Source organism: Argiope bruennichi, chromosome 6 (assembly GCF_947563725.1).
Source record: "Argiope bruennichi chromosome 6, qqArgBrue1.1, whole genome shotgun sequence".
Taxonomy (NCBI): Eukaryota; Metazoa; Arthropoda; class Arachnida; order Araneae; family Araneidae; genus Argiope; species Argiope bruennichi.
Genome location: NC_079156.1, coordinates 125,437,141 through 125,509,229, shown reverse-complemented (window position 1 = coordinate 125,509,229; position 72,089 = coordinate 125,437,141). Strand labels below are relative to the sequence as shown.

The window sequence follows — 72,089 nt, the reverse complement described above, 5'->3', positions numbered from 1 at the left end:
GGACTATTGACGAGACATAGGTAAGTTGAACGCCCTTCAAATCTAAGGTATAAAGTACCCATTGCGTTTGTGGCGCAGCAATACCAAGAAACGCCACAAACGCAAAATATAAAAAATGTGTAGAAAATACTGAAAAATTGATAAAAGAATATAGAAAATCCGAAATTACAAGATTACATTTTTTTAGAAAGTGCTTCTTATTTTTCTCTAAAATCTTCAGTGCAAAAAAGAAAAAAAAATGTTATTAAAAAAAGAAAAATTTATATTTACTGTATATTGTAATACGTAATTCATTCTTCCAAATTGCGATTTCTTTTATTTGTCAGTATTTTATATAACTTACAGAAACTTAAAAAAAGAAGTGGAGAACATTTTTGAAAAACTCTTTATGTATTTATTAAAATATATGTATTCATTTTTATATACTTATCTATATATAATTATTTATATAAATTACATATATATTATGATTTTTTTATATTTGATTCAAATTGAAATAAATTACATTTTTGAATATAAAAATATATATTTATGTCATATGAAAAATATTTAATATTATAATTTTATAGCACAGTAAAAAGCAAAAGCAAAGATATATAAAGAATATACCTATCATTACTATGTACCATTTGGGTTTTTTTTTTTTGTTGTTCGGTCGTGCAATTTAATACTCTTGATTATTATTGTTAGTCGTGCAGGTTACTACTTTTACAAATTTAGTCATGCAACTAACCCTACTGAGCACTGTCAAGAGTGGGCAGAATCTTGTGAGGATAAGAAAAAAAAAAAATGCAAAAAGAATTCTTTAATTAGCCTTTTGCTCTTGATCATGGACTCTGCCTTAGACTGAAGCAATGTATGGATTGAGTTTTTCTGTTTATTTACTTAATTTTTTCATTTATTTACTTATTTTTTTTTCATTTATTTATTTATATTTTTTTCCTTTGTTTTCATTAAAAAAATTTTTTTCTTTTATTTTTCTCTTTTTTTTAACTTTAACTTTTTTTTAAGTTTTAACTGCCTATTTTTGGTAAATTTTATTATTTACTAATTATGATTTAATGATACAGTTACTGTGGAGTATTATGTAGGCTTTTCTGCTTTAGCCATTTACACCTTCTCCACCTTTTCTTTTTATGTCTGCTCCTTTATTCTTTTTTGTGTGTTCCTTTTTCCTTTTTTTTTTTTTTGGCTATATTTAGCTTCTTTTGCAATTTGTACACATGCATATGAAAGATTTTTTTGAATAGCTAATCCCATGACAACTATTTAAATTCTATTTTTTTTTAAATTTTAATTATGAGCTTTTAATCGGTGTAACGCCACCTTTGACATACACCTAATTATCATCAGAATACCCCTACTGATGCGTGAATTAAACAGTCAATTACAAAATAAACTGGACTTTATTGAACGCGAACTCCAATCACAAAATAAGTGCTATGAATAAAATTTCTGAAATTTAAAGGATGCTTGATTTTGAATCGAACATGTTTGAATATATGGTTCTGGTTGATTAAATAAAAATAAAAAATAAAATTACGCTGAAGACAACGAAAAAGATAATTCAGTTAGCCACCTTCTTCAATGATTTGCCATCATAATCCTTTCTTATTGTTCGCCTTGCTTCTTTTATACTAGCAACATAGCTTTGCAACATACCAACGATATAAAAACAAAATCCGAGGCATTATTCTTTATTTGAAAAAAAAAAACGATTTTATTATAAAAATAGATATTAGTTGAATTTTGCTTTATAATGCAGATACTATCCATACTACTCATCCATTGGTTCCGAACAAGTGTAATGATTCTGAAATCTAAACAGCTTTATTTGCTGAATATGAATTCGATTACGATTCTTAATCACAAATGTTTCAAACAATGTTATTCTGCCAATCTGATCGACGCTGTAGCTTCTTCATTTCTTGATCTGAATGAATTGATTCAAATTCAGATTTTTTTTTTTTTGTCTATTATCAAATTGCCCGACACACATATATAACTATATATTGCTCCAAACCATATATCTGCAAAGAGAAAAAACAATTCATAAATATTATTTTATTCATCAAAATTCATCGTCAGTATTTATTAATAAAATAATTAATCTTTGGATGTGGGAACATTGGAAGCATAAAAGTGCATGAAATAAATTTTAAATAGAATAGTCTAGTTTAATCCGGTTTTAAAGCAATGATAGGTCAACTGAGGGCGGACCTCGTAATTTGGAACCGTAGTCAGATGACGTGGACGACACGTGAGCTGGCATCCCCCTCTCCAAATTTGAACTCCTCACCAGCGTGGTTTCATATACAATATAAGTGAGATATATGAAAACTTATATTGTATATGAATATCTTAAAAAATTAATATTGTAATCTTAATTAATTTAAGAAAGTAATGAAATGAATATAATCATTCGTGTTGAAAATTATACTAATAAAAGATTAAATTATATATAAATAAATAATCGTGGAAAAGACCTATCAATTAAACTTGGTATTATCGATGAAATAAAAGAATTTCCTTTAAACTGGAAAAGAACTAATAAAATCCATGTTGTTCGTAAATGGATATCCCAACTTTGCAATTCTAATAAAAGAAAAGAAAAAGAAATCGCAATCTTATTGTTCATTGGAAATCATAAGAAACAGTTGAAAGTTTAATTACAACTCAGTTATAATCGTGCAATGTGAGACCTCACCCCCACCCGAAACATGAAGGATACAGCAATGGCACGATAACCAGCATGTCTGGTGTGAAGCTTTGAAAAGTTGCTGATGATATGCGAGTCTGATGTTTGTCAGTCAGTTGGTACAAGTGGCACAAACACCTGCTATGCTTTTTTGTAGATCCAGAAAAAAAGAATCGACTATCGCCGTACTCACATACTACAGCTTTTCTAAGCTTCACGCCAGACATGCTGAAAACCGTGTAGAACAGGAGTGGGCATTAAATCGATCGCGATCGACCGGTGGGCTGCCAAGACATTTTAAGGTGACCGCCTTTATTAAGACCTAAAACGCGCTACTAAAAGAAACCAATTGTTGTATTTATGTATTACCCATTTGGCAATGTTGATGTGCAAGATATAACTGAAAATATAAATTATTTATTCTCCATATCTCTTGAGGAAAATGAAGTTTTTCTCCTTCAAAATGACAGTTTTAAAAGCACGTAGTTCAGAACCAAAGAATAACTTTTAGCATCTGATGGACGAAGTATCTTAATTAAAAAAAATATATACCTTTGACTTTACCTACCTGTGTGAATCTGCAATTTCACCGATGAATATATTTAAGAAAACTTATCGTCCCCGCCTTATAGACGACCCCTTAAAATCCAGCGCAAGATTAGCTGTTGGTAATTATATACCAAGATATTCAAGATTGGCGAACAGTATGCAGACTAAGTGATCCGCTGACTATAACTAGTAGAAATAACTTTAGATGAAAATGATTTATTTTTTAATGTATTTTGAATTGTTTCATATTAAATACATCATTTGATATTATAGTACACTCCCGATTATCCGCGGAATTGGGTTGCGCGGCCGCCGCTGTTAACAAAAATCGCGGATAACACGAAAAAAGCTAAAAACGGGTATAGCAAAAGAGAAAACAGTCATTCCAACTTTGAAAAATCGTTTTATGTACGATAAAACGTAAAATAAACAGCAGGAAATGTTTAACTAACGCTTAATATTTTAGTATATCACTCAAAACTAACTTAAAATGCATTTTGTTAATGAAAACAGAAAAGTGCTTTGTACTTACGAGAGGTGTCAAGGATGCACAGAAAAATTAATACATATGTACTGTTTTAATACTATAATGTATTGTGTAATTACAAAAGCATAACTGTAAAACTACACCTTTTTGAAGAAATCAGCCATTTGTGTTTGCTTCTTGCTTTGGAAGCATTTTCTCTTTGCTTAAAAGCAAAAAAAAAAAAAAAAAAAAAATTTAGTGCGACAGGCACGGATAACCCGCCCGCGGATAATCGGGAGTCTACTGTATTATATTTGTGGCTATTTTTATAATGCTTGTTTCTTGCTATTACTATTATGTTTGTAGTTATGTAAGTAAGTACATATTCCGTATTTATTATCAAGTTGTAATAAATAATGCAAACCATTTTTTTCCAGCTAACCACACATATGCCACTTGGTAGACCGCAACACTTAGAAAAAGTTAGAAGTAGCCCGTACCCTATAAAAATCTGTCCACCCCGGGTGTAGGATGAGTTATCCTACTGTCTCGTTATCCTTCGTGTATCGGGGATTTACATTGCACGATTATAACTGTGCTTCATTTAAACTTTCAATTGTTATTTATGAATTCCGACGAACATCAAGGTTATATATTTTTAAATACCCCAACAAAAGTGGAATCATTGATATTTCAATGCCCTGTAGATTTAAGAAAATTTATTTGTATCGACTTTCAGATTTTTAGCATGAAGGCGATAAGATGCTCAAAAAGGTAAATATAATAAAATTATTCCCATGGGAACGATAACATGTGCATTCATAGTGATATTATGGAGGGAGGTAATATTACGGAATAGTTTCAGACCTGATGCCATTTATTCTTTTATAAACTACCAAATCATCCTGATAGTTTATTATAAAAAATTCAATTTCAATCAATATTTTGTATTGTGGGTAACAGCAAAAATATTGTAAGCAGTATTGTGGGTGCATAACAGTATCGTGGGTACAGCAACAGTATTGTGGTTACAGTTTTATATAGTCTGAAAGAATTTTTGTAGTTACTTCTTCAAAAACAATGAAAACAATACACGTTCAATTAATTCAAGTAAAAAAATTGCATTCACAAGAAGATGTTATTTTACTTCTTTTAATCTGATTATGCTTTTAATTTTCCCTTTTACAAGTACAGCTAAATTAAAATGTACTTCCATCTAGTTTTGATTTGCTTTTATTTATTTTTTATTTTTTGTGGCAGTTGTAATGGCTCCAATTAGTTTTATGCGTTTAAGATTCTGTTATTAAGGCTTTAATAAACAACCATTTGAAATCCAGGAACGGATACTTTTATATTAATTCCTGCCGTCGAAATATGTTCGGTTAGTAAAAAACTTCAAGAATGGATTCATAAATTGAACCCATTCTTGAAGGATTGATTGTGATTTTAACACATCACATTCAGATTTTGAAAGAAAGTTTTTCGCTTACTTTTCAAACATCCTGAAGTTTTTCATACAATGCCGCAGAAGTGTATTTTTTTAAGCAAGGCTCGAATAACCACATGAGTCCTACGAGGGCGCAGATACCACCATTCAGGTAGAACATCTTGTCGTAGGAGCCCAAAGTGTCTCGGAAGTAACCTGGGTGAAACAAGAAAATTAGTTACACTAGACTTTCTGAAATTACTTTTAGAATGAGATATTAAATGCTCTAATGAACGCGGCTTATTAGACACACACACATACATACAGAAACCCAAAATGCAAGCGCTCGCACACATACACACACATACACGCGTGCACGCACTTACGTGCATACATAAGCGTACACACACTCATACGTACATATACACGCTCATGTATACGTATAAGTACATACATACGTGCACACACACAAAAGTACATACAACACATATATACGCGCGCACACACACATACATACATACGCGCGCACATACACACATTCGTACACACACATACGCATACACACACATTCGAACACACACATACGCATATACACACATGCATACATATACGCATACACATACACACGCACGGGCGCACACATATGCACACACACACATACATACGTGCACACACAGAGCCTGACTAAGGCAGGGGCATACGGGCCCCCACATCAGAGGGGGCCCCCAAATCGAATAGAAAGTTTATTTTACGTTTCTTTCTTTAATTAACTTTTTTTAAACAAAATATTTTGTCAGATTGCATTTTAAATTCAATGATTAAATGTGGTACTTCGAGTTAAGACTAAGAGTGCTTTTAGTTTTAACTTTAAATAGCATTTTGATTTAATTAACGAAAAATAGCATAGACAAGTTCTATGCATGGTTTTCATTGCTAAAGTAGTGAAGCAAAGGGAAAGGGGGGGGGGAGCTCCCAAAGAAATTCTTGTCCCGGGCTCCAATTAGGCTAAGTCGAGCCCTACACACACACGCACTCATACGCACATACAAACACACATACGTACGCGTACGCACGCAAACACGCACATATACACACACACATATATACGCGCGTGCACACATACGCACTCACTAAACTTCGGTAATATGACGCAGATATAAGGGCGAATTTCAGATATACTTTAATGATTACTTTTTACTTTCCCATTGTTTCTCTTTTAAGAGTGATTCAAAGGAAAGATAGTTTTAGAATGACTTCGTTCCCATTTAAGTATAATGAATGTTTAATATTAAACATAAGAGCAAAGAGTGCCTTTTTTCTTTCTACAGCTCCAGTAGCCATCGGTTGTAAATTTTTCACTCATACAAAGTGTACAATACAAAGTGTACGTAGCAGGAATATTCTCCGTTTCTGCTCTCTATTTCTATTAATAGTGAAGAAGAATGAATGATTATTGGCGCTCTACTGGTCAGACTATTAGGTGTAAGAAAATCAAATTTGGTACAGGTATATTTTGAAGGGCAGAAATGTGCATATCCGAGATTTTTTTTTTTTTTTTTTTGAAATTTTAATAAATTACAATGATGTTAAATTTTAGCGCTTCTCCATGATAACATCTGAAAATATTATAGCAGAAAAATGACTTTTATTTTATCTTAAAATTAAAAAAAAAAAAAAATGTTTTTTTTAATAATGTTAATATTTTTGCCAGACGAATTTTTCTATTTTTAATCATTGCTTAAAAGTATTTTAAGCAATGATTAAAATGAAATTTATTTACAAATAAATTTCACTATTGTAAAGAAATTTAAATCGTTTTCATTGTTGCTGTTAATATTTAATCCTGTTTTTTTTCTTTTTTCTTTTCTTCAGTTGAAGATATGAATAATGACTTTTTTTCCGCATTGAGTAGATTTAAGTGTAAGATGTGCTTTTAAAGAAATTTTTAAAATTTGCTTTACTTACATTTAACACTTCTTTGCATCATGATGGAAATTTCCATCATAACATTTAGTGAACAAAAAAAAATGTACTCAAAACAGGTGTACTGTTAATTAATTATTGTTGGCAACTTTTTTCACGATTATTGCGTAATAAGAAACGCAGCTGTCAAGGGAAAAAAAACAATCAAACGTCACAATTATTATAGCAATTCCGCTGTTTGTTGTAGTTGGAATAAACTTGCGATTTCTTGAATATTTTTTATAACTAATCTGAGATTTTTTTACTAATAAAAGCGATATTGAGTGGAGAAATTTAGAAGAGAGGAACATTGAAAATTTTGTACTGAGCTTAAGATGTAAATTTGCATGAGGATGGATATTTCTATCATGCTGTTTTTACTTATTTTATATTATTAATTTATACTAGGATTTTTTAAACATTATTCCTTTAATCTAGAGTATGAATTATATCACCTTGATTTATTCCACAAAAAAGAAAAAAAACTAGAATCAAGTCATGGTAATAAATTTTTAAAGTCCACCCATTTTCAAATATTACTGATTTTTTCTGATATATAATTGGATGTATAAAGATATAAACAAAAAATTAGGGAAATGCATAGTAAAGTGAATAGAGATATAAGACTTAAGATAGTATAAGTTCATCAAAATTTGAAGTTTAAAAATATTTTTTTGAGAAAGCTATTAAGTTTTAGTTAAGGAAATGTGGTAACTTGAAGCAAACTCTTTTTAAACTAAATTTCAGCAGTCAGGAAATTAATTGCATTGTTTATTCATAATTTGCATGTCATTTCTATGTCGAGTAAATCATTTTTGTGTTTGTGTTGAAGAGTTTTAAATTAAATTTATAAACACAATACTGAAGTTTACAGTTACGTCAGAAAAATATTGGTTAAAGTACTTCAATTAATAAAATGTAATCTTAATTATTATGCGATCAATATATTTTATTCTTTGGGACTAGATGGGTTAAAAACTGCTCCACCTTTTGCTTAATTTTTTATGCATGGTGGGATATATTTTAACCCTCTTAAAAGTTAAAGCTATTCATAATCATACAGTTCAAAATTTTTCATTTATTTGGCAATGATCTGCACCGCAGATAAATGCGAAATAAATAAAAAAAAATATACAAATCCAAACGCATTAATAAGTTATGTGTGCTGTTGTGATTAGGTTGGCGCATTGTGTAATGCGGCGAATTTTTGTCGTTTATAATGTCATATGTTATTTTATCTTGAATAAATAAATAGTTATATAATGAAAAAACATATGTTACTGAATGTTTTATACTAATTTTGAAGTTGTTAGGATTATACATGCCCTACATTGTGGAAAAAGACTTATTGAAATGTTATTATTTTTTCTAATTTTTTTATGTTAAATAATCGCAATTAACATTTATTCCCATTTTTTATGATAAAAAATTATATACAACTAGGGTTTTTATTATCTTTAAAATTATGTGCCTCAAAGGTTACTCAACTACAATCAATTTTTCTGGTAATGAAAATATTAACCCTAAATCCCTTAGCATACAATGAAGCGTCTGATTTTCGTATCGAATAATTAAATTTTAAATTTTTAATAAAGAGAGAATATTAAATAAATTAAAATGCAAAAAACAATTACAAACGTTTTCCTATCTCAAATGCCCTCATATTAATAAAGGAATTAAAATAATAATAGAAATCCCAAATAAGACGTGTCATACAATTAGAAAGTTAAGTGGATTCATAGATCAGAAGGTCAAAAAACAATTTCCTTATATCGCCTCACCTAGATAGAAAGGTATAAAAAATCCCAAGATTCCCGAGAAGAAATTGATGAATCCCATTCCTATGGTCTGCTCATGGGTGTCCATGTACCTGGACACCAAGACTTGGTGGCGGATGAACAGAGATCCCTGCATCATGCCGAACACCATGATGGCAGGGTACAGACTCAGCTCCGAATGCATGAAGGGCAGGGTCCCGGTACTCACTGCCAGGATTAGCATGGCGACCACCATGTAAGCGGGTAAAGAAAGAATGCCGCTATCGGTGATCCAGCCTAGACATAGGCGGCCCACAAGGTCGCCTAGGGAAAGAGTGGCGATGACGTATTTTCCAGTGTCACGAGGAAGACCTTTGTCCATGGCGAAATCGACAATGATGGTCACCATAGGGAGGAAGGTCAGCATAAAGACACCCCTGCAGAGAGATATGAGGATGAATACAGGGTTCTTGTGCAGTCGGATGGCTGTCATGATATGTTGCCAAAAGGAATTGGACTGCTTGGCGTCCTTGTTTTGTTCCTTCGATTTTTTTTCTTGTCTGCGTGTCATATCATCTGTAAGAAAATGAATTGAAAACATAAAAGTACAATGTGTATGATAAAAATTTAATGAATTCTGCTTTTTCGCCTAAGAAGTGTAGAGAAAGTAGTTAATCGTCAAAAAATTCGAACTCTAAATTTTGATGAATCTTCATGTTTTAGACCTCTCCGAATTCGAAAGACATTTTTTGAATTATGTCTGTCTGTCAGTGATAAAGAAAACTCAAAACCTTTTTGAGCTAGATGGATGAAGTTTGGTATATAACCCAATACACCAAATCCTTTACGCCAATTTTTATATTTCTTCCAAATTTTGAGCGAAATACATTCATAGAAAGTCTGTCTGTCCAGCTGCTTGAATATAAGGTAAGACGATAACTACAAAATGAAAAGTGCTGGATAAATAAATTACGGTACACAGATTTAACATCTTAAATACAGATACCTATTAAATTTAGCCAAAAAAAACGCCAAATATTACATGATAGATTCAGCAAAAATGCCAAATTTACGGAAAAGATCAAAATTTTATAAACATTGTAAGCCAATCGAACAAATATTTTGCAAAATTTTGTTATGAAATATTTGCAAAGCTTTTTTTTCAGCCTTACTCAAGTTCATAATTTTATACGGCTGTAAACATCTTTATTAGAGAGCATGTGAAAATTTTATGTTTTGGAAACAGCTCCGAGCCCCCCCCCCCCCTTTGTTTAAGGTAATAATTAATTTTGAAAAGTGCATCAAGGAAAAATTTCTGGAGAAAATATTAATTTTCCCGATTTAAATGAATCTCCATGTTTTAGATCTCTCTGATTCCGAAAAACACATCATTGGAAACATGCGTATTTGAGCGCATTCAATAAAAACAAAGTAAGGTAAATGGAGGAAATTTAGTAAACGATCTTTACCCAAGAATTGTAGGATTGTATCACTTTTGGACACAATCCTTCAATGAGATATCTCCTCGCCTGTCTATTTACAGGCCTGTGAACAAGATAATTGAAAAATACATACAGCTATTTAGGTGCAGTTTAGAATGTGTTTTTAGTGATAAAGTTATAGACCTTCATAAAATTTTGGGTCAAGTAAATTAGCGGTTTGAATATCTGACGAACCATCGGTTCTTGTGCTTGTGAATACAATAACAGAACAAAATGGATCGGTGGTGTGTGTGCGCCCTAATTGGCACAAGATAATCTACATATCTACTGTTGTTTATTCTGAATATCTCTCAACATTTGGAAAACATCGCAACAATATTGCAGACTATCTTGTACTAAGAGTAATATAATCTTCAGAACAAAATTGTTGATGTACATCCTATTTTGGAATAAATTTGCCTATAGGTAAATCGACTGTTTGTCTGCATGCTTTAAGTATGTTGGCACGATGACTTAAAAGAACAATGGCTTAGATTAATAAAATTCCTTCTGTAAGTACAATAGTAGTTTCTTCTCAAATTTTGGTGTCAATCGGCTATCAAAATAATATCCTAAATACATATTCTCTCGCTAGATTCAGTAAAAATGATAGATTCTCGCCAAAGATCTGTAATTCTCAAGAACTGGTCGCCAATGCCATGCAAGGTATTCACTGTCTTACCCGAGGTCCATAATTTTATGCGTAGGAAGTAGGATAAGACTTTTATTGGTAATTATGCGTGAAAGTTTTGGGAGACCAGTTTTGCTGGTTATGGAATAAAATAAGTCGCAAAACCCCTTGCATAAAGTCCCAGAAATAGACGTTGGTTGAATATACACAGTTGAAATATTTTGGTTAGTCTTCATCTAAGTGTACTTGGTCTATATACTCCTACTCCTGTTATTTTTCACATTATTGTCGACATGTGCCGTTAACCAGTTTCTTGATATAATTAGTTAGATAATTGTCATTTCAAACAACGCCAAACGATTCCAGAAATCCTATATCTCCATAAAGATTGCATATTCTTTGTGGTTCTAATCCTTTTCAGTTGCCAAGCAATAGTTACGAAATATAGGTCTTTGGCGTGAAACTAGCATTTTTGCTCAATCTATCGTGCGAACATGCATCTTGGGCGTCTGTTTAAGGACCGAATCAAAATCAAAGTCACAAGATAATATAATTTTTAATATATTGAATTTCATTGATTAAATTATTTCTTTTATGAGTTATGAGTTTATATGCGTGTGAAAGTACAGATAGACAGAATAGTCAACCCTTGGACAGATTTGTTACAAAACTTGATGAGAACATTTAAATGCTAAGCCTGTGTACCAAATTTTATCTACTTAGCTTTTTGTATTTTGAGGTGATGTAGTTCACTTGTAATTGAACTAGACAGAGCTTTTGTGAATGGATTTCTTTCAAAATTTGATAGAAATATTCAAATTGGGTCATGAGTCCATAACAAATTTTATCCGTCTAGCTCGAAGCATTGAGTTAACGTGTTTCTTGACAGACTGACAGACATAACGCTAAAAATTATTTTTCGGACTTAGAGATGTCTGAAACGTGGAGATTCATCGAAATCTCGATTTCGAATTTTTGATGATTACAATACTTCCTCAATACATCGTGTATGAGAAAATCACAATTATGTAAGTCTCCCTCTCCCCCTCCTCCAGGTAGCCACGCCTAAGTCGAAGTTTTATTAATTATTGCAAGGTTCTTATTACTTAAAAAATATTTTCATGCTACGAAACAAGTTGGCCAATGTACCATAAAAACATTAAATTTTATACAACGTCATGACTTTCCTTATCGTTAAATGGAAAGCATCTAATTGTCTAAAACAACCTAATTGCAATTATAGTGTTTAAAAAATTATGTTATCATCTAGTATTGCAACAATAAAGCAGCCATTTAAAAAATAGAATTTTTTTAATAAATTAAATTCAAATAAATAGGCGTGGCTCCTGCAGGTAGCCACGCCTAAGTCGAAGTTTTATTAATTATTGCAAGGTTCTTATTACTTAAAAAATATTTTCATGCTACGAAACAAGTTGGCCAATGTACCATAAAAACATTAAATTTTATACAACGTCATGACTTTCCTTATCGTTAAATGGAAAGAATCTAATTGTCTAAAACAACCTAATTGCAATTATAGTGTTTAAAAAATTATGTTATCATCTAGTATTGCAACAATAAAGCAGCCATTTAAAAAATAGAATTTTTTTAATAAATTAAATTCAAATAAATAGGCGTGGCTCCTGCAGGTAGCCACGCCTAAGTCGAAGTTTTATTAATTATTGCAAGGTTCTTATTACTTAAAAAAATATTTTAATGCTACGAAACAAGTTGGCCAATGTACCATAAAAACATTAAATTTTATACAACGTCATGACTTTCCTTATCATTAAATGGAAAGCATCTAATTGTCTAAAACAACCTAATTGCAATTATAGTGTTTAAAAAATTATGTTATCATCTAGTATTGCAACAATAAAGCAGCCATTTAAAAAATAGAATTTTTTTTTAATAAATTAAATTCAAATAAATAGGCGTGGCTCCTGCAGGAGCCACGCCTAAGTCGAAGTTTTATTAATTATTGCAAGGTTCTTATTACTTAAAAAAATATTTTAATGCTACGAAACAAGTTGGCCAATGTACCATAAAAACATTAAATATTATACAACGTCATGACTTTCCTTATCATTAAATGGAAAGCATCTAATTGTCTAAAACAACCTAATTGCAATTATAGTGTTTAAAAAATTATGTTATCATCTAGTATTGCAACAATAAAGCAGCCATTTAAAAAATAGAATTTTTTTTTAATAAATTAAATTCAAATAAATAGGCGTGGCTCCTGCAGGTAGCCACGCCTAAGTCGAAGTTTTATTAATTATTGCAAGGTTCTTATTACTTAAAAAAATATTTTAATGCTACGAAACAAGTTGGCCAATGTACCATAAAAACATTAAATTTTATACAACGTCATGACTTTCCTTATCATTAAATGGAAAGCATCTAATTGTCTAAAACAACCTAATTGCAATTATAGTGTTTAAAAAATTATGTTATCATCTAGTATTGCAACAATAAAGCAGCCATTTAAAAAATAGAATTTTTTTTTAATAAATTAAATTCAAATAAATAGGCGTGGCTCCTGCAGGTAGCCACGCCTAAGTCGAAGTTTTATTAATTATTGCAAGGTTCTTATTACTTAAAAAAATATTTTAATGCTACGAAACAAGTTGGCCAATGTACCATAAAAACATTAAATTTTATACAACGTCATGACTTTCCTTATCGTTAAATGGAAAGCATCTAATTGTCTAAAACAACCTAATTGCAATTATAGTGTTTAAAAAATTATGTTATCATCTAGTATTGCAACAATAAAGCAGCCATTTAAAAAATAGAATTTTTTTTTTAATAAATTAAATTCAAATAAATAGGCGTGGCTCCTGCAGGTAGCCACGCCTAAGTCGAAGTTTTATTAATTATTGCAAGGTTCTTATTACTTAAAAAAATATTTTAATGCTACGAAACAAGTTGGCCAATGTACCATAAAAACATTAAATTTTATACAACGTCATGACTTTCCTTATCATTAAATAGAAAGCATCTAATTGTCTAAAACAACCTAATTGCAATTATAGTGTTTAAAAAATTATGTTATCATCTAGTATTGCAACAATAAAGCAGCCATTTAAAAAATAGAATTTTTTTAATAAATTAAATTCAAATAAATAGGCGTGGCTCCTGCAGGTAGCCACGCCTAAGTCGAAGTTTTATTAATTATTGCAAGGTTCTTATTACTTAAAAAAATATTTTAATGCTACGAAACAAGTTGGCCAATGTACCATAAAAACATTAAATTTCATACAACGTCATGACTTTCCTTATCATTAAATAGAAAGCATCTAATTGTCTAAAACAACCTAATTGCAATTATAGTGTTTAAAAAATTATGTTATCATCTAGTATTGCAACAATAAAGCAGCCATTTAAAAAATAGATTTTTTTTAATAAATTAAATTCAAATAAACAATAAAAGTATTTAATGTTATAAAATAGAAGTAAAGAATAATTCAAATATAATTAAAAAATTTGAGCAGAATTGGAGAAAATTTTATTTCTATTATTCAAAAAAAGTTATTTAAAATAAAAGCAGTGTGTGAATTACTTCTTTAGATAAAAAAAAAAAAGTAAACATAGCACATTTAAAAATTTGCGCAAAAATTACGGAATATCTTTGCTTGAAATGATATATTTCGATAATGCATATTATTTTAAAGTGCATCGTAAAAAAATAAATAAAACTTTACCTTTCCATTCTGGCATCTTGTCAGTAGGGGCGAGAGCTGCTTGTACTGACAACTTTACAATAATTTCATTCAAGTCCTTCAGACTTTCCATCACTTTTACCACTATGTCATGCATTTCAACCGGGAAATAATGAATAACTTCTTCAATCGAATAAAAATCGCATAATTCTCTCAATTTGATCACCATAAAAACCCACCTAGGATTGTCTTCAAAGTTCTCATAATTTGGAGTTTCTTTATTCGCACTGACTTGATTCAAATCAAATTTCACTTCATTTTTTACCTCCACTACGTGAACGCTTCTTGTGAGTTCATCAGTGACGACCCCAATGCTCGCAGGCGGTCTCTTCGGCTTTTGGGGCTGATTCAAGAAATTGTAAAGATCCTCAAGTTCCTTAACGATAGGTGAAGTATCCAGGATCGAATCTTGCACCAAAGCTTCTGGGGGCATTGTCAAACTGAACAGCTGATACACTACCTCGCTGTTTTGTTTGAGGACAGCAAAGTTCACGCTGTTAGGTTGACAATGTGCAAGGGAAACTTCAGAAGACTTAAAGATCTTCGATGCTCCATGAGATAAATTGAGGATGCCTTCACTCGTTTGACGTACCTTTGGATGTGAACCATTCAAATTGTTCAAATTCCCATCAGTGAATGTTGCTTTGGAAAGTCTGAGCTTCTGTAAATCTTTGTCGATCAGGTCTTGGATCATTTCGGATTCGCTACGAGGTGACGGAGAATCAAAGGTCTTATAATTGTTCTGCTTTGCCTTTATGACCTTTGGCTTCTTCTTCCAAGGGGGATGTCGTAGAGTGAACGATATGGGCACCACAATCAGAATGATGCAGCCCATTACCATGAAAGTCCCTTTCACGCCGTGGTGGTGCAGCAGAAATTCCAGTACCACGGGGAAGAGGAATGCCCCCACACATCCACCAGAAAACGCGAGACCTCCAGCAGTAGTTCGATATTTCTCGAAGTATGCATCGATGGGGACCTGATTTAGAGTAGTCGTGAGAGCGGTGCAAATACCTATGGAGACATAGAGAAAATTTAGATTTGAAGAATTGTCTCCAAATGGATGAAAATGCGATGTATTGTCTCCATCGAGTGGAGACAATACATCGTACATCGATGGTGACAATATAATACTATGTATTATCTCCATCAAATGTTAGAGACAATATACAATTCGATAAATATAAGATAAACATGAGGTAGTGAGAACAAATTTCTTAAACACACAATTACCTCTAAATTGAGCTGAGCACTATATTTTATATTAACTGCCTTTGACGACCAGCTGGTTTGCTGGAGATATTTTCTTTAAATCTTTTATGTATAACTTTGATACTCAATTTTCTCTCCAAATATCTTAAATTATTAAAGTGTAAATCACAGTCGTGTTATTTCAATAGTCTTATACTTGTGGGCGCATATGCAATCCAGTAGATCAAGAATTTATAATTGCCTTTTCATCAATTTATTTTTAAAAGTTTCTTAAAATTATATGTATTATATAAAGTAATTTTGCTCTGGGAGTAAATTATTAGGCTACTCCAACGCCTTCCGTTCATACGTTCTGTTGCCTGCAACACAAGTCCAGCAAGGTTTATATCAGTTATAAGACAACGTCAGCAGCGCCATCTGAAGGAACGGATATCTATAACACTCGTTCTGTTTATTACGTAAATGAACTTCCAAACTGAGTCAAGATTCTTGAAACCATAGTGTCATTAAGAACTTTAGACTTAATTCGTTTGTCTTTATGCGGTCATTACTTACATTCCGTAAGAAACGGTTTTTATATCACTTAATATACAGAAAGAATGCAAACATAGAAATACTATCATTCCAATTAACCTCTTAAAAGTGAAGTTTTGTTTTCTTTCTAATAAGATGGTCTTTTCTGTCTAGGGAATGTATTATCCTTTAATTTAACTAAGAATCCATAAAAATCTTCAGATGTTCACAAATCAAAATCCATCTTTATATTGAGTTATAACTTTTGCAAATACCTCTATTTTAAATAAAAAATTTAGGAAATTAAATTTTCTCTTGATAGTTGAAAGGTTAAAGCAACAGGGAAATCCTGTTTATCATAGGAAGTAACATTAACATTGGCAAAAATATAAAAATGAAGGACCTGATAATATAAAGAAAATGACGAGTTAAATATGAAGGTGACTGATGATGATAATGTGATGTTGACAGTAAAATTTGTTTGAATAACATTCCAATAATTTTTTAGATTGTGCTTAACTTTGGAACATTTATTAAAACTAAAGAAAAAAAATCTTGAAAATAAAGATGGCATCACTGAATAATGTTTGAGCAATAATATACCCAGGATTCATTCATTTAAAAATTTAAAGAAGATTTGAACCTTTAATGCATATCTTTATAGCATGATAATGACTTTCGGTTGATTCGTCTGTCTTTATCATATTTTTAAGAATTGTTTCTTATGTACTACTGAAGCGATAATGTGAACCTAAAATAACCTACTTAATATCATCGCAAATTGTATAAATAAGACAATATAAAGTTCAAACAATAAGTAATAAAATAAAATAAATAACTAAAACAATAAAATAATTCATTTTAAAAAAAAAATTAAATAAAAGAATTGACGGATATAAAAAATAACATTGAAAGTTTGATTTTAAAATTTTTTTAAAGTGGTCCAAAAGTAGTTTTTCTGCGATTACATGCTCCGAAATTATTGCAAGAAAACATTAAAATCTTGATTTATTTTTAATTAATTATAACTCCAAATGAAAATTTAGATAACAATTCCTTACTGAAAATCTGATACTCAAAAAGTAACGATTTTAAAATTTGGTAGCACCTAGTTCCAGCAGCTTACTCTGTAGAGCGGTTTAAGCAATTTTTGCAATGTTCTATTTGCAGAAAGTCTGCAGCCTAAAATCGTTATTAAATTAACAGGACTTACGATCCCCAGAATGAGTTAGTTACATGGAGTCATTAAAACATACTATAGTAATTAAAAATATTTAAATTTTTTTTTTTACCAATCTTGTCACGAGATTAATCTCGTAATTAGCAACACAAGAACCTTAATCCTTAATTCAAATTACTTCTAATAAACGAATGATTACAATTTATGTGAATATATATGTCAAGCTGATTTTTAAATACGGCTACTGAGGGGTTTGGTTCAAAATGAATTCGAAAAACTACTGACCGAAGCCCAGGCCCCAAAGAACCGTAATCGAGGTAATGTCTCTTGCGAAGTAACATCCTCCAGTGCTGAGGGCACCGATGAGCCCACCCACGGCAGTGACACTCAGAACTCCATACTTTTGGCCTAAAATACCAGCGGCAGGACCTGTGGAAAGAAATATTTCGATAGAAATTTCAATAAATAAATAAATAAATTCATGTGCTCAAAGTAAAGCATCATCTGTTAAATGCAATATAATTTCTGTTGTGGTCTATCCTTTTGGACTATATGGGCAATAAAAAGTTTTATAATGAAACTTATTCTAACTTGGAATGGATTGAATGGCTCAGTGATAGAATGTTATGAACTGAAAGGATACAGTTCGTATCTAAGTGCATGCAAGTTGCCTAAAAATTGTTTTGTTATTGATTTACTTTCTGTTATTCCTCGTTTGTTCTAGAATGTTCTTATAATTTCTGCATCTTCCTAAATCTGGAAGATTCGAGTCATTTCATCTTGTGGATAAAAGCAGATGTAAGATTTAGTTCCTTGAATAAAGTCTCGAGTTGAGATTAGAGAGTGTTTGTTATCTTTGATTTTAGTTAACGCATGGTTCATCTACGCGACAATACAGCAAACCAGAGGAAATGACATCCACGAAACTTTCTCGCATACTCAACAATTAATTTCTCTTATTCTCTCCTCCCCCCCTCCACATAAAATCATGACCTTAAGCAAGGTCGCAAGTACCTTGCATGGCCTTAACGAACAATAATTAAGATCTTTGGCATAAATCTGACATTTGTACTGAATTTATTGTGCAAATATGTATTTTGAACGTCTTTCTGCTGACCAAAGAAAAAAATTTAACACCAAACTACAATAGTAGTCAACAAACTTCATACCGAATTTCATTCTCTTTGCGTTCTGGAATTATTAAGTTTACTTATGAATGGATTTCAGTTCAAAATTTTACATAAATATACGAATTTGAGTATGAGTTAATATACCAAATTTGATTCATCTAGGACAAGTATTTTTGAGTTATTGGGCTCAAAGACGGATAGACGGAATGCAAAAAATGGGTATTTCGCTCTTAGGAGAACATGGAGATTCGTCAAAATCTCGAGTTCGATTTTTTTAAAAAATTTTGAAAGTAAGACTGCATATTGAAAGAATGGAAAAACGTATAGGGGTATGATTATTATCGATTATTTTTTAGGGGTACTTTGAGGGGTCAAACACCTCAATAAACTCAAAACGCATTTTGAAACTGGAAGAAAATAATATTTGCTAACAGTAACAATAGTACAGTCAGTAGTGTTATATCTTTTAGAATAAATGTAAAACAAAACACTTTATATAAAAAACACAAAAAAAGTATTATGATAGAGTGTCTTCATGCTTATTACGGAGGTAGATTTTAATGTATGCTTTTTTTAAATTCCCAATATGATAAGTGAGGAAAATTGCTATGAAAAATGATTTTCCTCACTTACAAGTTAGGTTATTCATGCTATCTTTATCACAATGTTGTAATTAAGTTTTGAAAATATAATCTCTTTAAAATGTTGAATGTTAATTCAATACTCTGATAGAAATTTTAAAATAAAGTAGAACGATAAGAACTGATCTTGGGATTTCCAAAAAACATTTATGCCAACAATTTGATCAATGCAAAATGAGTTGTAAAATGTCATAATAAAATTATAAATGACAATTGTAATGTTCTGAAGATATATAATTCAACTTTATAAAGTCAATTTATGTTCCTATTCAATTACAATCTTATCGATTGAGTCGCTCCATTCATTTTCGAAATCCAGTAATCATTTTGCTGGGAGAAAAAAAGCATACTATAGGTGTTAGTGTATAACCTGCACCAAATTGTTTACAAATAGACGTATTCGAGCTTCAGAATGATTCCCGATTTGAATACAATGCTAATTATCTGAATATTTGTCAAGATTTGGATACAGTTAAGAATGAACAAATTTAACAAACTGGAAAAGAATATTTATTGTTCATTCATTTCGAACACCTATAACAAGAAATGAGTGTTCTGACAGTATATCTTATGTTAATTTTGAAAGTAATTACTTCGGACTAAGTTTTATCTGAAATAAGAAAACTGTAGGGAAAAAAAGAGCTGAAAAATGTTGATTAATTGATTTATTAATGTAATAATTAAGCAATAATTTAATTATTACACTAATTTCATAGCATATTTTATTCACGGTATTATTTTAACTATAGTATTATATTGCAATTATTACTATTTTGACTTATTTTTGTGTCCCATATAAGTTTATATTACGTAAGCTTGTTTATTTTATTATAAACTGAATCTTGGTTTTCTTTTTTTAGTTCTGTTATGCAATAATATCAAGCATTACCGAAAAGGTTTCTGGCGGCTTGTTGCACACTGAAAGGCATAGAAGATGTCTGTCTGTCCACACTGAATTTATGCATGAAGACGACATACAAGATGCCGGACATCCGTCCTAATCCGACTATTATGAAATTGATGAGGAAGTTGGCAATGGCGATGAGCCACGACAACTGGCTGTCTGGCCCAGATGCCCATCCTCCGGATTTCTTGGAACTGCTAAAAAAAAGATAACAAAATGTTCAAAATTTTAGTCGATAAATATTATTGTTTCATTCATTTCATTATCTGAAGTTACAAATAAAATGTATCATAAAAATAAATCAAATTTTTCACAGATTTTGATTGTTTTAAAGAAATAAATGAAAGATTCGCTTAAAAAATGACATATGAAAAAAAAAAAAACTCTTAAAAAACAACAGTTGGAAATAAACTCGCTTGTAAAAATGGGGTTCTTTAATTCAGTTTGTCATATTCGCAATAAATATGACAAACTGGAATATGGAAAATGATGATGATATTCGAAATGATGAAATGATGATATTCATGATAAATATATATATTTTTTTTTATTTAGGACTTAAAATTTTATCAATCTTTCTTTAATTACAAAGAACATAAATATTAGAGAATTTATACATGCCCTTTTGTGCATTTAGTTTATTCTGGATATTTAATGAATTTAAACTAACGGTAGTGGTCTCCCTAAAATTTTCTCGCATACTCTAATATACTTGTCATGCTAGAAAACGCCTTGCATGCATTGGTGCATAATAATTACAAGATATTAACTTTTGGCATCCATTTAGCATTTTTATTGAATCCATGGTGTCATCCATGACGAGTTTCTTGACGAGTAATCCCTGGTAGTATCCCAAAACTGAATTTCTGCTTTAAACTCGTTTTTCTCAACCTACTGAAACAAAACTATAGCTGTAGTCACAAAATCACTTACTTACTTTGATATATTTAGGTCATTGCGCTTTTGAATTATCATATAAACATGCTTTTGAAGATACAGATCGACAGACAGTCAACCACTTGTCGGTTTTGTTTCAAACTTTGACAGGTATCTACACTACAAATGGTAAATCTGTGTATCGAATCTTATGTTTCCAGCTCTCTTCGTTTTGTACTTATCATGTTAACTTATATTCGAACAGTCGGACAGATGAACTTCCTCTAAACGGATTTTACACAAAATTTAATAGAGATCCAGAAATTTGATGTAAGGACCATATGCCAATTTTCAACCATCTAGCTCAAAGCATTTTTGAGTTATCTAGGTCAGAGAGAGAGAGAGAAAGAGAGACGAATATTTTTCAAAAATGTGTTTTCCGAATCTCTAAAACATAATGATTTGTCAAAATATCGAGTTCGAATTTATTTATTTTTTGACCATTACTATACTTCCTTTATAATACGTATACGAAAAAGTAAAAATATCAGTATTATGGCACATTAGTCCCCATTAATTTAATGGTAAATCTCGAACTCGAATAGAACTGTTCTAAGTTCAAAACTCGATTCCACGAAAGGCCCGTCATGAATGTGGATTTGATGCATGCTAAATCAGATCTCATAGGTCAAAATCTTTCTCTTTGGTGCATTGTAAATGTTTGGAGAGAAGGAATATTACCAGCTCCGATGTCTTCCTCGTCGTTTGACCGAGATTAAAAATTATGCAATCCATCTCAAAACAGCCGTATTGAGATGGATTGCATAATTCTAAGTGGGACGTTAATATAATTAAACTCATATATGAGAAAGTAGAAATTTGTTCACAGAAGAAAAATAAAGGAAAAGATTTTTTTTACTCACCGTTTTTGCGAGTTTGATCTTAAGGGGCGAGTGGGATCTAAAAGGGGTTCTCGCTCATAACCCTCAAAATATCCAGCCTCTGGTCTGGGAGGCATTCTGCCGGATGGAATCTACTTTTCACTGTCGACTTCCAAAAACAACTGAAAAAAAAACATTATAAATAAATGGCTTCTATGATCTTATGTGGAAGAATCCAAACAATAATTTGGCATGAAAGGATTTCCAAAATCAGTATCATATAATTTCCCCCTCATTGCTAAAAAATGGTGACAATAGTGACAAAATAGCACCCCCGTAGCATTCAGAAACTATCCCCCCGGCGTCCTGGTATAAGGGGGGTGCGTCTTCCTCGTGATATGGTCTTCCCGGCTTCGAATCCCGATTCGGGGATAGTTGTTCTTCTGTGCTCTATCTGTGAGGTGTGTGAATGTGCTCCCCTGTAAAAAGGAGTTGTGCAAGAGAATGTGGCGCATGAAGTAGCTAAGTCGTACTCTTGGCCCTAATTGGCGGTACTGAAAAAACAAGAGACGGTCACTCGGCTTAAATTGCTGATAGATAACTGTCAGCGGGCTTGTAAAGTGCCGTAAGTCACAACAACAACAATAGAAACTACCCCCGAATGTTTGGTTACTTTTAGTAGAACTGGGTTTGTATCTTTCGATTGCTGAACATTTATGCTTTATCCTCAATATTTATACAACGTGAAAGCTAATATACCATTTACTATGGCTTTATTCCTTATCCTCTTATTTTCAGAGGAAACGCTTAATTTTCTTTAAAGTCTTATATTTTCCTTTAAGTAGTAAAAATCAAATCATGGGTAGTACTCTTCCTAAAATTTTGTGGCATGCTCTCTAATAAACTAGTTTTGCCAGACATCACCGTACATTGCACCGTCATAAAATAGTTACTTCTGGAGTGAATTTTACTGGCTTCAACCTTGGCGAGTTATTTGGCGATTAATCCCTGATATGCGTTAATAATGTTCACAAATCGAATTCGTGTTAGAAAGTTTTTCTTAGCCCATTGAAACAAAAATTTGACACAAAACTTCTCTTGTAGTCATAAATTTTCATAACAAATTTGTTATAGTTCAGCCAATGTGTTTTTGAACTAGCGCTTTTACACGTTTCTGAAAGAATAAACTGGCAGACGGTCAATCCAGATTGGGTTTTGCTTAAAATTTAACATGTGTTTACACTATAAACGTTAAATCTGTGTATAGTATTTTATCTATCTAGCGCTGTTCTTTTTGTAATTATCGTGTTAACTTATATTCGAACACCTGGACAGACAGACTTCCCCTAAAAAAGATTATATTATTTGCAAAATAAAAATCGGGAAGAATATTTTCAGAAACTATTTTCAAGCAAATTTATTTAATTCTTTTCATATTGTAAAAATGGTATTTTGATTTTTTTTTTTTTATATTTCTTTATTTAGTTTCCCTTGAGGTAGAATTTTAAAATTTTGTATTGCTTTCCTTTGTATTAATGAGAGTAAAATATTTTAAAATATCAATTAATTTATTAATTTTAATGAAACTTTGATTTCATGTGAGTGGCCACCAAATCTTAGTGATATCAAAAAGAAAAAAAAATATTTACTAATCATTAATGATTAAACATCTTAATTACAAAACTGTCGAAAATAATACATATTAAATTTTTAACACGATTTTATTAATGTATGAAAAATGAGAAAATATTTATTTATAAAAAAAATCTAGAGTCAAAGCAAAAAAAAAAAAAAAAAAAAACGCCTGAGGCATTGAAGAGAGATAGTAATAGCTATAGAGTAATTAAAAATTCATAATCTAAAGAATAAAAAGTTTCAAAACATTTCACAAAAATTAAAAATAATGTAATCAAAAAGTTCATTTACTTATAGTGTGCACATGACACTTTTTTTTAAATTTTATTTTCGCTTGGAAAAACAGAATTTAGATTAAAAAAAAAAACATATTTCCTGCATTTTAATTCTAATACAAACGACGGTTATGTAAAAATGAATGAAGGCTAGGTTTGGTAAAAATGTTACTTTTTTCAAGGCCGATACAATTGATTTAAAAAAAAGTTATTTTTATCATTTAATCAAATAAAATTCATTTTATCTTTAATACAAACTAATCAATTATGACAAAACCCAGGTGGTTTTTTACAATATATGACAGAGACTCGGAAACTGAGACTGCCTCAGAAAGTACAGAACTTCTGGTCATTTTATCAGACAATATCAGAAAAAAAAAAAGCAAAATCACTGCTCTCTTAGTGGGTAAAATGTTATTAAGATTAAACGCCATTAAAAAGAATTAAGAAAGGACGCAACTTTTTTCATTCTCACATACCTTTCCCCTCCATCTTATGCAACAACAAACGCTGATTTGAAGGTACGGCCGGCCGAATCGCCCACGGGGGCTATTGGCCTTGAAAAAAAGTAACATTTTCAACCATCCTAGCCTTCATTCATCCTTACATAATCGTCATTGAAGGAGAAAACGACCTCCACACAGTCTTCAGTTTACACTTTTCACGTATTGAATTTTGTTAACATTTGATTAGACTTCAGATTACATAACTAAGGTACAGTTTATTAAATGTTTTCAGTTCGCAATAGGTATCGGCAGGAAGAAAAATTTGGGTTTCCATCTGTGTTCAAAAAACATTTTTGACCTCTAATGATGATGTCTATATAAAATAAAATTAAATAGGGATGAATGTAATCCAGATATAGCAGGAATTCAATAATGTCCCAAAACGGATGGAATTTCAACGAATAAAGATTTTAAAGAAACTAATTCTATTAAAAATTCCAAAAAATATTTTTGACTTCTAACGATTATGTATTTAACAAAAATTAAACAAGGATGTATGTAATATAAACCAAATATAGCAGAAATTCAATAATATCCAAAATTTTATTGAATTTCAACGAATAAAGATTTTAAATAAACTAATTCTAGTAAAAATTCTAAAAACTATGTTCGACTTCTCATGATCATATATATATATATAAATTAAAAAAGGATGAATGTAATCCAGATAGAATAGGAATTCAATAATATCCAAAATTTACTGTATTTGCAACGAATAAAATTTTTAAATAAACTAATTCTATTAAAAATTCCAAAAAATATTTTTGACTTCTAATGATTATGTATATAACAAAAATTAAACAAGGATGTATGTAATCTAAACCAAATATAGCAGGAATTCAATAATATCCAAAATTTTATTGAATTTCAACGAATAAAGATTTTAAATAAACTAATTCTAGTAAAAATTCTAGAAACTATGTTCGACTTCTCATGATCATATATATATATAAAAATTAAAAAAGGATGAATGTAATCCAGATAGAGTAGGAATTCAATAATATCCAAAATTTACTGTATTTGCAACGAATAAAATTTTTAAATAAACTAATTCTATTAAAAATTCCAAAAAATATTTTTGACTTCTAATGATTATGTATATAACAAAAATTAAACAAGGATGTATGTAATCTAAACCAAATATAGCAGGAATTCAATAATATCCAAAATTTTATTGAATTTCAACGAATAAAGATTTTAAATAAACTAATTCTAGTAAAAATTCTAAAAACTATGTTCGACTTCTAATGATCATATATATATATAAAAATTAAAAAAGGATGAATGTAATCCAGATAGAGTAGGAATTCAATAATATCCAAAATTTGCTGTATTTGCAACGAATAAAATTTTTAAATAAACTAATTCTATTAAAAATTCCAAAAAATATTTTTGACTTCTAATGATTATGTATTTAACAAAAATTCAATAAAGACGAATGTATTCCAAATATAGCAGGAATTCAATAATATCCCAAAACTGAGGGAATTTCTGATAATAAAGATTTTAAAGAAACTTATTCTATCATAAATTTAGCTTTTGCATTTTTTATTAATATTCCATATCAGTTGACATTAATCATTTAAAAACTAAATCTATTAAGTCTTCAAAGCATACTTTAAAAAAAAATTATCCGAAGTAATTTATAATTTTAGTAAAAACTAATGTAAATATACATTAGTAAAAAATATATCGAAATTGAGTTAAAATTTCTTATTTGGGAACTTAAATTCATTAAAATTTATTCATAAAGAAGTTTTCTTACTTCAAATAAAAAAAAAAATATAATAACGCAAACTATTATATTTTTCCGAGTTGTTTATTTATACGAAATTTAACATAAAAATACAAAAGAATCATCAAGCAGTACCGCATAAAAAGATAAATATTAATTTCTTAATATTATTAAGAAAAGAAAAATATTAATTTCTGTAAGATATTTCTTTAAAGAAAGGTATAATTTTTTCCTGTGTAAAAAAAATCTAAAATTTTTGATTATCATTGCTTGAATTTAATAATTTTGAGCCAAATGTCCAAATTTTTTTGCCATTAAGTTTAATTCATTTTGTTTTTTCAAATGCTTGAATATTACAACTGCGATGAGATATCAAATAAGTGGCATTCTCGGCCAATCCATAGCCTATATGCGCGTTCTCAACTTGTATATATACATATATCTCTTACAAAAAAAGGGGAAAGCTAGAGAAAAAGTCGAAATTAATAAGAAAATATCATACAGTCAAAATCGGGTAACACAAAAAAAGTTTTCATGTTATTAGGCATGAACAAACCCGCAAAAATTAATTAATTTCAACGTGTTCAACGGAAACAGAATTTATTTTTAAATGGTATTTAAACATGGATTTTTTAAAAGTTTTCTTTCAACAATTATTCACTTGTAAAGTTAGTAAAAGAAAATATCTGTCAAAGGGATTTTAGACTTGAAAAATAAAATTCCCTTTCTCAGACTTTTAAACTGGTGTTCAAAATGAATGAATTTTAATTTTGTTATTTATTTGATTGATTATATCAAATTTTTTAGGGTTTGTTTGCAAAAATTTCTTTGAACAATACAACATTAATCAATCGTTTCTTAATTTCTTTTTTCGTTGGGTGACTTTTGATGAATGTTAAAACCATTTCATTCCGAAATCTGGACATATCTGATTATATAATATATAAAAATGAATTTTTGTTTGTTCATATTTTATGCGCTGCTGTACCGTTCATCCGATGGCCATAGAACGTTGCCAATTTATTGCTTTGAACCTAGAAAATCTACGTTTTTCACATGGCCAGATGTATGTTGGATGCTCACGAGTCGGGCAGCCAAGAAATTTATTTATGTTTGCTGAGGACGAAAAGATAAAAAATATTGTCTACCCTAAAGTATACTTGAATAATAAAGTCAAAACAATAGAATAAATATTATTTATACCTCTCCTTTATATATCATTCAATTTCAGTGAATATATTCATTGTCGACAAGAAAATAAATATCATTTTTCCTATTATTCTTAATTAAACAAGAGAGCTATTTCAAATTTCAAACGATATTTCCGAAATTATTTTTTCTATGGCAACAACAGGTACCAGCTAATAATATACATAAAAGTCGTTGGCTAAGCGTATATGTCCTGCATTTTTGTTAAACAACTGAATCAAATTTTGCGCTTTTAATATATAAGATATATAAGACTTGAGAAAGAATACTGTCAACTTTTCAAAGTATAAAAACTAATTAAATATTCAATTGATTAGAAAATAGCTATAATTTTGCTTATTTTAATACATTGATTTAATCTACCAATATTTCTTTAAATTTTTTTCTTCTAATTTTAATATATGTTTCGATAAATAGTGATTAGACCTTAAAGTAGTGATTTATCCATGTTTAAAGCTGAAGTCCTTCACTCAAACAAATACAATATTTTTTTATACTTTCATAGGTGCGATCAAAAGTTTCACTATTAATAAAATAAATATTAATAACTGATGGCAAAAATTAGCTATTCGGTAGGTTAAAAATTGTTTAATTCAATTAATATTGTCATTAAAAAAACCGTTTCCAATAGTGAAAAGATTTCATATGTTATAATATTTTATACAAAATTAATTTTTAGGTTAAAAATATTAGACATTAAAGGATGGTAATCCCGAGCAGTGCCGGGTAGATCAAATGGTTCTAAATAAATATTTTTAAAAAATAGTCAGATACTCTAAATAAATATTTGCTGATTATTATATTCTTAAAAGGGGGTATATAATTTTAATCTGAAAATTTTTTGTAAAACCAAAGTTTATCCATAGGGCTAGACAAAGTTTTTTTTTTAATTTTCATAATCGATATTGATTGCTGTACAAATTATATTCAAGAAATTCACTGAAATAATAATAAAAAAAAAATCTAAACCACTTACTTCGTATAAATTTTTCATCGCATGTCTTTCGTTTCACCAAAGCTTCAAAATTTCACCACAAACCTAATTCTTGATTCCTTTACCTATATCTTAGAACTAATCCATCCCTTCTTTCAAATTTAATTAATTTGCGCTAAGGATTTTAGAAAATTTCTAGCTAACGCATTTTTCACCTGACCGGTTTTGAACGGTGCGTTTCTTAGCTGCCACATAAGAATGTGAAAATCACTAGGTCCAAGACATACACGATTTTAAGATTCTGAGCAGCACTTCAACATTTTTTTTTTCACCTCCGTATTGGTGCACGTGCTTGCTAAAGAATACATCATTCAAGGTCAACAAGATTTACTTTTTGTTGTTCTCTTCAAATACTTTTCTGGATTCTGTTGGTTGGATATTTTAGCACTAAGAGTAAGTAGAATGGTATCCAGATTGCATAAGCTGGAAAAAAATGGCGCATATGTTATTCTTTGGGTTGATATATTTCACAATAATTCTCATCACGATTTAATTTTTTTTGAAATGAAACAGTTTATGACATTTTTTTAGCTTGATAGTGTTTGTAGACAGTGGCGGATTTAGGCCTTTGTGAACTTAATATAGCATTAGATATTGAACTACAATATATCAATATATATATCAATATATATTATATATATTAAGCCAAGAAACTATCAATCCAGAAATAATCAATATGAATATTCACCTATATAAAAAATCCTGAATCTATATAATCTATATAATATACATTGTATATCAATATATATTATATATATTAAGTCAAGAAACTATCAATCCAGAAATAATCAATATGAAAATTCACCTATATAAAAAATCCTGAATCTATATAATCTATATAATATACATTGTATATCAATATATATTATATATATTAAGTCAAGAAACTATCAATCCAGAAATAATCAATATGAAAATTCACCTATATAAAAAATCCTGAATCTATATAATCTATATAATATACATTGTATATCAATATATATTATATATATTAAGCCAAGAAACTATCAATCCAGAAATAATCAATATGAAAATTCACCTATATAAAAAATCCTGAATCTATATAATCTATATAATATACATTGTATATCAATATATATTATATATATTAAGTCAAGAAACTATCAATCCAGAAATAATCAATATGAAAATTCACCTATATAAAAAATCCTGAATCTATATAATCTATATAATATACATTGTATATCAATATATATTATATATATTAAGTCAAGAAACTATCAATCCAGAAATAATCAATATGAAAATTCACCTATATAAAAAATCCTGAATCTATATAATCTATATAATATACATTGTATATCAATATATATTATATATATTAAGCCAAGAAACTATCAATCCAGAAATAATCAATATGAAAATTCACCTATATAAAAAATCCTGAATCTATATAATCTATATAATATACATTGTATATCAATATATATTATATATATTAAGTCAAGAAACTATCAATCCAGAAATAATCAATATGAAAATTCACCTATATAAAAAATCCCGAATCTATATAATCTATATAATATACATTGTATTTAGAGAGCGCTAATGCTGCGGCAACTAAAACACAAATGAACTTAACCAAATTAAAATCAGAAATAAATATTGAGTTTACAGCCAAAGAATAAAAAAAAAAAAAAAAAAAAAGATAAAATGAATCCGGCTTGAAGACTTTTTCAAGGGTCATTTCATTTTACCTTTCTTTTTGATTCTTTGGCTGTAAACTCAATATTTATTTCTAATTTTAATATATTAAGTCAATATATATTAAATTTGTCAATATATATAAGTTCCTCTTTTAATAAACTAATCAATTTAGTTTCACATTTTAAATACAACCCTATTACTTTCTTACGATTTAAGATAACAAAATTAATTAAACGTCTCATAAGGAATAAATTTATTTCTGTTATTAAAAGTTTTTCGAAGCATGTAATCGGGAAGGAGGCTGAAAATGGATTTTTAACTCCTAAATTCGACTTTTAACGTTATCTTTCTCTATACAAAAGTGAAGTATCAGTCACTGACGCATAGCGAAATTTTTCTAGCCCTCTAGGCCTAGAAACTTGAAACTTTGTAGGAGATTGCTATTTTTCTATTAAATGATCACTAAAAAAGAATTTTGCGAAGTTTTAATTGTAATTTTAATGAATCAAAATTGTTTTAAATAGTATTTTTTGTAGTTATTTCGGAGTATATTACCTTTTTTTACAGCAACAAATTAAAAAAGTCTGTAGTTTTCAGCAATATTAATTTTATTATGTAAGTGTCAATTAGTTTAATTTTAATATATTTTTCGAAACGTTTTTAAATGGAATTTCTAACAGTGTTCATATTCTTATAATGGAATTTAAAGACTTCTATTGTTTTTCTATTTAATCATTTACTCGCTTGCTTTTTAATCTATTAATGATGAAAATATTATTTTTCGCGAATATTTTTTCGCTAAATATGGCATTACAGACTTTGGTTGGAAGCAAATTTGCAGGTTAACAAAAATGGTGTGAACTTATCGTGTATCGCTAGGTTAAAAGGTATTCTAAAACCTGCTTTTATTGTTTTTATAAAGTTATCGAAGATTAACTTTAGAAATGAAAAATGCAATGTAATTAACAGTCATTTATTTCTTGGCATTACATTGACGACTGGGTGATTTGATTTCCTTGACAAAGATAGGATACAGAATTATAGATTTCAAATGAAGTCGATTTTTGTAGTTTCACCATATATTTTTCTTTCTTGGAATAAATAATATAATATGAATACATATTTTATATAATACATATACATATAATACTATAAAATGATACATAATGAATGATACATAAAAATTTTCATTACTCTGTTTCATATTTACTTTCCTTAGTTAATTTATTATTTACTGCATTTATAAATCAAATTTCTTCAAAATACTCGTTTGATTATGTTGCATCATCGGTTTAACTCTATCAATTCTGAACTGCTCAAACGTCCGTTTAGTGAAGCTATGGTGGACGCCTGAGATGCTTGGGTATCAATGCACATTTCTCTCCCCTTTTTGATTAGTATAAGTGATTGATTATCCTTGGAGCTTACTTTGTTCATGAGAGAAGCTCGCCCTGTTGAGTTAAAGAAACAGGGAAATTTTCTTAGAACTCTCAAAGGATTTCGAGCATACATTTGCTTTAACCGTTTTCGCTTTTGTATATCATCCTATTAATAACAACGCATTATCACTGCGGCTTTTGAAGGAATAGAAAAAGTACTTATCTTTGAAAGAGAAATTCGATGGTTACAGTATTCCGAGATACTTAGACTGGAATGGTCTTATGATCACAATTCTCGATTTTTATTTAAAATTCAAATTTTGGTAGAAATTGTAGGTAATTAGAAAAGAGCATGAAACCAAGGAAGAGTACAGACGCAAGGCTCCAAAAAGTTCTAAAGTTAGACGCTTACCACAAAATCTGGAATTCTAAATCCCTCACTTTGGAGACTTTTTCAAGGCATTTAAAAAGAAAGCCACCACCAGATCATCCAAATGTGTTTAAAACTGTGCATGTGGTCTCAGTACATATGTAATGCCATCAATATGACAATATTAAATGTTAATATGCTGAATTATATACGTTACATTATACTTAAACGTTAAGTTATACTACATATCATCTATTCTTATATATAAAAATGTTAAATCCAATTTATTGACTAACATCAAAAAATTTCCCCAATCACGATGCTCAAAAACTTGAAATTTGGCAAATATTTATAACAAAATAATTTTTTCGCTTTTCTAAAAGTAAAATTCATGCCAGATGAGATGCATATTCCGAGTTTTACGTTTAGTTTTATTGTCATGATAAATATCAGTTACCGTCCGTTTTTCACGACCAGCTAGTTCGCCAGAAATCTTGGTTATATTTAATCTTAGTTAAACCGTTTAGATATAATTTCATGTTTATCATCCCGTCAAATTATCCGATATTAAAGCAGAGTTCTTTAAATTATCTTACATATGAACTCTTCATCGTGTAGAGGAACGTTTCTAATGGGAACCGGTCCTTTAGAGGTCATAGCGGTATTTAAGAAAGTAAATGTGCGGTCTTCTGAAGTTCGTGGTATTGAAACTTCACTTTTTTTTAGTTGTCTTGTCAATTATACAGATATCAAACAGAATCCTTTTTCTTAACTTTCATAAATGGAGGAAAACTGAAATATTTGCTGAAACAATGAATTTCAGAATGACAATATATATTATTTGGAATTAAACAAACAAAAAAGAACTATATTAAAAAACCGCCAAAACTTGAGAAAAAAATTTGTATAGCTATAAAAATTATATTATTAAAAAGAAAAAAAGAAAAACAGATTTTAAAAAATTCGTAATGGAAGCTCATATTTGTGCAATAATGTTTTCGAATGTTATGACAGAAAAACTCCATTTTAATATTAAATTCATTAAAATTTCAAATCACACACACACACACTATAGGCACACGTGTTCATTCATCTTTATTATTAGTAGCGATTTTCGAGGAGGGATACACACACACTGAGTGACACACAGAAATACAGACACATGCACTCATTCTTCTTTATTATTAGTAAAGATTTTCGAGGTGGGACACACACACATATACATACACATGCCTACACACACACAGAGAGACACACAAAAACATAAACATATGCACTCATTCATCTTTATTATTAGTAGAGATATTCTACGAGGGATACATAGCGAGAGAGAGAGCGACACATAGAAACACATACACGCGCATTCATTCATCTTTATTATTAGAAGCGATTTTCGAGGAAAGATATATACACACACAGAGAGTTTCACACAGAAATACAGACACATGCACTCATTCTTCTTTATTATTAGTAAAGATTTTCGAGGTGGGACACACACACATATACATACACATGCCTACACACACAGAGAGAGACACACAAAAACATAAACATATGCACTCATTCATCTTTATTATTAGTAGAGATATTCTACGAGGGATACATAGCGAGAGAGAGAGCGACACATAGAAACACATACACGCGCATTCATTCATCTTTATTATTAGAAGGGATTTTCGAGGAAAGATATATACACACGCAGAGAGTTTCACACAGAAATACAGACACATGCACTCATTCTTCTTTATTATTAGTAAAGATTTTCGAGGTGGGTCACATACATATACACACACATGCGTACACACATACAGAGCGACACACAAAAACATAGACATATACACTCATTCATCTTTATTATTAGTAGAGATTTTCGAGGGGGAACACTATATTAATATAGTATACTAAATACTGTTAGGTTTAGATTTTTACACTTTGAATTAAAAAAAGGGAATTACAAAAGTTGATCAAAGTTGGTTTTTGCTTCATTGCTAAAATCCTTTATAATACCGTTTCAGTCCAAATTGCAGTATTTACTAATAAATAGTTGCTGTGGTATTAAACAAAACTAATGAACTGAATTTAAATTGGTTATTGGATATCTTATTGTCTCTACATTTTCTGTTCCAAAATCTTTTTTTTTCTAACTGCTGCCCATTTCTCAACTAAAAGGTAAAGTTATATTCATTTGAACAGAAAATTCTTTAAAATTACCTCCTGCTGCAGAATTTCCTTTTCTTTTTCTGTCTAGAACTATAATATACTACAAAATGTATTCTATTTTTCACGGATTGTATATTGCGGGCAAGACAGTGGTATGAATGCTGGTCATGTTTATTTAAATCTAATAATCTATATCTAAATTTCATTATGTGTCGTCATGCGAATTCTCATTGGATGCAAAAATAATTCAACGCATTCTATAAGGCAAATCACAGATCTACATCAATCAAATTGGAAGTAGTTACTTCTTTGGTTGTTGGGCCTTATAAGTTTTCAATTCTAATTGGAATTTTAAATAAAAAGTAAACCAATTGTTAATGCCCTTCTTCAATAAGTTCGGAGAGTATTATTACATATAAAACATTTTTACAGATTTTAAGCTTCCTTTCTTACTAAATTTGTTTCATCTTCTCACAGTTTTTCACTAATTTTAATGTATTTTCTTAAAAAAAAATGTTTTTAAATATGGATAGGTATATATGGTTTTTTTTTTTACTACAAAGTCCAAATAAGGACAAGTTACGTCGTTCACAGAGTGTTTTTTTTTGAAAATTCCAAGATTAAAACATACTTAAATGGAACACAGATGAATTGTAGTTATAAAAAGTCAACAGGTAAAACGATAGGGGATTTAGCATATTCTGATAAAATTGTACAGTTATAAAAAGTTAAAAGTTAAAAACTATCTGTAATTTAGCATAATTTGGTAAAATTGTACAGTTATAAAAAGTAAAAAGTTAAAAAACGATATGTGATTTAGCATAATTTGGTAAAATTGTATAATTATAAAAAGTCAAAAGTTAAAAATGATGTGCGATTTAGCCTAATTTGGTATATTGATCTTTTTAAAAAAATCTGTGTTCTGCGAAAAGAAACCCAATGGCTTTTAAAAGTTAAAAAAGTTTTGGTTTATGAGGTTCCTCACCTACCGAGCTCTACAAATTCAAAATAGATGACAAAAAGTGAGTCAAACGATCAGAAGTATAATTAGGACAACAGGTCAGAATATGGACCACATCACAATCCAAATAGAATCTTGTTAACAAAAAACAACAACTACAAAAAAAAAATGTGCGTATATCTTGTATGTACAATTCGATTAACATATTAACAAAAACAGTTTTTATGGTTTTATTTACCATGTTTACGCGCATGCGCGTTGCGATGATATTATTTACATTTTTGTGCGCACGTCATTGTTGCTATAAAAAATAACAAAAAGAACCGATAAAACCTTATCGTGTACGATGTCACCGACTAAAGGTTCGGATCTTCTTTAAGTTTATTAACCCCGCACGTATAAACTCGTTGGAAAGTTCTCTGCTTTGCAACGACCTGCTTTCCAATTAGATGCTCTTTTTTCACCTTCTTTCATTCTTATTGCCCTGATTCTAAAGAAATAGGAGGAAGAAATAACGATGGGGTTATAATCATTTTACTTTTTAGTTTGTGAGAAATGGAATTTGCCTTCGCTTTCTGTTCTATCAACAGGGATTTATCTGGTTAACAGGTATTTATCTTCATTTATTATCTTTTAATTCTTCTTATATACGAAGTACAGAATGATTACAAATGAATATCCCTACTTTGCAAGACTATTAAAAAACAAAACAAAGCACTTGTTGTTCGTTGGAAATTACAAATAATAATTGAAAGTTTAAATTCCATACATTTATAAGTGTTCATTGTAAACCCTTTCAAAAAATACGAAGGATATCAAGGCGATACTATTTATTTTTGCTTTCTGATGAACAATAGGTTGTACTTTGTTTTGTTTTCTTTTGACAGAATGCAAAATTGTGATATTTATTTATAATAACACTGTATATTAATGAAAGATAGTAGCAATACAGTGGACACCGTTTAATGTGATCGCAGATGATATTATAATTCGATTTACAGAATCAAACTTCTGTGACCTTGAACCAACAGTGTTCAAATATACGCAAATATATTTGTTTAGTGTGATTACTACATTGTTTTATATCGTCAGTTTTGAAATAAAAAATTGATTATCTTTCATTTTCAACCAGTATTAACGATTGAAATTCGAGATATTTCTTGCACCACGTGTAAGGAATATCTGGCAGTCATTTTCTCCATATTTTTATATCTGGATTAGAATTGTCTGGATTGGTTTAAAAAGACAGCTCTACTGCCTGGTGTGGGTTGAAATTTTAATAACCATAAACCATGATTGCTGCCTGCGACATAATTACAAAATCAAAATGGATAAAGGAGAAATGACTTGAGCGTTAAAAACAAAATTGAAATTATTAAGGAGGTATGAAAGATTAAATAAAATGAATCAGCACAGCACTGTGGCACCGCAGCACCTCTTCGTTGTAAAATTTTGAAAAATCGTTAGCTTCATGTGAGCAAGACCAAGCAATAAATGTTGATGTTCTGATGGCGGCAATATGTTAAATAAAACCCTCTAATGAGCAACGAATTGAGTCAAGATCTTATATTAGCGTCAAAGCTCTGGTATTTTAAAAGAGGAGTGTAACCTCATTTAACAAACTTTAAGCCATTGGGAGTGGTTTCTCCAAAAATTAATCTTAAACTTTCTAATAATAGCGTTATCTGAGGGTATGCCTTGAATGGTATTGGCATACAATAGTTACGAAATATTAACCTTTGGCGTGAATTTGGCATTTTTACTGAATATATCATATCATGGCGTTTATCCCTGGAATAGGTTAATAGTATCTGAAAATCGAAGTTGTGTTTTAGACGCATTTTTTCCAGTCAAACGAAATAAAGCAATATGAACAAAACTACACTTGCCGTCGTAAAATCATATACCGAATCTGATATATTCATATATTTGCACTTTTAATTTATAGCTTTTACTTATTTCTGCAGAAATGGTCAACAGAGCAGAAATGGTCAAGCCCTAGTTGGATTTGGCTCAAAATTTGATAGATGTTCACTCTATAAATGGTAATAAGTGTGTCGAATTTTATTTACATGGATCTCTTCGTTTCGTAGTTATTGTGTTAACTTATATTCGAATAGCCAGATAGACTTCATCTGAATGGATTTTGCTCAAAATTTGATAGAATTCTACGAATAGGGTGTAAAAACTCTATACCAAATTTCATCCGTCTAGCTGAAAGCGTTTTTGCGTTATCTTTGTCACAGACAGGCGGACATTTTACAAAAATGTGTTTTTGTAACTGATGGAAATTTTAAATGAGTAGATTCGTGAAAAAATCTCGAGTTCTGATTTTTTGACGATAACAAAATTTTCCGTATACAACACACATGAGAAAGTAACACTAGTGAGGAAATATAAATCGTTCTTATGAATCCAACATTTTTACAGAATCTGTGGTTCTAATATGTATTTTGAACACTTTTTTGCCGATCGAATTTAGTAAAAATTTTAAGCCATCTTGAGCTCTACGTTTTTTAATTATCATGTTTATTTTAATCATCAGATTCAGTTCTATTTGGACACTCTATGAAAACAGACTATGGCGGATTTTCGATTAGGCTGTTGCGTGGAGTCGCTAAACTAAGACGGGAGCGGACAAATAAATAAAAATTACAAAAGAATTACAAATTACTTTGTTTTAATTATAGGAAATTGAGATATTATTTATACTTTGTCAGATCCTTATACTTTTATTACATTATCTACTTATAAAAGTCTTCCTAAATACCATGTGTCTACTTAAATACATTAACACTGCGCTCAAACATGGATGCATTGCAATCAAAGTAAATAAATAAATTATTAGTTATAAATTTTGAAAAGTTATTAAAATAAAGCAAAAAAATTAACCTAAAATAAATCAAATTGTTAATATTGTGTACAAATATGGATGCTTTGCAGCCAAAATAAATAAATAATTAATTAGTTATAAAGTTTGAAACTATATTAAGTTAAAACAAAAAAATAACATAAATAAGTCATTTACATATAATTGACTTTAAAATGTAGTAGTTTGCTAATTGAGTAACTTATAAGAAAAAAAAGTTTATATAATTTTTCTTTTCTTGGGCGGCAAAATGCCCCAAACCGCTATTGCGTACAGATTAATTTCCTGTGTATAAATTGCGCTTAAAATTTTAAAATTTATTAAAAAATTTTTAAATAGAAATCTATAAAATGAATGCAAAGATCGCACACAAATTTTCTTCTTTTTATCTTAATGTGCTAGTCCCTTCCGGTATGGTGGTTGGATCCCGCCACCCTGGAGGGTACACTAATAGTGGGGGATCTGGCTCCTCCCATCGATGACGGGGCGTACTTCCTTCGGGGAGGGTTGTACCGTGGCCGGTGACGGCTCTTAAGACTCAATCACAGTTCCCGCCAATGTTGCTGTTGCGGCGGTCCGGTCATTCAATTTTTATGGTTTAAATCCGTGTGCCTTCGGGCGGGTCGGAGAGTTAGATGGTTGACTTATCTTAATGTTCTTTTGAATAATCAAAATAACAAATGATGCGACAGACAGACAGATAAACATAATTCCAAAAATACGTTTTCTCGCTCAAGATGATCTAAAAGCAGAAGATTTATCAAAATCTCCAGGTCGAATTTTTTTTTTTGACGATTACATTATTTTCTCAGTATACCAAGATGCAAAAATGCAACTTGTTTTAGTTCTTTTGCATTAAAATATCATTTTTTTTTCTTTATTTGCGACTGAAAGGTTATTTTTTTTTTCATTTTTACTTTTGATTCGTAAGACCAGGGATAATATGCCAACGAAATATCGTATTTCTATTGTATATCTCTATCTCTTAACAATTTAAAAGAATGATTATTTGGGTTATTGTTTTGATTCTTATATTTGAGTTGATTGTTGAGGTATGCATAGGAACTGAAGCCTATCTCTAAAACTAAAATTATAATATTGCTGCCCACTTTAGAAACGAATATTTTATCAGTGTATCATATCAAACGTAAATTTCCCAAAATGAAAAAAAAAAAAAATGAATAGTTTATATTCGCATAAATGAACAATGAGCCTTTGAAAGGGAAAAACAAGGCTATTAATGCCAGCGTCAGAGTTTCGAGCTGATATCCATTTCGAGAAAGCATAATTATTAACAAGGAGGCACAGCGCGTAACAAAACACAGAAGGCAAAAAAGGGACGAACAAATGATCACTAGTCTTATATAACATAGGATTTCTGGCCAGGTGCCAAAGGAATACATGTGTTGACCTTTGACACCTTTTCAATGGCAAAAGTATCACTTTCATTTGATACTTAGTACTAATAGCGCATTATTTTTACAAAGGGATTAATTAAACCGAAAGTGGAATTGGATCACGAAATAATAGAATATTTTAGAATGAAGTTAGGAAGGGCTAAATTAAGGTAAAGTTTTGGAAATTAATTTGGATTAAATTAAGAGTTTAAAATATCATTACATATATATATATATATATATATATATATATATATATATATATATATATATATATATATATATATATATGATGAAATTTTTGAAAATTAGTGAATAAAGACTGTGTAGGAAATTATTTCGTATACATAATCGCTTTAATAAAGAAAGAAATATGTGACTAACTCTCCCTAAACCTCTAATTAAGATTATACCCTTCCATCTCTGTCATAAAGTTGTTTAAAATTTTCTTCTCTCTATTAAAGATATTATCGAACCGCATAACATTGTGGATCTTGGGTAAGGCTATGAATCCTTGATTGACAAGGGCGTACAATAGTTATAAAATATGATCTTTGACGCAAATCTAGCATTTTTATTGAATACGTCGCGTGATCATTGAGATTTAATTAAATTTTTGGCGATTAATCCCTGGCATGTAGTAAATACACGACTCAAAAGTCAAAAATGTATTTCGGACACCTTTTTTCTGGCCGATGGAAACTAAAATTTTAGATATAATTACAATTGTATTTACAAGACGATATACTAAATTAATTTATTTAAATCATTGCATTTTTGAATCATTTCGTTTACATGCATGCGAAAATACAGACTGACAGGCGGTTAAGCCTTGATGAATTTTGTTTCAATATTTTGTATTGGTCTCCGTTTAGACATGAAACCTGCATACAAAATTTTATCTACCTCGCTAATTCCTTTTGTAACCATTGGATTGGAACAATCGGTCAGATAGACTTCCTCTGAATAAATTACATTTTATAAAAAAAAAGGAAAAAAAATTATGGAAACTATAAATTTTCTGTAAGGTTTCTATACCTATTTTTATCACTCTAGCTCACAGTGTGTTTGAATGATCGAGTTCACTGACAAACAGAAATAATTCCGAAAACAAATTTTTCGAATTCAGGGGCGTTTGAAAAGTAGAGATTCGTCAACAATCTCGGACTCGAACTTTGTGACGATTGCAGCACTTTGTATTGCTAACAATATTTTTTATTTTGTACACAGGGAAGTAAAAATTACAAAACAATCGAATTGAGAAGAATTTCATTGCAAAAATGTTTTAATTTTAAAAGGACAAAAAATTATATTCAAAATACCTTTAAAACAAAGGAAAATTAGTTCTATAATTTTTGCATGCTTTTTAGAAAACTACCCGTTTTCTTAAGCTTCAAACTATAGCTTGCAGAGCATCTTAAATTCTTAGAACTAAAATAATACTTCACGCAATTTAGAATTCCATCGGCTTGTTTATTCTTTCAACTTAACAGCATATATTACAAGCATTGCCAGATTCCAGAAGGTTTACAATGGATCATCAGCTATTATACAAAAAATAAACGAAATAATATTAACAAAATATGTTTATCAAAGAAAAAAATCGTTTGCTTTTACTTTTTAATAACATTTTAACAGAAATAAAAATGGTAGCAGTTATAAAATGTCTGAAAAGGAACCGTCTGCTAAATGTCTATTAACAGATTTAGACGATGATGTTTACCGAACAAGAATTTAAACGGCATTATTGGAAAGTTAAACTATTATGTTTGGTCAATGGTAACATCTGATAACTCCATATTGATAAAAAGTTTAGATGAATTGTCTAAATTTTTTATATATTTTTTTAATTTATTAAAATTTTGAGGTGAGTCATTCATAGGTATATATTGAAACTCTTCGAAATATATCCTGAGTCCACCTCACACAGCGATTCTTCATTGCGGTTGGAGTAAAATAGGACCGAGTGTGTAGTAAAACCTTATAAGCCAGTTAACAGCTACGCTGCCCAAGCAATTGCTTTTGTATTGTGGTCATGTTACTGGGTTGCGAACCACAAGGTCCCAGGTTCTATCCTCGCGCATCACAAACCGCCACAAGTGCTCTTCTAAAATTTCTTACATACTTTTCTGATAAACGCCCTCTTGCGTTTAAATACTTGTGAAATTACAGCATTTGTCACAGCATTACAGCGACTGACGGTCAAATCTTGATGGATTTGCTTTCTATTTAAGTTTTATCTATGCTTTAGATGTTAAATATTTTAATACATTTTATCGATCTAAATATCGTCGTTTTGTAGTTATCGTATTAACTCATATCCAGATAGTCGGTGAGACAGATTTCCTCTGCATAAAATTTGTTCAAAATTGACAAAAGTCTGTAAATGCAGTGTAAATATATATATCAAATTCCATCCGTCAAATTCAGAGTTTTTTTAATTATCGGGTTCATAGACAGACAGTCATAATTCCAAAAAATGTGTTTTTTGAATTTATGTGACATGAAGATCCATCAAAATCTTGAATTCAAATTTTTTAACGACTGCAAAATTTTTTTCAGTACAATATTCCCTCTGAAACTAAGTTATTATTAACTTTAAACCGAGTTATTAAACTTTGAATTTCGTTACTTTAGGTGAATCCAAGCTATCTTAGAGAAAATGCCATTCATTTATTACCTAATTTTCTTGGAAGTGATTATTTAAATGATTTAAAATTACATAAAATAATTTTACTCAAAACTTCATAACTCTATCAATCTTTACTCGTCGTGTATTGTAATTTATCTTATTAAGAATATTATCGCTTTAAAACTATGCAATCAAAAACATAACTTGTAAAAAAAACCAAGTCTCGCAACTCATTTCTTCTATCGTAAAAAGTTGTGAGATCCATGTAATACCAAGTCGGTCAATTTATTCAGTCCCTACTTAAGGGTCCTTCTGTTTTAAGTTATTACGTAATTAGCTAACCTAACAGCATCTTATAGTGACCATATCAATATTAAAAATCTTTTATGGTTTGAATAAATAGATTGACTTGGCAATCGCACTAAACAATCTAATTTAATATAATATATTAATGTAATCTAATTTAATGTAAAGATACATTGTGTTTTCATGCGATGGCCAAGTCCATCTATTTATTCAAACCATAAAAGATTTTTAATATTGATATGGCCACTATAAGATGTTGTTAGGTTAGCTAATTACGTAATAACTTAAGACAGAAGGACCCTTAAGTAGGGACTGAATAAATGGACTGACTTGGTATTACATGGATCTCACAACTTTTTACGATGGAAGAAATAAGTTGCGAGACTTGGTTTTTTTTACGTTATGTTTTTGATGGCATCTTATTTCTTTTTGTAGATAGTCCTTTTCTTATTTTTGTATGTAGTCTTCCTCTTTTTCTTTTCCGGTACTACTTCTTGAGCTTCAGCTACAGTTTTTCTCATCGAGACTTTGTCTATGATAAACAGCACTATTTCTTTCAAATCCGATCTCAGAACTTGGAGCACTTCATCAGAAAGTGACTTGTACTTCGGTGTTTTCTTGTGTTCTACAGGCAGCTGCAATAGTCTATGTATAGTCAATCTATTCACATTGAATGCAGCTATTCCTGTTGGAGCACTAACTGCTACTTTTTTGTTTAAATACGTCTTAACCCAAACTTTCAGAGTTTTTATTAAAAAGCTCTTTCCAGTGTCACCAGTTCCACTCACAAAACAGCGTAAAACGTCAGCGTTATTAACAGTTGTGTCCATTTTATTTGTGATCACATCGAAGACTCTTTTTTTGATCGGCATTAAGTTTTGCGATCATACTTTGAAGATCAGTTTGCTCTTCTTCTACCAGATTGATTCTCTGAAAGTCAACCATTGCATTTGCAGCTTCAAATTGAATTATTTCAAATTAGATATTGTTACAAACCTGTAATTTTGCTTCCCAGCGTGAATAGTGTCATCATAAGAAAGATCGTTTTACAGTAATCTACATTGGATGCTGTCGGATGTCGAGCCAGTAATCCCAGAGCTTGGTGACAAACTTGGCGACCATTTGGCGACGAATTTGCCGACAAAATGGATAATGCTCGAAACTTCGAGAAATTTATCGATTCGTCCATTATTACACGCATATTTTAGTTTTTCCTTGAATTATACATTAAACACTAATTGCATGCTAAATTTGAAGCTTATATGTCTGCTAGAAGCGCCTTAGAGTTTTGATGATCGGTCAGTCAGTCAATCAGTCAGTCAGTGACAAAATTCACAAACTTTGACTAGTTATAGTTCTTAAACTACTAGTTCAAATTTAATAGAATTTGAAATATACCGTTTTTATATCATGCCTGCTTGGTTACTGAAAATTCGGCTTCTAGTTTTATATACAACGAAGTTATAGGGGGTCGAAAATGGCCTGAATTGCTTCGAGAAAAGGATGGTACGGTCGTGCCGCTTGTTTTTCCTCGACTTGGCGGGGGTACTGCCGTGCCCCCAGATAAGTTGTACAATGATTTTGTGTTTTGCAAATAAAGTATTATTGTGTTTACTGACATTACTAATGCATAAATTCTAGAATGTATCAATTTAGCAGTGCATTTATTGAATCAGACAGCATAAAATACAGTTCTACATCATTTGAAGTGTATTTCCACTTTTAATTATATACTAGTAGTTTAGAAATGAGCTATCGAGCCACAATTAAAATCTTTACATATAAAATGCTAACGTACGTGACACAGAAATCGAGCTTATTACTAATTAACGAATGGCAACATTCAAATATAAACAAAACATCATACGAATTTAAGCCCGCTTTATTCATTGAATATTTTTACAGCTGTACTGATTCAAACACTTCATTTAGCTAATTAATGGAATTGCAGACTATTATTAGAAATATTCTTGGGATAGTTCAACAAGTCACCAAACAGGACATTCAGCAGAGAAAAGAAAATATAAAAGAAAAAAAAAAGGGGGGGGGCTTCAAATTAAAAGTTTGATTAAGTTCAAAAATAGGCTTAATCGTTGCCTGAAAAGTAATCGTGGTAACTCTCCATCAAAACATTCAACCGCGTGCTTTTGTTAATCGTTAATTCCGCAGTAGGATTTTCATTTCAGCTTTTATTTCGTGATATACACACTTTGCAATTTGCAGTAAACTGTTTTAATTGAATTCTTGTGTTTTAGTCTTGTGTTTTAGTAAATTGCAATGTTTTTTAAAGAAATACATCACATATTAATGACAGTCTAAAAATCCAACAATCTAGAAAAACAAACTGATCGCCAAAGGCGGCTCGTCTATATATAAAACGCTAATGTACATGGTACAGTGGCACAGAAGTCATTCTCATTATTAATTTTCGAATGGCAACAGTCAAATGTAAACAAACAATCATTCAGATTGCTTCATTGAAAATGACTATAGCTGCATTAAATTCAACGCTTCGCTTAGTTAATTAATAAATGAAAGTGCAAAATATCATTAGAAAGGTACTGGAAATGTTTTGGCATGTCATTAAAATTCAATTCACTCAGAAGAAAGAAGAATCTAAAGGAAATCAAGAAATAAGCTTCAAATAAAGTTTAATGAAGCGCGAAAATGGCCTTAAACGTAGCCAGGTGGTAATAGCTATGATTTAACTATGGAAATTGATGGTCATTATCTTAAAACTCAATAACATAACCATTTCAATGATATCAATTTTATTTCCATTCATTTTTATCCTTTAATAATCCCTATATTTTTAATAATAATTTTAATTAAATCTGATGCACAATAATTTTAAATATTATGATGGAATTTAAACTCATCCATTGAAACATTTAATTGTGTGCTTTTGACAATTATTAACTCAGTAGTCGTATTTTCACTTACACTTTTGTTTTTTAATATGCTTTTTTTAAGTTTCCTATCAATTGAATTAGTTAATTTCATGTTTTTCAGGCGTTTAAAATACCAAGGTGAATTTTTTTAAAATTAATTCCTTATTCCATTGAGTAGCTAAAAAACTAAAAAAATCTGGGCGAACAAGCTGATTGCCATGAGCGGCTAGTTAAATATAAAACATTAAAACTAAATCCTAAATACGATAATCGAAAATCAGACTTGCTAAACTATAAACATGACAAATGAAATTTTCTTCAAAGAATTCGAAAAAGCGATGATTATTTTTATATTAGTAATTATTTTAAAAATTATAATTAAAATATTTTGATATTTTAAAACCGAACCCAAAAAATTTTCATTATCTAAAATTCTGGACAAAAAAAAAAATAAAGAATTTTTCTCCATATTTTTTTATCAAGTGTTTCTCTACTTCCTGTTTCTTTGATCACGTGATTTTGATAAAATTCTTTATTTGAATTCTTTGAATTTGCACGTTTTTATCATTGTTATCTTTTATTTAAAAAATACCGATAAACTCTAGTTTTGGTTCAGAATCTTACATCATTAATCTAGAACAGAACGGGTTATGTAGATATTTTGTTGACTAAAAGCGTTTCACAGAAAACAAGAAGCAGTCATCAACAATTCAATCGCAGAAATAATTTAGATTATCATCAAAGATAATGCAAATAAAATGTTAAACAGCGGTAGTGGTCTCCATGAAAGTTTCTCGCATATTCTCTTATATTGTTTGTCAACGGATTGTAAAACCCTCCGCGCTTTTGCGCTTGCGTTAGGATGGGTTTAATTCGACAAAATGGGAATGAGAGGAAAGATGAAAGGAGGAGGCGTTTACATTTAACAATCAAGTAAATTCCGAAAATGCGCATATCCTTCGACGTCTCACCCCTTAGTGAGATAGAATCGTCCAAAAGCGCTCGTCTCAGGATACTGAAACGAATAGTAAATGCGCTTATGCATTATTAATCGTAAGACATTGGCAAACAATAGTTATGAAACAGTTTGTTTTGGTGATTTATAGCTGAGATTCGGTAATACACAAAACCAAATGTGTATTTTGGAAGTTCCTTTTTCCAACTGATTAAAACCCAAATCTGACGCAAAACTACAGCTGTAACATGTTCACATACCAAAAATGTTTAAGTATTTTTGTTTTTGAGATATTAAGATTGTATACTTATGAAAGTTACGAAAAGACAGATGATCAAACCCTTGACAGATTTCATTCTTAATTTAATTCATATCTTTACTTAACACTTTCAACGCAACTGACGAGATATCTCGTCATTCTGATACTTCCAATTACAGGTTTCTGTGGACTAAAATTTGTCTCTTATGCTAGGTAAAGGTCTTAAAGGTATTCTTCAGATATGTATTTAAAAGTTCAACCTATCTAAACTGGCATAAGAGATAAATTTTAGTCCGAGACTTTTAGACGAGATATCTCGTCGGTAGCGTTGAAAGTGTTAAGATATTAAATATTTATACTGAAGTTTATTTACCTAGCTCTTTATGTTTTGTAATTTCGTGCATCATATTCGGACAGCCAGCCAGCCAGACTTCCTCTTAATGAATTACGTTAATTCCTCTGAATGAATTTTAATACTTTTAAAAATTTTACGTTCAAAGTAATTAAGGGAAGGAATTGTTCGAAAATGAAATAGATGCCATTAAAATGGAAATTTTTTGAATCTTAAGATAAAACAATGACTATTTTTGTAAGATAAATGTTTTGGAATGTATGAACATCAATTTCTATAGGTAAAACATAGTGATTACTTATCTGGAGAAGGCTAAGCTGATTTTTGTCGTAGATTTAATTTTCTATTTCATGCATATATTTTTTTATTTCCTTTATATCTTCTTTCCTCTGACTGAAAGAGCTTTTTGGACAAACGGAAAATCATCTCCAGAAAATTTACAATAATATTTCATTGCTCCATTAATTAGCTGAGCGAAGTGGTGAATTCCGTGCAATTATAAAAACATTCAGTTGAGCAATCTGAAACTCGTATAATGATTTGTTTTTATTCGATTGTTGCCATTCGACAATAAATAATAAGCGCGATTTCTGTGCCACGTGCGTTAGCGCTTTTTATATATAGAAGCATTAAAAAAAACAAAAAACCTTGAGGTCTGGTGCAATTCATGTAGTTATCCATCCAACTTTCTTGTTCTGATATTGTGAATTTGTATTCTTTTATACATGAATTATGTATCTTCTCTGGTATATACACTGCTTGACAATTGCTAAGGAATAGTTACGTTTTTCGGAAGAATTAAATATAGACAATGATTGAAAAAATGAAACTAATTACATGTTTAGTAAGGAGAAGGTGCATTTATCACAGTGCAAAATGGTGCAGATATTAAGAAAAAGAATATTAAGAATTAAAAACTTAAAAATAAAAAAGATGCTCCTTGGATGATTTCCAAATAGCCCCACAAAAATTGATCTTCAGATCAGAATGACGCAGACATGAGTACTTTAGTAAGATGTGTGATGACCACGGACATTAATGCACGTTTTTCATCTGTTCTCCATGCTCTCCACTAAACTATCGAGGAGTTCTTGGGGGTTATTGCCCACTCCTCTCTCATGGCGATTTTGAGCTCTTGCACTGTTCGGGGAGGGATGGTTCTTTCTGAAACACGTCTGCCAAGAGCATCCCAGGTATGTTCAATGGGATTTAGGTCGGGAGAGTAAGCAGGCCATTGCATACGGACAATATTTTCACTTTGCAGTGTGTCCGATCACTCAAAGCTTCTGTGTGGCCACACATTATCGTCCATAAACAAAAAGTCGGGACTTACAGCACCCCTAAGAAGATGAACATGATCCAGAATAACCTCTCTGCAATACCATTGCGATATAACGCTTTATCGCTCAAAGATGTGAAGCGCTGTTCTGCCATTGTGCATGATGCCTGCCCACATCATCACACCTGGGCCGTACCATTCACGTTTACTAACAAACTGTTGTGCATAACGCTATCCACGCTCTCTCCACAGTAGTTGATGGCCAGAAACACTTGTCACACTGAAACGAGATTCGTATGAGAACATCATTCTAGACCAATTTTGGATATCCCAACCATCATGTTCCTTACACCAGCGTAATCTCTCATGACTATAGTGTGGTTGAAGCGGAATGCAACGAACCAACTTGATTTAATCGCCGTGAAATGGTTCTTGCAGAAACATGCGTACCGGCAGCGGTTGCAATGTTTGCAGCTATCTGGCCAGGAGTTAAATTTCTGTTTCTTTCTGCAACGAGGGCTACATAACGATCCTCTAAAGGTGTGGAATTCCTACCACGAACCCCGGAATACTTTTGCAAAGCATTTCCACCTTCAGCGGTCTTCTTTAATCGCGAGATGATACTCTTTGATGTGTCCATTGCAGCAGCTACACTGGTGAACTTTGACCTACTTCCAGTCGTCCAACTGCTCGTCCACGATCGTAGGCACTCAAATGATGTCTTGCTGACATTTTGCTCTTAATCATTGCAAGAACCGAACAGAATTTCAGAGAAAAAACTTTTATAACATCCTGCACTACTTTGGGTCAAACATCAAACAGCATGAATTTTCGTATGAATCATGAGCTTGTATGCTATGTCTTTTATACAGATGATGAGTCCTGGTCTACCATGCACTCTCAACTTGAATTTATTTTTATTAGAGTTGTATGAAACCCAATTTTGCATAAATCACTTGTTCCTTAGCAATTGTCAAGCAGTGTAATTTTTTTTTTTTGCTTAATTCACTATAAATGAATATGAACCATTGTATGTACCAGTCGCCCATTGCGTATGCGATTTAGTACTCTGCTGCAAAAATTATTCCGATTATCTCTTTCGATTCACTCAAAGAAATTTTTCAGTGGAGTTCGTAAGCAGTTTATAGTTATTTTTTCTTTTATTTTATATGGCGGCTTGTGCTTAGATTTCAGTGTGGCGACCGAAGATTTCCAGATTCGAAACCCGATGGTACCATATGTATACTGTAAGTAGGTCTGATGCACATTAAATCCATCTGGGTCAAACGTCTTGTTGCCTATATATATTCCTGTAAACTTGAATTTTGTATTTTCTATGGTATTTTCTTTTCTTTTGCTTAATTCACTAGAAATGAATATGGTCCATTCCATGTACCAGTTACCCTATGCTTTTGCGATTCAATGTTCTATTGCAAAAATCATTCCTCTCGTCTTTTTTTATTCACTCATAGTATGCGTTTTCACTTACTGTATATTTATTAAATCTTCCTTGGTTTTATTAAACTTGCCGAGTCGAGTTTTGTCCTCGTCAGCCGAGCATGATAAAAATTTAATAATGTCTGTTTTAAAATATTCCTTATATTTCCTCAGAAGGTGATTTCAAATGCAACTAAAAATAAATTAGTGGGTTTTTTTAAGCGAAAGGGGAGGAGTGAGAAAGAAAAAAAAGAAAAGGAAAAAATACAGAACATTTAATTTGAAACTCAACACGAAGCAAGAAAACAAAACTAGAATTGTCCCGTATGTTAGAAGAATTCTGTATTTACATCATCAGAATAATTATGTACATTACTAGAAGTGTTACGTATTTAAATCATCATGTGCTTCGTCATTCTATTTCAGTATCAAACACAGTGATTTAAAAATAAAACTGAACAATAGATATCCTTCCATCTTTCTGTTACGATGATTGCGCGATTACAACATGACGTCATAATAGAATAGGAATCAGGTTTCAGTTCAACTTCCTGAAAAACAGAGAAATTATCTCTTACTTAATACACATGTTTTTGATCAATTCAATCAGTTTTACGCCGAGCTTGACAAAGAAACCATCACAAGACGGATAACAGCATTTTAATAAGGTAAATGCATCATAAATTTTATTTTATGTTTTGAAATGATTTATTCGAATGAAGTGTTAACTCTTTTTCTTATTTTAACTTGTTATTATGATATTTGGCAAAACGATTAGAATTAAATGGAATTTTATTATATTAATAATTTACTACGAATTATTTCCTTAGAATTTAAATAATTGGGAATTATCTTATGTGGTATTTCTGTTATCATCATCCCTTTTGTTCTATTAATATAAAGCCTACACGAATGAATGAGGTTTTAAGTGGATAAAAGTTTTTTTACTAAATTCCGATTTGAGATATAAATTGTTCCTTAAAGTTCATTGCTTATTTCAAGTTTGCCATAAAAGAGAAAAACACCCTTTAAAATAAAAATAAATCCCTTGAAAAATAAAAGCAAAATAAACATTTCTTTTGTTTAACTAATATAAAACCTACAAAGATTAATAAGGTTTAAGCTGATAAGATATTTTTTTAACAATTTTTGAAATGGAATATTCATTTTTCGTTAAAGCACGTTGTCGATTTAAAGTTTGCATAAAAATAAATAAATAAATAAATAAAGCCTTATAAAAATAATCAATGTAAGGAACAAACGCTTCAAAAACGGCTTTATGCTTGAAAAAGTGCTGTATTTACTAATGGGCAACTTACTATAGCCATATTATTCGGCAGCCATCCAAAAAAATTTATATTTACTCAAGGTCAACTTATAAAAGTTGTATTATTTGGCAGCCATGCCAAAAACTGTTCTTATTCATAATCTTTACAAGAATTCTAAATATAACAATATTTTAACTACAATTACCAAAAACGAAAAAAAAAGAAAGAAATCTTTCTTATAATCTATCTTTCTTATAATCTCTATTAAATGTGTTATCCCCTTCCTTAACTTTAGGCAAAACCGTGAAAACCATGAGTGCTCAGATTTTTATTTTCAGAGCTTCTTACATGAGAGTAGTGTGCTTTTTAATATCTAAAAAAATCTATATTTGTGTATCATTAACTGAAAGCAATTGACGAAAATTAATTAGCGTGCGATCTTTCGGAATTAATTGCTAGTATGCGGTTAATACACAAGTACCTGAAAATTGAATCTGTATTTTGGGCGCCATTTTTTCCAACCAATTGAAACCAAAATTTTACATAGAAATGCAATTAAAGTCACACCAAATATTAGTTATTTAAGACGTTGAGTATTTGTATTGTCTTTACATACATGTGAAAATACAAACGGACAGACGGTCCCTTCTTAGACATATTTGCACAAATATTGGTTATACATTAGATGCTAGAGCTACAAATTAAATTTTATTTTAAAACCTAAGTTGTTAGTTTTTTTTTAATTAGCATTTTTACATGCCCTCAAATGTACCGATCAACATTCGACCTACCTTTTGACAGATTTGATTCCAAATCTGATACATGTCTACAGTTTATATGCTCAATCTGTCTACCAAATTTTATCTATCTGGCTGTCTCCCCGTTTTTTTGTAGTTATCATGTTAACTTGTATTCGGACAGTCGGACAAACAGACTTTAAATAATAATAGCGATTGCTCAAAATTTGATAGAAATCTACAAATTTGGTGTAAATTACATATACCAAATTTCATCCGTCTAGCTCAAAGTGTTTGTTGAGTTATTTTATTTGTAGACAGATAGATATAATTCTTAAAATACTTTTTCGAATTTAGGTAGGTCTGCAGCGTGAGAGGTGGGCCAAAATTTCAGATTCGAATTTTTTAACGGTTGCGATATTTTCTCTTTGTATACTTCTAATACAATGAAGTAAAAATGTGAGATGATTGCTTTCTAAAATAAAAGAAGCATTGTAAATTTGTTTACATCAATAAACTATCTTCATTATTTTGTATTTTATGAAAGGCCAGCATTCCAGAAAACGCTAGACATTTTTAAGCAAAGCATGAAAAAAAATAGAATTATCTAAATATGTGACATACATTCCTCGTCATTGTAAGCAGTATTTAGTCTTTCTGTAAAATTTCAAATGCTATTTAAGTAAAGTATGAAGAGAAAGCCATGATAAGGCCTTTACTTAAAAGAATGAGCATTCTACAAAAATATAAAATTAGTTTATAAAAATAGAAAAACAGAAGTGTTAAAAATATATTTTTTTGTCGAAAATACGGAAAAGGAAAATTGAAATTATACAAAACAAAGTTTTCATACTTTCCTGGTTTGTCATTTGGCATTGTGTAGAAACATCTAGGAAATGATGGAAATATTAATACTTTGCATAAGAATGCTTAGTCATTCTAAAGATTCATTACTTAGAATGCCAGATTTCAAGCTTATTATTTGATAATATACACACTTTGTTGAGCAATTTATTTAAGTAATTCATCAAATGACTAAATCATTTTTGGAGGGGAGGGCATGGTCGAATATTTTTCTTGATTTTATTAATAGAAGTTTATAATATTATTTCTGCTTTAAAAATATTATCCGCCTTTGGCGACCATTTTATTCGCCAAGATTATTCGGTTTTTCGGCTGTTAATTATTTATATGGGATGCATTTCTTTAAAAAATAATTCACCTTGTAATTTGATACTACTAAAACACATGAATTCAATTAAAACAGTTTATTGCAAATTACAAAGTGAATATATTATGAAAGCGGAAGTCGAAATTCTACTATTGATTCAATAATTGGCTTGAATGTTTTGATGGAGAGCTTGAATTCTATCTTGGCATTTAAAAATATTGTTTCGGATAGTGCATAAAATTAAATTAAAAATATTATTAAAGTTAAATGAAAAATTGTACGAAAATGAAATTTATATAATCAAAAAGGTAATTTTTTAATTCTTAAGATATTACAAAAGCATTTTTATATTTCAATAAGATAATTATTTTAAGAAATATGAATATAAATTTCCGTAGACAAGTCCTTTTTACGAGCATTTCTGGTATATATATCCGAATTTGCACATCTTTAGAGAGTTTTTGGACGATTGGCACAATTTTGACATGATTGGCTAGAAACCGTACATTAATCTTAAATTTTATCATAGCTATTTATTTGGCAACGATTAAGTCTATTTTTGCCTTTTTGTTTGAAGCCTATTTCTTGATTTCTTTTATATTTTCTTTCCTTTGACTGAATGTCCTGTTTGGTGATATGGCGAACTATCTCCGGAACACTTCTAACAATACTTTGCAGCTCCATTAATTAGATAAGTGAAACTTTTGAACCAGTACAGCTGTAAAAATGTTCTATGAATGAAGCAGTTTGAAATTCGATATTTTGTTTATATTTAACTGTTGCCATTAGTCAGTTAGTAATAAACTCGATTTCTGTGGAACATGTATTAGCGTTTTATATATAGATAGATCTTTTGTTCTGGTTTTTAAAACTTAATGTATAAATGTAAATATTAAAAAAGATACGAGATCTGTTTCAATTATAGGCAAATTAATTTTTTAAACATTTCTTATCTTCCACAAAATACCACTAAGTATCGTTCATTTCGAAGCTCTTATCTTTCTCTGTTTTATCTTTGGCCACTTTTTCATTTTTTTTACCCTATAAATAAGAAGCAAAAATACAGCCAGGAAAATCAATAATTCCCTCGACTAAATTGATCTCCAAAGGTGGCTCTTAAAAAATTAACCCCCGTTTAAGAAAATTTTAAAAGTTGTGATATTTTATATTCACTTTAAACATGTACTTTAATATATTTTATAATAATAAATATACCACTAGTTGGGGGTATACATTCTATGTTCTTTGTATATTTGTCTCTGAATTATTAATTTTACATTCCAAACTACCATAAATCTTTAATCTGCAAATCTTAATTCATTCAATGGTGTTTTTTAAATTCAATTGTTTGAATGTTAATGACATATGTTTCTAGAAAAAGATTTGATGATATAAATTATCCGCTTTAACCGTGTTTCAATAGCTATTTTCTATGCAATTAGAGATAAGTATATACTTCCTACAAGAAAAATGCTTTAAATGACGTTAAGGACTAAGTTTATTTCGTCAGTCAATGAATGTACTTCTGAAAAAAAATTGGAAATCTCACTTTTTAATCAGTTTTTTGGTTTTGTTAGTTATATTTAATGAAATATTTTGACTCACTCATATAGTAAAAAAAAAAATTCAGTTCTTCTGTGACCGAAACCGGCCTGGTTATAAAGCTTTGAATATCAATATTTTATATTATTTTAAATCATTTCAACAGTGCAACTTCGAGTAAGATAACTAATTAATCAGCGGTTGACTAGCTGATATACTGCCATTGATTGGCTTAAAACAATGAAATTGCAAATTTCATAACTATTTAATCACAGAAAACTGATATTTATTTTCCTTTAAAATGTCGGGTACGATGAATATTTTATCATTTATAATATACAGGGCAGGGAAATGAATAAAAATGGCATAATTCGTAAATTTTTCAGCAGTCTAATTAATGATTCAAATAATATATATATATATATATATATATATATATATATATATATATATATATATATATATATATATATATATATATATATATATATATATATATATATATATATATATATATATATATAACCAATCTAAAGTAAGAATAGTTTGAAAAGGAAACTAAAATGAAAACGAAACAAAACAGTTTCGAAATCGCAATTAAAAATTATTACCTATTCAAACTAAAACCTGAAAAGGAAAGAAACTTCATAGTATTTAGAGAGCGCAACTGCAGCTATTTCTAAAACACAGATGAATTGATACAAAAGTATTAAAATCAAGTTAATAGGAAAATCAAATAAACCAAATAAAAATTAAACCAAATAAAAAGGAATCCGGCCTGAAAACTTTTTCAAGGGTCACCCTCAGGCAGGGATTCAAAGAAAGGGATTTTTTTCTGTGAGGAAATCTAGACAAAGGTCTAATAATGATTCCTCGTGACCCGAAAATCCCCTGAAATTAGGCCCAAGAGATATACCATTTTAACAGAAAGGAAAATACAAAACAACAAATTAGAAGGAAATAACCACTACAAAGTAAAAATACAATAACAAAAATAACAATATAGACAAAAATATCATAAAATAGCACTAACGGGAAAATGAAAAGGCAAGAACCTACCATCAGCAGTCAAGGAAATTTTAAGCTATCGATTGTGATCCCCGCTTTTTAATATACACTAACAGTAAAATTAGGTAAGAACTTGTAGGCTCCCAGCTCCATCTATTGAGTGATCTAATATGCAAGTTAAGATTTAGTTTTATTTAAGCCAAAGATTTAATCCCAAACCATACCTTGTTTAATTAAAAAATTGACATTACAGTAATTTCTAGGAAATTCATTTTTAATTAAATTTTTAATGAGGTTGTTTGATGCTTCAATATAGGAATTTTTATTATTGCAAACCCTTTTGATCCTGTTAACTTGTGAGAAAATTAGATTTTTGAAAATTTTAGAGTTTAGATTGGTGCAAGGAAAGATTTATTTTTATTTAAGCCAAAGATTTAATCCCAAACCATGCCTTGTTTAATTAAAAAATTGGCATTACAGTAATTTCTAGGAAATTCATTTTTAATTAAATTTTCTTTAATTAATTAATTAATTTCTTTAATTTTAAATTTAATTCTAACGGAAACAAATAAAAATCAACTTGAGGCTACCTTTCTGGATTTAAAAATCGAAATTGCTAGTGATAAAACAATAGTTGGTATATACGATAAAATGGATGAATTCAACTTTAAAATAACAAAACTATGTAACTACCATTCCAATATTGCTCAGTGGCAACAGTCAGATGTAAGCAAACCGTAATTTGAAGGTTTCAAACTCTTCATTGAATGTTTTTACAGCTGCAATCAATTCAAACTTTTGCTTAGCTAATGGATGGAGCTACAAAATATTATGAAAAATTCTCCTGAGGAGATTTAGTATGTCACCAAAAATTGCATTCAGTCAGAGGAACGAACATGAGGAGAAAAAACCAAAAGTGTAGAAATAAGCGTCAAAGTCTAAAAGAGCGCAAAATAATTTACTTTCGCTAGATGCATAACCGCTCTGATTTGCTTTTGGAAATTGATATTTATATCTTCCAAACTATTACCTTTGCTTAATTTTTCTAAAAAATAATGTCTTTCTACTGATATCAATTTCATTTTCGTACTTTACGTTCTTGAATACGTAGTATAAAAAAAGTAACCATCAAACAAAAAATCGAACTCGAGATTTTGACGAATTCGCACGTTTTAGACCTCCTTGAATTTCGAAAAACATATCTTTAGAAAATGTTTGTCTGTTAGTCCGTCTGTCTGTCTGTGACAAAGGGAACTCAAAAAGGCTTTGGGCCAGACTGATGAAATTCGGTATATGGTCTTAACACGAAATTTGTAGATGTCTGTCAAATTTGGAACAGAATCCGCTCAGAGGAATTCTGTCTGTCCGGCTATTGGGATATATGTTAACACGATTGCTACAAAACGAAGAAGGCTAGATTTTAAAGAAAATGAAATCTGTTATTGCAAATTTCATGTTATTTTGTTAGAACATTATTATTTTTTTAAGTAATTGTTTGTCTTAATTAATTTAAAACCGGTTTGAAACAATCATGTGACTATCAGATTGCGCCAATATTTAGAAAACGATTGTTTTTTTAATCACGAATTCGTTCGCTAGCTAGAAATATAGATATAAAAGCGAAAACTTAATGCCTCAAAAGCCAGGTTTTTGCCCGTGGATTTTGTAGCTTCAAAAACCTCAAACCAAAACAACATCATGTACTCACATGGTAATAAAATTCGGTACATAGATTTAACATAAATAATGTAAACATTTGACAAATTTTGAGATAAATCCAAGAAAAGATTGACCGTCTGTCGGTATGTACTTTCAAAAACATGTAAATGTGATCATTCAAAAACATACATTTAAATTTATCAAATTTGTTATGGCATTTTGTGACTACAAGTGCTATATGCGCTTCTGAAACACACATTCGATTTTCGGATACTCTTAATCACATTCCAGGGATTAATCGGTAATAATCTCTTCAAGGATCACAAAATAGACTCAGTAAAAATAATGAAATTCACACCGAGGCCAATATTTCGTATCAATGCCATGCAAGGCATTTTCCGGAATAACACTTTTATTAGAAAGTATTGCGAAAATTTTTTGGAAAAAGCACTCTTATTTTGATTATTTTTAACAATTTTTATATATAATTTCAGATACAGTTTGCTTTTAATAATATGAAATTCAAATTCATCATCAAAACATTCAACTGCGTGCTTTTGCCAATGTTAAAGCTAATATCAAGATTTATGCTTTCTTTGGACATTCATTTCTAAGTAGGATATTTACTCACGCTTTTATTCCGTACCACATTCGCGTTTTAAGTAGCACCCATAGAAGTTTACAGTTGATTCAATTAAAATTATGTCTTTCAATGGAATCAAATAACGAAGAGAAATTTAAAAAGATACATTTCGTATTAATAATGTAACAGCTTCTTAAAAAGTAAAAAATCTGGGGGAACAAGCTGGTCGCCAAAAGCGGCTAGTAGTATTTTAAATCATCCTCATTTCCGATCGGGAAGTATATGCTTATCTCTAACGGTTATGAAATTAACAGTTGGCCATGATAAGAGTGGCTGCCCTATATAACGGTTTTCAAATAAATAATAAATTTCTAAAAGTTGAATGGTATTATGATATAAATAGAGTGCTTCTGAGTAATTTTCTGTGTCATGAAGAATCATGCACTTATCAACCCGGAATTTTTGCTATAAAAATATGAAGCATTCTAACCATGTAATTATTCACATAACTTTTGCATGGGATATAATTTATCTATAGTAATATTTAGGGGAATCAGGACAATTTGATCTCTAAGAAAAATTGATTTTTCAATTTTAACCTAATAAAATTCACGATCGAACATTTCACGATCACAGAAAAATATTATGTATAAAATAATGAAAAGCCAGAAGTTCGTATATGAAATTAAAAAAATATACTTAACAAAAGTTCTCATGATAGAACGATACAATATTTCGCTTTTTTTCTCAAAACATGATATTTGTTTCAAATTATTTATACATATGTGAAACAGGATTTGAAAAAACAGGCATTGAATTCTTTAATACTTTTTATTCTTCATAATTTTAATGAAATAATCCAACTTTTATCTTTTTTCAAGTTGTTTTTGTCCAACTCATAACAAGAGCACGGTGTAACGAACCGGAAAAAGGTAGAAAGTAAAAAAGAGAGAGCGTGAGAGTGTATTTGGAACTTATATAATTTTAAAAAGAAATCTGCAAATTCGACGCTTTGGTTTCACGGGAGAAAAAATTGTCCGTGCAACTTAGGAGTTAAAGTTATAGTGAAAAGGAGTTTGAACAATTAGGAAATTATTTTCAAAACGTCAATTAATTAGAAATTATAAAATATATGTAAAATTCTTTTTTATGCCATTCTTGTGAAATTTTGCGCTATACTATTTAGAAGTATTATGTATCTATTAAATCTATTTTTACTTATTTCAGTGCAGTAAACACTTTTAAGAGGCTTTTTACAATAAAAAATGTCATGTCTTTTTCAGATATGCCAAGTTACATGGTATGATCAAGTGCAAATTAAAAAAATAAATATTGATTTTATTTAATTTGCTAAAATAAAAATTTATAAAATTATTAAACTTACACTCAGTATAATTATTGAACTTATACGCAATTATCATACTAATTTTGAAGAATATTTATTCAAAATTGTATTTTCAGGACAAACTAATTACATATTGAAGATAATCACATCACAAAACATTTCCGCTTCCGAGAAATACATAAATAAAGAAATGTTTTCATGCTATTTAAATAAAGAAATATTTTTGTTGCTTTGAAAAGCTCATTCTTTATAAAACAGTATAAAAATATTAACTCGTTCATTTATTAAGACCAAATTAGTTCATTCTACAGCTCATAGAAAAAAATAACTTTTTTTTAACATAGTAAATTTTACAAATGATATATTTTATTGAAAATAATTATGTTTAATTTCAATTAAAATTTCGGTAATTTTTGCTATTTCTTTGTCAAGAATGTTCCATTTTCCCTGAAAATTCCTTTAATAATAATGCTGATAAATATAAATAAAAATTAATGAAAACGATATTTCGTAAAATCGTTTGCCGTACAATTACTTCAATTTAGTGATTCATTTTGCAACCACAGTAATTTTTCAAATATTTTTTTTTCATGGAAATTTACACTAAAAGAATGTTTCGAAGCACAAGGAACTTTTTCCGAATGATGCATTTAAGGAACATTTTTCGAATTACAAAGAAAAATAACCTTTCTTGTCACTCATTAAAGGATGAGGAATATTCTCGAAATGAGTAAAGAAAACAACTAATTCAAATTTTGATTTTGAATGCGCAGTTATTTAAATGATAAATAATTGACCACTTTCCTGGTCAGACATTTTTTTCGTTGTTATAAAAAAATGAGCGATGTAGAGTATTTTAATAATGTGGTGACTCAGAAACAAGCAATTTTAAAAACCTCTTTTAAAAATCTTTCAACTTTTACCTAAAAGAAATTCATTATTGTTGCCAGTTTTTTTAAAAAAAATTTTAATGTTACTAAATTTGCAAGATTAAATGTTTATTTCACTTTCCTGTTTCTTCTTATCACAGGATCTTTGTTGTGAAATTGTATTCCAAAATATATTGATTTTTCCTTTCTGAAAACCAGTTATCTTTTATACGAATAATTGATTTATTACAGAGAAAAAAACATTTATAGAAATTTAAATTTGTAGTTTGAAACATCTTAAAATGATCAACCTTTCGACTTAATTCTTTTATCTTCCTTTTTATTTTCAAATCTGGCTCATAATTATAAGATTGTAATAAATGTAGGGAAAACATTAATTATTGTAATGAATAATTATTTTTTAAATTAATTACTTTACTATGATTAATTCACGAATTAATTATTTTAACATTGTTCCAAAACGCATATGAATAAATCCATTTGCTAAAACAACGAAAAATCGGTACTGTCTATATTGTTGTAAATTACAGGGTGGCTATAAATAAAGTTCCACTTTGAAATGGTCATAAAAGAAAAACTACTGCACCAAATGTTATCAAACTTGGTAATGGTTTCAAGAAGGTCATAAGAATTTCTTTTCCGCCAAAAAAAAAAAAAAAAAAAAAAAGGATTCAAAAACTTACCACTAGGGGAGGAAATGGCGTTATATACAATATTGTTAAGAAAAATAGGACAAAATGTATTGATTCGTTTCTGAAACGTGTTACAAAGCATATTTGATGTGGTGTTCACCATTTTTTGAAAGCAAGTTAAATCGCATTACTGCAATCTCAACAGTAGCTTATATCAGGAGGAATGTTACTCACATGTCGGTGAACAGCATCTTTAAGTTCCGCCAAATTGTCTATATTATCACCATAAATATGCTTTTGAGATAACACATATTGAACATACTTTGTAATACGTTTCACAAGCAGTTAAACACATTTGAAACCGGTGTCTTCATGTTTTATTTTGCTTGACAATATTGCATACAGCGCAATTTTTCTCCTGATAGTGAGCTTTCGATTTTTTTTTTTTTTTTTTTTTTTTTTTTGCAGAAAAGAAATTCCCGTGATCTCTTTTAAACTATTGTATCCAGTAGTTTTCCTTTTATGACCATTTCAAAGTGGAACTTTAATTATAACCACCCTATATAACAAAAAATATTTTCAAAAGAAGTAATAAAATCAGAGGAATATTTATATGAAATAACCGGTATTACTAGAAAATTCTTTTTTGAATTATAAAAAGGTGCAAAAATGGCCTTTGAACAATAATATATTTCTAATTGAAAGGAAGTGTTAAAACATTGATTAATTCTAATTCATTTTATAATTGAAATTTTGAAAAAATCCTTTTTTAAAGAGTATTTATCATCCGAGAAGTAATTAGAAACAAAATCGAAAGTTCTAGGTCCATCTTCTGTAGACGGATTTAAACGATTATATATACTTTACATTTAAAAATTAAGTCAGTCTATAACAATTATCATATTAATATTACATTTATCTTTGGACAAATATTAAAATAAAACGGCAAAAAAAAAAGTTCTTAAAGGGTAATTTAAGATGTAATTAAAAATAAGAAATAAATCGGTAGAATATTAATTTCTGATTTTTCCTATTATTATATATAATCGTCCATTGCCGTCTGCAATGTTGGGTAGAAGTTAAAAATATCCCCGCTTTTTTATCTAAACCATTTTTGGATGCCCAAATCCTAACTTCTATTCTGGATGTATGCGTGAATGTGTTTTATGTTTAAAATGGTTGTTTCGTGTGCATGTTGTTTAAAGTGGTATATGCGAATAAACTGAAGCATGAATAAATGATATTTATGCTGATTCATTATATTATCCCATCACAATCCAAATAAAAGAATATTGCTAATATTTTTCTTTCGATATTTTTTTTTTAATTTTGTATCCGGCATTGTTTTTTCTTCTTTTTTTTCTGGATCCTTATATGTTTCAAACGGCTTTAGTTATTAATTTTGACATGAGTGTTAATGATTACTATGGGCAGAATAGATCTCACTGTTTGAAGATAAAACAAATGTTATTATATGTTTACATTACAGTAAATTGAATTACAGTAATTTGAAATAATAAATAATAATTTTTTTATTATTTCTTAAGCACTCTCCTATTGTACATGATATTTTCTACTTCAACTTTCGTTAGTTAATCTGTGACAATCAGATCTGAAATAGTGTTACCATGATGGATAACAGTCCATATAGATGGATCCATTTTTTTAATTATTATACGAAAAGCCTAAAAACTGACAGATATACAGAGACACACATATCTCGTTTTATCTTATTTATATATCATTTTGGCTTGCACATTGAATTATCCTAGATTCAAAATACTCATAGTTGCACTGTGGATGCATTATCGTATACGAAGTATGGAGAAAGTATTACAATCGGCAAAAAATACTAACTCGATATTTTGACGAATCTCTGCATTTCCGACCTGAGTTCAAGAAATATATCTGTGGTATTATTCCTGTCTCTCATTAAGATAACTCAAAAATGTTGAGCTGGACGGATGAAATTTGGTATACGGTTTTTATACCCCATTTATAATTTCTATCAAATTTGGAACGAAATCCATTTAGAGGCAGTCTACCTCTCCGGCTGCCCGGATGTAAGTTAACACTATAACTACAAAACAAAGACTTCTAAACGGATAACATTTGGTGCACATATTTAAAATCTAAATTGCAAATATCTTACGAATTTGGAACAAAATCCTTTGAGTGGTTGGCTTCCTGTCGATCTATATTTTCACAAGTATTAAACGCTATAACTCAAAAACACAATGACTTCAATAAATTAAATATAAGATGTGATTTTGTAATTATAACTATAGTTTTGTCTCAAAATGTGGTTCCTATAGATAGAAAACACATGTCTAAAATACAAATTCTATTTTCTGGTACAATTAATCGCATGCCAGGGATTAATGGCTAAAAACAATCGTCCGAGGACCACACGATAGATTTAGTAAGATCAATATTCGGTAACTATTGTTCCCAATATCATTTAAGTCATTTGCAAGCTTACCCAAAATCCAAAATTTTATGCGGGGAGGGAGTATGAGTGAAAGCTCTCGGGTAACCATTTCTGCTGATTTAGCTAATGCTTTTATACTCTTGAGTATTGCGTCAATATTACATATATTTTTACGTGTACGATATCGTTGCCATACAATTAAAAGTAAATTCTTAAATATAAAGACATCTTATTATAAAGACAAACGAATTAAGCCTAAAACATTATCAGGTAACGATGTTACGCACTAGAGGTGTGTAATTCCTTATTATTTTTTTTCCCTTCAACTGCATTAAAACATCGGAATTTTGATAAGGAATATAAGAAAAAATTAAGAAAGACGGAGAAAATTCTTCAAGTATTCTCACAAAAGAAGATTCTTTAATTATTGTTTCCTGTTCTAAGTTTTAATTCTCTGTTTACCAGTTTTTATTACCATCAGTTCTCTTTTTGCATCATTAGGCAAGATTTGATGCAGAATAATCCCAGAAAAGGGGAAATTTTTTAATTAGTTAAAATAATTATCTTAATTATTAATTAAAGATTTTTAATTTCCGCTTCCAACTGATATCTAGTGCTGTCTAGATATCAGCTGAAGCACTTCTATGTATCAGTCTGTCGATCGTATGTTTGTTTCTTTGAATGCTGCCAGAAAAAAGACTTATTGAGAAGATATCTGTACCATTTAACCGTAAGTATCGACAACAAATAAAGGGTTAAATAGACTATAAGCTGCCTCTGAGTAAGAACATTGTTGTCTTCCTTGGCCATTGCCATTTATAATTACAATTGACCAATGGCCATCATAATTGCTAGAAAAGTAATTATTCTCGCTCTGCAGTATGCTTTTCTCTTGTGCTTTATTGAGTTCTAAAAAATATTCCAGAAGTTTCAAAGCGAAATTTTCCCATTTCTATCAGGTATAAAATTTTGCATTGATCACTTATTACATGCATTTAGTAAAATGTTTGTGTACTAATTTTGTCTCTGATTTTTCTTAATGTTATTTTGCAATGTAAACATTATTCAATGAGCAGCATGGTTTTTTTAAATCGAATTTTATTGAATTTAAATATTTATGTAGTGATACAACATAAATTTCTAGTAATTAGTGGATGCTTTACACATTAAACAAGCGAGAGTTCACGCACACTCTCTAATAAAGGTATTATTCCAGAGAACGGCTTGTATCACATTGGCGCTCGAAATATAATCTTTTGATATGAATTTCTGGGCCTATCGTGTGATCCCTGGCGAGTTTTTTGGCGATTAATCCCTGGCATGAGATTAATAATACCCAAAAGCATTCGATTTGTGGTTGAAACACAAATTTGTGGTCCAAATCGGTTGAAATAAAAAATTGACACAGAATTGCACTTGCAGTCACAAATTCCCATATCTAATTTGATATATTTAAGTCAAAGAGTTTTTGAATTACGGCGTTCACATGTTTCTGAGAGAACAGGCCAATAGACGACAAACCCCTAGTTGAATAAGACTCAAAATCTGAAAGGTGTCTATACTATATATGTTAAATCTATGTGTAAAATTTTATCCATCTAGCTCTCTTAGTTTTGTAGTTATCATGCTAACATATATTTGGACAACCCTACAGACAAACTTTGTCTGAACGGATTTCTTTCAAATTTGAAAGAAATTTACAAATTTAGTGTAAAAACTGTATACTAAATTTCATCCGTCTTACTCAAAGCGTGTTGGAGTTGTCTTTGCCACAGACGACAGATATTTTCCAGAAATGCGTTTTTCGAACTCATGGAGGTTTGAAACGTGGAGATTCGTCAAAATCTCGAGTTCAAATTTTTTGACAATTACAATACTTTTTCCTATATTTCGTATATGAGAAAATAAAAACGGTGATTTTAAGATTAACGGTGAAAATGAAATTTAACTTTTTATTTTGATTTCATTGAAAATTTATTCAACTACTTGAAAAAAAAACTTTAAAAAAATGATTATTTTTGTTTTAGGAAAAACATGGCTGATATCAACACAGAGAAAATTCAGAATGATGACGATTCTGGAGAAAAAGAACAGGAAAATTCTACTTCAAATAATACAAATCCGTACTTTGACACAAGCAGTTCAGATTCTGATTTCGAATTAGAATTTACATGCGAAGTCTGCAAGAAAACATTTTCGGGCATTAAACCTTTGAGGCAGCACGAGAAAAGCGGTCAACACCTCAAGCGAGTTCGAAAGAAGGAGGTTGAAAAGAAACTAGCCAAAAAATTAGAAGAAGATGTCGCAGAAGACAATGAAGATGTTCTAGATCAAATACCATTTGCCGTTTGTAAAACTTGCAAGAAGGACTTCACGGGCCCTGAGTCTTTAGAGCAACATCTGAAGAGTAGTATTCACCACAAAAAAATGGCGGCTTCCAAACTTCTGAAAGAAATTCAAGATGAAGATGGCCACATCAACCTCGGAAAGCTAAGACAGAAACGCAAGGAAATGAGATCCAAAAAGGGAACTCCAATCGCTGTAGGGAAGACCTCTGGAAATAGTTCTCCTTCTGATGCTTCAGCTCACTCAGGGGAGGAGGAGGGCGCTTGTGCTTATTCCGGTCCTCCAAGATCTGATGGTTCATCTGATGACGACAGAATTGCTGAAACTCATGAGTTCGAATGTCTGGAGTGCAAGAAAGTATTTACCGGGGTCAGTCCATGGTACCAACATTTAATTAGCAAAGTGCACGAGAAATCACTCAGGCAAAAAGAACTGTTCGATCACCTGAAAATAATAGGAACAATGTCAAAAGAATGTTCCGCGGATCAGTATTTAGTACAGGAAGATGATGACGTGATTCTTTGCAAGCTGTGTAACGTAGCCTTTTCTGGTCCAGAGAGTGCCAGTTCGCATTTGAAAAGTAAGAAACATACAAAGAATTTAGAATTGAAAAAATGGAAAAATGCCATGAAGGAAGAAAGAAAAGAAAAGATAAACAGTTCTAAAATGAAAAAGAAAGCTTCTTTCGAATCTTCAGGAGAAAACAACTCAGAAATGAAGAACAAAGAATATGACCAAGAAACCACAGGAAGTAAAACAGATCTCCAAGAGAATTTAAATCCAGCGAAGAAAGATACTTATGTGGAATCTTCAAATGCAACTGGAGGCAATCCAGAACGGAAAATAAAACCAGACCAGGATGCGTTTAATGACGACAAGTTACAAAATGAAATTGATGCATGTTCCAGTTCCGTAAATGAAGAAATTGTGAACCAAGATAAATTTAATTTTCAATCATTTAAAGAGACTTGCATCTAAATACAAGAAAGAATAGTTTTATAACTCCATAAATAATAATGAGATAATTTTTAAACTTCATTGAACAGTTAAAATCAAGACGGGATTTGAAATGAACTGTCTTAGCGAATGCGAAGCTATCGTTTGATTTAAAACAAATTAATGGCTTTTATACTTATGTTTTTACATGTTTTTAAAAAGTTGCTTCTGTTTTTGTTTTTTACATTAATACCTTGTTATGCTTAATATACAAACGCCCTAAGTTATAATTGTCTGTTGACGTATAAAACTTTGATATTCATGATATTATTTCATCACTTTTTATATCAATGTTATTGGGATTACTCAAATGATTTGATAGAAGAACAATTATATAAATCGAAGACATTTGATTGTAACGATATTGATGTAGTTATCCTAAAGCTCTCAGTGTCATCAATTTTTGAAATACAGTTGAATGAAATAAATTTATTACTTTATACTTATACGAATAAATATGCTTTTATATGAATGTTGAAATTTTTTGTGTATTTGTAACTTATTATAAAAAAAATACTTTTTAATGATAAATAATTCTTTGTGCAGTAATTCGAATTATAAGAAAAAATCTTGTTTTAACAAATAATAAATTAATCTTATCTAAACAATAACTATTGAAGGAGTTAGATTCTTTTAAGCATTTTTTTTACATTTAAGATAAGTTAGTTGATCTCTTAAAGAAGGTTTTTACTTATTTACTTTTTAAAAAATACCTTTTTTTTTTTACTAATTGTAATATTTTTTAATAAATCAATAAAAATATTCAGAGCCATGTCATGGGGTAAGTTTGTGGCATATTACATACAACTTACCAGAGATATATAGATTTGCGTTTTATTAATACAGCCAAATTTTCTACTTTAAATATTGACATCCCTCCCCCCCTCAAAGATAGATCCTGACTCCCTAAATATTCATCTCTGAAAGAGTCTAACAGATTCTCACTTAGTAAATAAAAAATAATTTTAAAAAAAAATCTTGAAGGCATCCACCTGGCAAAGAAGGAATGGAAAGAAAATATTATGACATAAATAATAAGAAATGAAAACAAGTTGGGAAGATAAGGAGGAAAAGTTAAATTCAAGAAAAACAATCCAGAAGAGGGGAAAAAAGAGTCAAAAATATTTTTAACTAACATATATAGTGGTTTGTGCTAGTTTGGAGAGATAGATGCAGCAACTCTTATATTAGATTAACATGTAGTAAGGTTTGAATTATTTATTCTGGGACAAACTGAAGAATTTGAGCAGCAGGTAGAGGACGAGAGTGGCGTCACCTGTATCCCTTCCACGCCACATCAAGGGGGAAAGCGTTAAGCCCCCTTTATTTAGTGCAATTCTTGCTAACAGGGTGGTTCTTTAGTCGAAATCGGTTTCGAAACAGGAACGCTCTGACCCTAAGCTAAGATATTATATAGCCTCATCTCACTATTCGGAAGAAGAAAAATGAGTGTATAGAATGTTTGTGATGGAAAACAATATTCGTATGTAAATGTATTAAATGTCGTCCTGATACAGACTGACTTTAATGTTGGCTGTTTAACAAATTTTTTCAATTTATTTTATTGCATACCACTTGATAGTGGCATACAAGCACGATAGCAAATGATAATAATTACCAAATGCCATCTGTACATTAGTTAATAAAAGATTGGGATAGAAAAAATAATTCTAAATTTTGTCTTTATTATTATAACTTGTCCTAGATAAAGGTCAAATTGTACCAGCTAACAAATGTTGAAGAAAAAATATCTGCTGCTAAAATTAACTAGATTATGAAATATTTCTCTTTTTTTTTGTTCCTAATATGAATGAATAGTTAAGCTATAAAATAATAGTTAGAATAAAGAAATCACAAATACATTAAAAAAATAAACGTTTTGTTAAGAATTGTTGAAACTAGCCCGAGTTCCCGTTCCATTTTAAATTAAACTTAACTTTAAGCAAATAACTAATTGTAATGGTTAGCTATTCTTACAAAATGGTGAATAAAATTGGTGAAATCAATCAGTATAGCTTTTGACACTAGCGGAACTATCTGAGTTTTATGTTATGATATCTCTCAAAAGGGAGAGAAGGTCATTATTGACGTATCTAGAGGTGACAAGCTTTCATATGAAATAAAAATTATTATAATCGGATAATTCATTGGGGCTGGAGGACAGATTATTTTATGCTCTCCCTACTTATTTTTAAAATATTACCTAATAAAATTGGTAAAATTGGTCCAGTTGTTGAAGCTGGAGAGCTTATCAAGGTTTCATTTTTCGATATCTTTCGAAAACAGAGGGTTGCAGAAGACCAAGAGATTACTGTTGATGTATTTAGGAATTTTGAACTTTCCATGAAAAAAAAAATTTATAATATCGGTTCAGTAGTTGAAACTGTTGAAATCTGTTCTGAATTTTTTCCCCTTTAAATCCCCCGAAATAACATTTTTAAAATATCTCTCCAAAAGAATGTTCGGGGACAAATGATTATTGAATAGACATCTGGAACATCATAAATTTTCAAAATAGTAATAAAAAATAAAATAAAAATAGACGACATTGGACCAGTGATAAAGGACGAGGAATTATTCCTTTAATTTTACTTTTTATTTTACAGTGTAATAATTTATTATTACAATAATTCAACATTCTAAAATCAATTTGTTTATGAAGTTCACACCCAGATGGCGACACGAGTATAGAGTCAAACTACAATTATATTTCTTAATTAATTGATATAATCTATCGCATTATTAATCTTAATATATATAAATTACGTGTCACGTTGTTTGTCCGCGATGGACTCCTAAACTACTTAACCGATTTTAATCAAATTTGCACACCGTGTGCAGTTTGATCTAACTTAAAAGATAGGATAGCCCTTTTTTGAATTTTTAATTAGAATTTTATTTATTAATTAAAAACTAACTTTCCCGCCAAAAAATCATTTCATTTTCCCCACCGCCAAATGAGTACGGCTTCAGTTTTTTTCCCCCAAACAGTCATGAGGCTAGGCTTAAGATTTTTCGGCTGATTATTTGAAACGATTCTATTTATTTTCTTAATGTTTGATGCATTTAAAATTAAACATTGTTAATTAATCGATCTTTCAGATTCATTCTTAAGTACTTTTGAATTAAAATAAAACAGAATAAAGGAAATTAAAAATTTCTAATCTGCATAGCGTTATCCCAACTGGCGTAGAGAAACCCACGCATTTGCGTTACGTTTCGAATCCTAATGTTCGAATTATTGATGATCCTATCCGAAAACGTTTCTCAGGAATAAGATATCATTTTCCACAATTATTTTTTAATGCATACAATAAATTTGATACGTTGCAACGGATAAAGTATCACGATGTTATGTTTGAATTTTGTATTACTGTGCACGGTGGCAATTCTCAGAAATAAGATATTTTATTTGAAAATGATTAATTACAAACGTTTTAACGGATCACTGATTAATATAACATACTAAAATTCTGCTTTTTTTAATTATAAAGAAGTTTGGAAAAATACTTGGAGGTGCACACGGATAATTATTACTTTTCGTTTTGAATGAATTCCGATTCTTTATCTGACTGTTTACTAAGAAAAATGTTGTACGGCGATAACATTTGTTACCTTCATTGAATTTTCAATTAAATGATTTTATTTCTTTTGTTAAGGATATCGTAAAAAAGGTAAGTGAACGAGCCAATAACAAGTTCCTCTAATCGGATAATAAAAAAATATTAACTCATTTGTATGCTAAATGAAATGTAATCTTTTTTATATAAATTATTAAAGATATGATAATAAAAAATGGTTACAATAATCGTTTCAGTTTTTCATTTCTTTACTAATAAACTGCATGTACGTATCAAGTTATGTCAGCTATCATCAACTTAGCTATCATTCACTTCAGCTACAATGCTTATCCTTATTTAATAAATGTTTCTGAAACTGATTTCATTTTGTAAATGAATTTTGAATTATTGCAACAGAAAAATGTATCAATGACGGAATAAATCTCATGGCAACTTCATTTGTGGAATATAGAACTTTTTTTAAAAAATCTTTTCTTTAAGCTGAGGAAGCCAGAATCTGTATCACTGAAGTTAGAGGATTTATTATACATCATAAAGGGTTTATATTAAGAAGGAAGGTATTAAGAAGGAACAACTTTGTTCATTATTTGACAGTCACAATTATCTGTCAGCTCCAAGCGATTCTAACAGATGGTGGTATCTGTTGACTGGATTGAGTAAGTATTCTAACAGATGGCGCTGTGTTAAAAGTACCAACGTTTCACATAAGCTACAATTTAATGCCATAACCACCATGTGTTCCTGAGGCTAAAGTATAAGTTAAATTTATTTTTTAGTAAACGCAATACAATGAAATTCAATTGTTCTTACTTTTTCAATTTTTGGTATTAGCATAGCCGACCACGTGTTTTTTAGACTGAAGTATAAATTGAATTCATATTATAGTAAAAGTAATACAGTGGAATTCTTCTTGCTTTTTAATTATTAGTGCTTCATTGTTCAACAATCTTTAATTAAAATGCATGTTTAAAACAATCATTCTTATGGCGAAGTGTTGAAACACTTCGATTGGCCATAAACATGCGCGTACAATTGCAAAATGATCCATCAGCACAAATATTTTCTCAACAATTACTAGATATTGGGAACGGTAAAATAGAACTGCAACCAAATACGCAATGAATTAAACTGCCAGACAATTTCTGCACTGTTCTTCAGGGAAAAAATTAATTGATTCAGAGTATTTTTCCGGATATACAGAGTAATTACTTGAATCATAACTGGCTCAGTGATCGGGCTATTTTGGCAGCCAAAAATGTTGATGTTTACGAAATTAACTTCCAAATACAACAGTTGTTACCAGGCGATCTGATGTCTTTTAAATCAATCGATACTGTTGTTGATGAAAATGATAGTATAAATTTTCCAATTGAATTTTTAAATTCACTCGATATATCTGGAATGCCACCACATAACCTTCGATTAAAGATTGGTTCACCTATTATTCTGCTGAGTAATTTGAATCCACCTCGATTATGCAATGGTACGCGTTTGGTCATCAAAAAGATCACCGGAAATATACATGAAGCTGCCATTTTAACTGGAAAGTTTAAAGGAGAAGTGGCCCTGTTGCCACGTATTCCGATGATACCATCAGAATCTACGATACCCTTCAAAAGGTTACAGTTTCTAATTCGTTTAGCTTTTGCCATGTCTATAAATAAGTCTCAAGGCCAAACAATGTCCATTTGTGGTTTAGATTTGGAAAATCCATGTTTTTCTCATGGGCAACTATATGTTGCATGTTCACGTGCAGGAAAACCGTCAAATCTATTTGTGTTAGCTAAAGACAGGTTAACCAAAAATATTATGCACCGATTAGTGCTAAATTAAATTGAAATTAAAAGTATTTATAATTCAAAATAATAAACATTATTATTGTCAAAGATTTAAAACTATCTGCCCTACCTACCTCATTTATAAGTTTAAGTGTTACGTGTTTTTTACTAACAACTTTGTAATGTACTCATTTGTTACAAACTTAAATACAAAAAATAAAGAAATTTAAATTTTTTTTTTGTATTGATTTTTGCTCAATATCAACGGTAGTAGAAAATCAATCATGGATGTCCCCTTGTTTTTTTACAAATGGCATCTGTGTAAAAAAGCATGGTGGTCCCCATGACTGGTGTTCTCCTACCGTTTCCCTTGAATAGTTTACTACTATGTAATATAACAAAAACCTTAGCCACAGCAACGAGTGGCCAGGTCTGCTAGTCTATAAATATTGTAAAATAGTTTATTGATTTCTAAAATACATGAATATAAAATTTCAAAATTTAGCTCACGTGGAGGAAAGTGAAAAATTAATTACAATGTTCTATATATATATATAACATATACAAAAGGTTAAATAAAAGTGTCCAAAGGTAGTTTCGTTTCTAAAAGGTTTCATGAAAACTTTTTACTGCTTTCTTTTATCAAGTGTTATTTATTTCCATTTTGAATGTCTGAAAATTTTGATAAATTTCTTCCATTACGTACGTTGACATTAGATACCTTTAATCATGAAGTATCTGTATTTTTTCTACTGCAAAAATAAACTAATGAAATATTGAATTTTGATTCAATTTTGTTTTACATTATTTTAGAACAGAAC

General features: G+C 30.0%; 2 protein-coding genes across 3 annotated transcripts; one reads left to right on the top strand and one right to left on the bottom strand.

Annotated features, from left to right (window-relative positions):
- Window positions 1-1,385: 1,385 nt before the first annotated feature.
- LOC129972164 (uncharacterized) lies at window positions 1,386-28,601 on the bottom strand. Its single transcript, XM_056086183.1, has 8 exons — window positions 28,369-28,601; window positions 22,075-22,214; window positions 20,261-20,472; window positions 17,886-18,029; window positions 14,678-15,709; window positions 8,883-9,434; window positions 5,204-5,355; window positions 1,386-2,030 (listed from the first exon to the last, which is right to left on the bottom strand). Exons 2-7 carry the CDS (start codon window positions 22,167-22,169, stop codon window positions 5,207-5,209), a joined length of 2,184 nt encoding a protein of 727 aa, XP_055942158.1. The 5' UTR covers window positions 22,170-22,214; window positions 28,369-28,601; the 3' UTR covers window positions 1,386-2,030; window positions 5,204-5,206.
- A 6,751-nt stretch (window positions 28,602-35,352) lies between these two features.
- Window positions 35,353-66,381, top strand: LOC129971058 (zinc finger protein 354A-like). Of its 2 annotated transcripts, none has more exons than XM_056084528.1 (2): window positions 35,353-35,533; window positions 64,595-66,381. In XM_056084528.1, the coding sequence occupies exon 2, from the start codon at window positions 64,602-64,604 to the stop codon at window positions 65,889-65,891; it is 1,290 nt and encodes a 429-aa protein (XP_055940503.1). In that variant the 5' UTR covers window positions 35,353-35,533; window positions 64,595-64,601; the 3' UTR covers window positions 65,892-66,381. The 2 variants fall into 2 exon arrangements, with proteins under 2 accessions (XP_055940503.1, XP_055940502.1); XM_056084527.1 differs by lacking the exon at window positions 35,353-35,533 and adding an exon at window positions 49,853-49,969.
- Window positions 66,382-72,089: the final 5,708 nt, after the last annotated feature.

Bases quoted from the DNA above. Each gene is read 5' to 3' on its own strand.
- LOC129972164 (XM_056086183.1), bottom strand. From the start codon at position 22,169: ATGCCTCCCAGACCAGAGGCTGGATATTTTGAGGGTTATGAGCGAGAA. The intron at 20,473-22,074 runs GTGAGTAAAAAA...TCTTTTTTTTAG, and splicing joins AGATCAAACTCGCAAAAACG to CAGTTCCAAGAAATCCGGAG. The intron at 9,435-14,677 runs GTAAAGTTTTAT...ATTTTCTTACAG, and splicing joins CAAGATGCCAGAATGGAAAG to ATGATATGACACGCAGACAA.
- LOC129971058 (XM_056084528.1), top strand. From the start codon at position 64,602: ATGGCTGATATCAACACAGAGAAAATTCAGAATGATGACGATTCTGGA.